General features: G+C 37.7%; 5 protein-coding genes across 5 annotated transcripts in view; all 5 read left to right on the forward strand.

The window, feature by feature from the left end:
* Positions 1-470, forward strand: part of LOC117303643 (fibrinogen-like protein 1) — a 1007-nt gene extending 537 nt beyond the window's left edge. The window contains exon 2 of the mRNA XM_033787878.1: positions 220-470. Coding sequence (XP_033643769.1) covers positions 220-470 — 251 coding nt within the window. The remainder of the gene's footprint in view (positions 1-219) is intronic.
* A 3398-nt stretch (positions 471-3868) lies between these two features.
* LOC117307166 (ficolin-3-like) lies at positions 3869-19052 on the forward strand. Its single transcript, XM_033791837.1, has 7 exons — positions 3869-3944; positions 8169-8256; positions 12373-12708; positions 13827-13993; positions 15380-15509; positions 16716-16847; positions 18427-19052. Exons 2-7 carry the CDS (start codon positions 8205-8207, stop codon positions 18675-18677), a joined length of 1068 nt encoding a protein of 355 aa, XP_033647728.1. The 5' UTR covers positions 3869-3944; positions 8169-8204; the 3' UTR covers positions 18678-19052.
* Positions 19053-30914: 11862 nt separating this feature from the next.
* LOC117305148 (ficolin-3-like) lies at positions 30915-34764 on the forward strand. The gene is made up of 5 exons (XM_033789939.1): positions 30915-30969; positions 31646-31882; positions 32608-32780; positions 33361-33628; positions 34502-34764. Exons 1-5 carry the CDS (start codon positions 30915-30917, stop codon positions 34762-34764), a joined length of 996 nt encoding a protein of 331 aa, XP_033645830.1.
* Positions 34765-50203: 15439 nt separating this feature from the next.
* LOC117307023 (muscarinic acetylcholine receptor M4-like) lies at positions 50204-52183 on the forward strand. Its single transcript, XM_033791656.1, has one exon. The coding sequence runs from the start codon at positions 50435-50437 to the stop codon at positions 51758-51760; it is 1326 nt and encodes a 441-aa protein (XP_033647547.1). The 5' UTR covers positions 50204-50434; the 3' UTR covers positions 51761-52183.
* A 5028-nt stretch (positions 52184-57211) lies between these two features.
* On the forward strand, positions 57212-59315 carry LOC117307011 (alpha-2A adrenergic receptor-like). The gene has a single exon (XM_033791636.1). It carries the CDS (start codon positions 57379-57381, stop codon positions 58615-58617), a length of 1239 nt encoding a protein of 412 aa, XP_033647527.1. The 5' UTR covers positions 57212-57378; the 3' UTR covers positions 58618-59315.
* The last annotated feature ends 905 nt before the right edge of the window (positions 59316-60220 follow it).

A 60220-nucleotide genomic window follows, 5' to 3' on the forward strand; every position in this document is an offset into this window, starting at 1 on the left:
TCCAAAATACTTGAAACAAAAGTTTGATCCAATGTAGGTCTAATGTTGAAGTCTTCTCATAGGTTTGTACCGAAATCACTTTATTTATTAATCATGGTTCATTTGTATCTGCAAAAATACATGTCTATAGCTATGAAAGATGTTACTCACAGTGACCCAGTGATGTTTCTCGTTCAGATTTCGTGTAACATGACTTCTGTTCATTGTTTTTCTTTGAAGGTGACAGTTTTGATTCCAAACGTTTCTCGGCGTTTGACAGCGACAACGACGACGACTCCAAGAATTGTGCCAAAACATTGGGTGCCGGTTGGTGGTTTTCTCAATGTAATGGAATAACGAGTAATCTGAATGGTGTATACTATAACACATCTAGGAGGTTCAGTGGCAAAGGGTACAATGGTATATACTGGTCAACATGGATGGAAGAAAACCTTAAAGCAACCAAAATGAAGATAAGACAACTTAATTGATAAATTGTAACATTCGAACCAGTTTTACTTAAAGGGGCACGTTTTGCCTTTGGTTTTGGGCACTAACGCATGTAATGAAATGAATATGGCTGAACAAATATATTTTAAAACCAGAATAATTATACCGATTCGCATATAAATCCTTGAATTTGAGCAATTTTGAAGTAAGTTTACGACAGAACACGGTACGCTATTTTGTTTTATTCCACAAAATGGCGGACTGTGTGTTTTGCTGGTTGTACGTTCAGAAGCGAATTATTGTGATTACACATCACTGTTTATTAACTACAACTGTATGTAATTTTGTGCATTGCCAACTCTTAAAAATGTGTAATTAATTGGGTTTGTTAAAGAGATTCTGAGGCAGTGTGCCCCTCAAGAGGAGGTTAGATATAAAGACAAGAAAATACTAAGTTGTATGCAAGTTATAAAGTTATAAGAAACAACTGTCTGCTTTTGAGAAGATTGTGTCAGATCGTTTGCGGATGCCTGTGAATGTATATTTGACAATTTCATATTGTGTTTAGAGGTTTAAATGCACCAAAGTACTTCAACAACAATTCACAGATTCATTTGGGCCAATACATTTTTTATGTATGTATTATTAGTTTTTTTCTTGTCTTTTTTCCTACTCCCTTTATTGAAACACATTTATTTTGTTTGTGTGTGGGGGGGGGGGGTGCCAACATGACCAAAGTGGCTGCACATGGATTGCTGAATTCTCACCCATAAGTGCACACGACTGCGCTATCCCTCAGTAACAGGTTTTGATAGCGCGTATGGGTGTAGTAACTGGGTGAGAGCGCAGAAAAAACAATGTACGACCACAGGCCTGCTTCGAGCATGACGTCACAGCAACTTTAAGTAGGCAATAGACCTTGATCACGGTGTGGTCATCTGGATTTTACTCCATTCCAACTCATTGTAACCAAACTGAGGCTGGAAGAAGTAATAGTCTGGTGCCATGCGCAATGAATGTTAGCACTCATTAGTACTGTTATTGGAAACGGGGAACATGACCAAGATGGTGACAGCGTGATAACGGTCTATTGTAGATTGCTGAAGCTTTTTTTGAATTTATGTGGTTTGACGTTGCTGTCATTGCCTCCTTATCACACTAATAATGTAATAAGATTGCATAATATGTAAATATAGCGGCCTGCGCACGCATAATCTAAATTCGCGTTTGGAGTTTATCACCCAGTGAGCGTTTTATTCATTTTCATTTTGGCATCAATGAGATGCAAAATTTGTAATCGGTTTTTAATTATTCTCTCGAGACCCAGATGGCCTATTGATCTCAAACTTCCACAGGTTTTTGATTTTATGTATAATATGGTGAATTACATAAAGTGCTAACACTGCCAGCAACTGTTTTGCTAGCAAAAACAAAAAAAACAATTCTGTAAAGTTCCTTTAAGGGAGGTTTCGTACTGGAACGGATACGCACACGCATACGGTTAGCTATCTGTAACCTAAGTATGTGTAGCAAGCATGATTATCAGTGTCGTCTGCACGTAGAGCGGATAGCGAGTAGCGTATGGCGTCATAATGATGACGTATCCGTCGCACGTATCCGCTCGTATGCGAAACCTCCCTATTATCAAGAAATGTGCACGAACGCGGTAAATTCAGCTATATCCACGGTTACTGAAAATTCGCTTTCAAGTTATAAATTTATTAACATTAAGTAATACTTTTCATATAGGCCTACTCATTTGAAAACTATATCGTGATCATTTGGGTTTTCACTTTAGCCACCCAAATGGATAAACAATCATTTTTTTACACAATCGGTTAGTTTGTTTTCAAATTTTGAGATTGTTGTAATTTTTGACAGATTCCGACTTTTTTTAAATTCTTGTGGATTCAGTGATTATGATTTGTCGTAGTTTTAATTTTGGGGTTTTATTTTAGTGCGAAACGCTCAGAGGCCTTTGGGCATTGGGCATTGGGCATATTTAAGTGGTTTGTTACATGCACAAAAGCTTGAATGTCTGCGTCCCATCATAAAATTAATGTAGCCCGCATCCTAAATGTAGCTCAAGACCACAGTTTGCCAGAGCAAAGTAGCCCAAACCTTACAAGGCTGTATCCGAGACTTAAAATGTATTTCTAAACAGACATAATAACCGGCTCCAAAATGTCGCCCGTGACCTAAAAGTAGCCCGATAACTTAATAACGACCTGCCTAAAATTCATTTAACACAAGGCCTAAAAGCAGACGACACTAAATATTGCACCAAAATGCTCCGACCATGTAGCACAAAGATATTTAGATACATGTGTATATTGCCTTTAAATATTCCTTATCTTTGCCTTCTTATTGTGATAAAAATTAAGATTTTCGGATTGTACATTATTTCACTAAAAGTAGAGAATAGTAAGTTTAGTTTTACCCTATACATTGACGTATGATTGGCACTGCGTCAGTGCCCCCATCCCCACCCCGACCTGTGGGGAAACTACAATACTTGTCTTAACCAATAGACCCTCGTTCGAACTTCCCCGTCAATGAGAGAGTGTTCGAATCCAGTCCATATCAACGGGTATCATCAACAATTTGATGGATAATTTAATAATCACTGCAACGGGAATAACAAATACAGTTTGGGGTAAAATAAACAACATCTGTGATTAATATTGTTGACCTTTGTAGGTCTTTTTTCTTGTTAAAATTAATTAAAGTTATTATGAACGACAATCCTGATGGCTTTGAGGTTGCCTTTGCTGTCAATTGTTGTTTCATCCTTAGTTAATTTCAGTCTGTACTTTACTGTGTATGCTGACCTTAGGGTTGTCTAATTACTTGGCCTTAAATATTTACAAGCCCCGTTATACAGCCTTGTCGCCCATCACTATGATTTTATAGAAGACAAAAGTGAATGGATATTACGTGCAAAATTTTTAAAAAGGAAACAAAACTTAAAACCACCACCCTATGCCCACTTTATCTTAGTTGGTCCATCCCTGTTTTTCACCTCTTTGGACCCTTGTTCGAATCCCACCTCTGACCTCGGAACGAAGCTATGCATCTTGCGGACTGGGGTTTAACCCCCCCCCCCCCCATTACTTCCAAGACAAAAATAAACAATAGTGTTGGGCTGAGTTTGTACAGAATGTAATTATTACTGTACGCCTATTTATAATTTAGATTACAAAGCGAATATGACAATCTACACTGAACCAATGTGAATGTACCATACAGTAACCATTACAGAATGTACTAAATTTAGTTACTAAGTAATGGCTCTCTTCTTTCCGCTTCATTTACTCAAGTTACTCAGCAGTAAATGATTAAATAATTTATCATCTATCCTGACGTCCACTTTATCGTTCATTTCATGGTCACTGGTGATCACGGAAGATGGCCATACACCATGCTCTAAATTAGTTTTGTTTTTGGTAACGTAGGTTACTTAGTCTTATCATTTCAACGCGGACGTTTGGGCAGCAACATCATCTACAGAATCGGTGAGTTCATAATTTCTGTAATAATTTCACAAGCACTTTCAAAAGAGAGAAATCGTCAACAACAATAATGCATCCATAACCGTTGACTGTTTCCATCTTATTAAACTGGTTATGTGACGTCACTTTTTTATGAAAGGGTATTTTTACGAATCTACACTCAACTGTATTAGATGAGTTGAAGAGTTGATGGGGAATGCGAGATTGCGACTGACTCTGCATGCAGTATTATGAGAGCTTTGCTGATGCCTTGGTTCTTCTCTGTTGTTTTCTTGTTTAGATCGGTCACCCAAATGAACGAGGATATAGTAGTTGAGCATTGACAATAATTTAAACTGTAATCTTACTAATCGAGGATTAATGTTGAAAAATCGAATTCATTGAAACTATAAGATAAACAATGGCTTGGGGAAAATAGTTTAAGTCGGAGAACAGACTGTGAGGTTTATAATCGTTACTATTGTGTATTCGTCTATACGATTTGGGAAGTTAAGTCAGAGAATAGACCCTAAAGTGTAGATTCGTGACACTTTGTATAGGCCTACTCACCTTCGGCTCTCACATTCTATCCACGAATCTACACTTTATCGTCTAGTCAGTCTCTATGTATTGCAAACGTCACATTAATACAAAACCGTATGTTTTGTTCCATGTTGCTTGCTTAAATACTGACCACCAACTTAGACGAAATTTTCCAATTGAATATGAATTTTTGTTGCTTGTTCCTTTAAACGAATAAAAACAAAATTCTGAAAAAACAGTACAGCTTTCACATCTAGTGAACCAATGAACGTGGGTTGATAAAGTCAGCGCCAAAACTAGGGTATAGAGCGCGCCATTTGTTCAGCGTAACTTTCCGTTTGCGCTTAATATTTATGTTTCGGAGTGCAAACACAAACACATTGCCAAGCGCTTTAAATGCAAAGCATTTTTTTTAACTGTTCAGCTGTTTTAATCCGATATATAAGTGTAGATGTTTACAATTATACTCATGAAAGCATCATTTCATTTTATTTACCAAAAAAGTAACGTTCGTTTCGCAGAAATCTTTCGCCACGATAGTGATTGCTATTGCAAATTTGCTAACACTAACCAAAATGATATAATAACTGCAAACTGTACATATTGGTCTGAAGTTCCCACCCCGTTTCTCAGCCTTCCAGAAAGACTCTGCCAGTGTATAAAAACGTCGGTCCATTAACTATTTTGGGCCTCAATAATTTATTTGACTTTTAAAAGGATAACGATATACATTATAAATTTGCATAATTTATTCTTCAACTTGAATAATTCCTAAATGCATCAGTGAACAGAGTCAGTCCATTAGCAGGCTAGTATAAATTGCACACAATAGACTTTTTTTCCTTTTTAAAGATGAATATTTGATGATTACCTTGGCCATTTTGTTAGAGTTCATTTAACTGAAGAAAAAAAACCATATACAGTTTGAAACCTACGATTTGAAACCTACGAGTTTAATATTTTATTTTGCATAAAACAAAAATGATATATACTAGAAGCAAAGCTTGTGAAATGAACCTCTAAGCTTTCATTTTGTGTTGGTTACTGGAACTGGGAAGTATCTTTTAAATAACCCCGCCCTCCCAGACGTTTTTGTTCTATTCATTTTTAGTAACATTTAAATTAGGTTTTATTTAAGACATATGCATTAAAATTCAAGCATAAAATTATAGACCCATTTAGAGGGTTTCTTTAAACTTTTGTATCTAACTCCATTGTCGTGCATGTATGATTTTTTTTTCTCTTTCAGATTCGTTTGAGCCACTCTATTTTATTAATAGGTATTCAAGACCCTTCTTAAGTTAATTTTTTTTTTATACCTATATGTATTGTCATTATTGGTGGAATCGAAATTAAGACTCATTAAGACTCACAGCACACATGTATTATTTTTTTGTTGGGAAAAGAGATTGAAGTTTCATCCGTCCAAATTTAACACGAGTTGTGGCCCAACGAATAGCTTCGTAAATGAGTCCTCGCACTTGAGTTGCAACTGTAAGAGACGTTTCCGTATTGTCTACATTTCTTTAAACATAATTTGTTTTGTCACCAACTACTCGTTTTGACTACCTCCAGATTAAAGTTAATGCCTGAACTCGATGATAACGTAAAAGTCCGTCAATAAAGTAAATAAAAACTTACTTAATAACGTTGAAATGAAAATAAAATATCCTTAAGAATGTTTGATTATTTCGTTTGGGGTCTGACGTTTCGACTCCTGTAGAATTTGTCTAAAAATAAACATTTAGCCCTCGACAAGGACTCAAGGTAGAAAGGGCCGAAACGTCGGGCCTTTAACTACAGTTGCATTTATACCAAACGTCAGATTGCTGCATATGTGTACTTTCTAATTCTAGATAGTTGTGCACAGCTGATTAAATCAACCATTAATAACTAAATTATTCACTCTTCTTCAATGGACTGTCACTGACCACGGGCTGCTATATTTTGATCAAAATCGCTTTAACTTAAATTCAACTCAGATTATCTGCCCTTAAATAGTCGAAATAGATACAAGATTGAAACGAATTTGATTAATATTAATTCAAAGATATTTATTGCTCAATTATATAACTTAATAGTTCACACCATGCAGTGAATGCTAAACTGGTGAAGTTGACTTACTTCCTTTAAGGCAGGGCAGTGGACACTATTGGTAACTACTCAAAATCATTATTAGCATAAAACCTCATTTGGTAATGAGTAATGGGGAGAGGATGAAAGTATGAAACATTGTGAGAAACGGCTCCCTCTGAAGTGATGTAGTTTTCCAGAAAGAAACAATTTTCCACGAATTTGATTTCGAGACCTCAAGTTTAGAATTTGAGGTCTCGAAATCAAGCATCTGAAAGCACACAACTTCGTGTGACAAGGGTATTTTGTCTTTCATTATTATCTCGCAACTTCGACGACCGATTGAGCTCTAATTTTCACAGGTTTGTTATTTTATGTATAATGGTGAGATACACCAAGTGAGAAGACTGGCCTCTGACAATTACCAATAGTGTCCACTGTTTTAAGTTAAGCGATGATGCAATGGAAAACGCAATTTTAAACGAAAGAATGGGCCGAGTAAAACATTTTTATTTTTTTTATTCGGCGGGGAAATCTGTACTTGTTCGTCGAAAATGTGACGTAGTTCCACTGATAAGCCACACCCACGTCACACAGACTTGCTCCTTGAACAGAAGATCATACAAGTTGCATTGAGCTAGTTATTCTTCGCTGATAATGGTGGTGATATCATAACTGTATTATACTAATAATAAAAATGGGCTATTATAATTTGTACTATTAATTGGTTTATTGGTTACAACAATTTCATTGCAGCCAAACAGGCACCTACAACATTGAAACGCACAAAAAGAAGCAATATCAACATTCAGAAAAGGAGAGACTAAATACACAGAAATGCACAATAAAAAAAAAAGAGAAACAGTCTGCACGAGTAGATAATGAGAAATATCAAATTGGGTTAAGAAAATTTTGCGAATAGTTATGTACGCCATAGAAATATTGCACAAGCACACTACATCATAGTCATGTGGTGGGCTTAGGGAAGAATATTGCACTTATAACATGTAAATGCGTCGGTATTCATCTTAGATGCTCACTTTTTGGTGTATCTCAACATACGCACAAAATAACAAACCTTTGAAAATTTGAGCTCAATCGGTCACCGAAGTTGTGAGATAATAATGAAAGAAAAAAAACACCCTTGTCACACGAAGTTGTGTGCTTTCAGATGCTTGATTTCGGGACCTCACAATCTAATTCTCAGGTCTCGAAATCAAATTCAAATATTTTATTGGAAAATTACTTCTTTCTCAAAAACTACATTACTTCAGAGTGAGCCGTGTCTCACAATGTTGTTTACAATTAGCAGCTCTCCACTGCTCATTACCAAGTAAGTTATTATACTAACAATTATTTTGAGTGATTACCAAATGATTAGTAAATGTCCAGTGCCATTACAAGAGGGGAGAGTTCAGCAGTCCTCATATAGGTGAGTCTTGATGGAACTTTTGTACAACGCTAGTGGTGGAGGAATTTTTAGCGTCATCCGGCAAGTCGTCCCATAATATGCTGCATGGTCGTTGCTGAAATCGACAAGAGAAAACCGTTTTTAGCTTTACATAATTTGCTTGAAATTGAAAAAAAAAATAAAAAAAATTATATTAATAATGTTTATACTTCTTATTTCAGTTTTCTTGTATAAGAGTGACGACTGATGAATTCAAGATGTGTATGAGGCAAATGCTTATCTCATTTGCGCTAGCACAGATTACTCTAGGTAAGTTCGTAAGTTTAACTCCAACTATTTCATGTCTCGTCCTCCATTTCTCAGAGTAAAGTAAATGCTTCAAACTGGGACGTTAACAACACTTACTAAACACATATTTTTATTTCTTATTAGGCCTACACATTTTATTTTTGTCATTAGGCCTAATGGTGGTTTATTAAAATCAAACTTGTAGCCAAAAGCTAAATTAACGAAAATGTCATGTCGTGAACTTTGCTGAATTCCACTTAAAATGTTTTCGATGAATAAGGAAATCGAGTCATATGATTATAAATAGGTTTCAATTGTGTACAAAAACAATCATTTTGTATGCCCTTGTCCAGAGCTTTTCTGCCCCGTTACGTAATCACTCTCAAAACGTCACAAGTAGATAAAGCCGCTTTGTTGCAGCGTGGATGTATAACAAAGCAAACTCCCACACATGACGTCAAATATTCATAGCTTGACTAACCGAAACAACACGCAAGAACAGCTAAATACATTAAATTGCAGGGGAAAGCCTACATAAAATAGGCAGACACAAATTATAGACAATGTACACAATTCGTAATCATGCTCTTAAAATCCATGGCAATAAAAACATTTTGGTCAGAAGCCTGCAGAAGCTCTTGATAGTTTAGAGCATTTTAAGAATCATTTCACTTCGAAGTAATGTGGTTATGCTAAAATAATATGTCAGTTTGTTTGCCCAAAATTTGAAACTAAAAATGCTTCATATAACCATGGTAAAACCTGAGACGTGCTCTTGCGTGACGCCTCAGATTGTGACTTGGTATAACCTGAGACATGCTCTTGCGGTAACGCCTCAGATTTTGTGTTATTGTACGTGATGGAAAGGACGGAAGCAAAATTGGATAATTTTCCGTATGGCGCCACCACTTTCTCACTCTTTTTTACAAAAATGGATATCTCATTGAGGTAAATTAGATACTATATTGTTTCATATCGAATGAAAAAGTGGTGGCGTTATACAGAAACTTTTCACACTCAGAATCATATTTATAATATAAACCAAGAAGCATAACACGGAGTTAAAGCAACATTAATAACGGTAAAGCAACACCAATAAAAAAAACATTTAATCAGGCAGGATTAGAGCACAACAGAGGCAAATATTAATGGTAAGCCGGCAAAATGAATTAAATCAAAGTTTCGGCTTAGTTGAGTATTTACCTTTGAAAGGAGGTTTAAAGAATATACAGTATATGCCCGTCTTGTCAGTTCCTCAGCAAGATTTTTTTAAAGTGCAGACGTAAGCTGACCCATGAGTACGTGCAGCTCAGGAGCCTCGGTGGAGAGGGTCGAGTTGTCCTAGAAGACGGAGGAGATAGAAGCCCAACCGCTGCATCATACTGGTCCGCACATTGAATCTACTGCCCGCATGTGCACTTTTCACTGAGGACCACACAAAAGATGGCCAAGCCTTTCAACAAGGACTTACCCGCGCGTAGCCAATGAATAACATTCTAGAAAAGAAAAGAAACAGGTGGAAAGGGAAGTATATTAGCAATGAGGTCGGAACAGTAAGGATTTTTTTCTTTCTGGTTTGACATTTTCGCTCTTGATTTTTGGCGATATATCAGAAACGCGACCCCCTTATGAAATACAATTTCCACGTTCCTGTAAAATTTAGTGGTTTTTTTGCTACGTGAGGATAACATAGTATTGTAAGCAGAATCGTGTGTACGATATACTGTTAGAGGCAAAGTATACCATTGTTTTTTTGGTACCGTCACAATCGAGCGGTACCAAAAACCAATGGTATACTTTGCCTCTCCCAGTATATCGTACACACGCTTATGCTAACAATACTATGTTATATCCTCACGTGGCCCAAGTTCAACATCATTGAGAGGTCGTCAATTAGCAGGGGTCAGTGGCCACACGCCGTGCCTTAAAATCGTTATCATCAAACAATGGAACAAATTACACTGACCATTAAAATCACTGGCACACTAAATCCAATAAAAACAATCCAAAATATTATTGGACAAACATTTGCACCATGGTGTCATAATACCAGGGAGAATATTATCAACAATTTCATCTATTGTGTCATTAACAATATCACAGATATCAGGCAGCCTGTCGTTGCTAGGTCTAAACACATCCATCTGTCTTATTTAAATTTACATTGAATTGTATTACAAAGTTTTTTCCCCAAATCTAATATCAACTCTTTTTCAACATATGGCCACAACAGTGGGGTTAAGTCATGTCATCTTAGGAAACTCAGAACGAGATCAGCCTAGCATACGATATCATCATCATCTATCTGCATAATGTAAACTCCCCAGCATATAAGCATTACCTATTTATTTATGACAACCGACATCACTATTCATCAATTCATCTATAAACATCCATACGCAGACTAACTGAGGAAATTACCCCCACTTGGTTTCAGACCATTGGAAACAGAAACCAGCCTTGTGTACTCATCACTCCGTTTGATTGTCAGCTTTTGATTAACATAAAATCATATCTAAAAAGTAATTTACAATACAGTGGACAAAACCCAACGAGTCATCAGTTTGCAACAAAGCTTTGAATAGGAAAAATAAACGTCAGAATATAATTCGCTTGGAGGGCTGTTAATGATTATTTTTCCATTTGTTACCAACATTATCATGTTAATTTTCTTGTTACGATTTTTATCGTATGTTTCATATTATTATTACTTCAAGTCAATTTTTCATACATTTTAACATTAAAAATCTTGTAAACCCGTTTCCTTTTTGGCGAACTTGCAACATGTGCTCAGGTTATAATAATGACAGGTTTACTTGTCTTAAACAGGTTATACACCAATATAAAGATTACATAAAGCTCTATTGAAGGCAGTGGGTACTTTGGAAAATTTCAAAGACCAGTCGTATGTTGCACTCCAACATGCATTCGATAACAAACCTGTGAAAATTTGGACTCAATCACTTGTCGTCGAAACTGCGAGAGAATAATATGGAAGAAAAGACACCCTTGTCGCACAAGTTATGTGCTTTCAGATGACTTGAAGTCGAGCCAATTTGAGGTCCCGAATTTAATTCAAATATTTTAGTGAGAAATTACTTCTTTTTCAAAAACTACGTCGCCACAGAGGGAGCCGTTTCTCACAATGTTGTTACTATCAACAACTCCCCAATGCTCCCAAGTCATTTTTTTATGCTAACAATTATTTTGAGTGATTACCCAAGTGTCCAGTGCCTTTAACATATAGTTTGTGTACGTAACGCGAATTTTGGAAGTGCAATGCCGTTATTTTTTTGATATCATTCTTTAATACTTGTATCGGTCACGGGTGGCCGATTTCAGAAAGGCCCGAGTTCAAAGGGGTTTAAGAGGTTTAGATTAACGCAGAGGTTAACTTTAAAAGCAGAGTGCTTTCCAAGGAACAGCCGAAAGACATTAATAATCATACATAAACTAAACAAAATTAACCTACCAATTTGTTTTAAACGCACGCGCATTAGAGTGCGTTTGCGATTATCTGTTTACTCATTTTATATTTTCTGTGGCTAAAAAAAGATAGTGTATTTGCGAGCAGCTCAAACGATATTTTCATCATGCAAGCAACCATCAAACTGGCACTTTTAAACATCGAATTATTCATTTTTGTTGTGCATCTTGAAAGTATCATTCGAATCAACTTTGTTGGCTGTGTTCTGTAGAGTCAAGACAATCACAAAGGACAATTATTATACTAAGTTAATCATGCTCTTTAGCGTTATCAGCAGCTTGTCTCAGAAATCTCTATGTTTTGTATACTATTTTGAATCATAAAGAACATTTTGCTCAAATTGAATGCCGACATGGCTAAAAAGAACACATTAGACCTGTTTATTGTATACATTAACAAATTCGCATGCCTCGAAGTCAGCGAAAAAAAGGAAGAATTCTTTTTTGAAGAAACAACATGAAACGTCGATTTGAGACGAGTGCATGGAAGTGATGTTGTCCTTTGTTGTTATTGTTTTATTGTTTTATTTTTTTTGTTACCGGAAAAACAATCATATAAACTCCGGGTATTCTTAATATAAACGCTCCCGTTATAATAATCTTTGAGTTTTTCTAATATCTCCTCCACCTGTTGCCATTGTTATGTTACAGTAGTAGCGGTCTCAGCTGGGGTATGTTATATCAGCACGGAACCAGATGAATCCGGAAGGGTCCGGTTCGTTCTACCACCGGAGGATCCGTGTTCCTGCACTCGGATCAAGATTGGCGGACACAACACTGTTGCGCCACACAGAGCGACTCCACCGGCTTACTTGGATTCCTTACCGAGTGATGCTAAGGCGTTTCGTCAATCGCATCGGTGCACGGAAATGACTACCACCAATGCGGACACGACGACTGTTGCAACTACCACTCCCGTAGCAGAAACGACGACTGTTGCAATCACCACTCACATACCAGACACGACGACTGTTTCAACTACGCAAGGTAGATTTTAATTTAAATTATCTTATTCAAATCATCTTAAAGAATGGTGGCGCGCGGAGTGTGCGTCAATGGGAATAACTTTTGGTGCAACAATGGAACAATGCTACCCAATAGATGCATTTTTTGTTTTCCTTGAACCATGGCGGAGGGCATCTCCCCACCACCATATCCCAATTCTTTAACACACTACCTGTCGTTTTGTACGTACCCCCTCCCATCCTCCGAAGAATTTATGAAATTCCAAGCACACAATAAATACATAGGGAGAATACCATATCCCGAGCACCAAACTGATTCTAAGGGGGGGGGGGGCAAAGTAAAGTACCCCAAGGGTGGATGTTAAACCAAAGACTAACGAGCGCCCGCAAGAAGGGAGTGGGAAACTCTGGCTGAAATGTGAAATGTGTAGTGCAAGCCATTTTTTACATTGCAACTCCTTTAATGCAACAGTAGACCGAGACTTATGAACAAGTCGTGACATTATTCTGTCGCGGTGATGGCGAAAAGGCTCTCTCGTAACTACCCCGCGAGAGGGCTGGCTGCTCTCCGCGCGAGTCTACTGCTCTCATTACCAATACGGTCCCGATTTTATTATAGGACTAAAATCCCTCGGCGGTTTCTGCGCGGTCTGAGGGCTCCTTTTTGATCGTACTCACTACACGTATACATTTAACTGGACATCTTCGCTTTACACAGCTGGCGCAGAAGTTTGGGCTTACACAAAAAGCGATCGCAAGCGCATTTATTTCGAAAGTAAGCAGAAATACGAATTTAAACCCTGGTTTATACAAACCTTCGTGAACAAAAAAGCAAACAAACTGTTTAGCAGAAAATACTGCTTTAATTACAAATTTCTTCGCTAAGCAACGAACAAAAATTATTGGGGGACCAGTCGCAACTATTAACTTTTTTTAATGTTGGCTGGTAACCTGCTTTATTATGCAAGATTGTCCCGCCCTTAGCAATAATTTGTGCTTACAGGCTTTATGAGTTTGGACCCTGGTTCCTCAGCGGCATGAGTGGAATTACTTCAAGTCTGCATATTTTGAATAATGATGTTGAGTTTAACGTAACTGCTGTTGTTTCTAAATCTTATTCTTCATTTATGTTTTGTTCAGAGTTGCTCAAGACGGCCACCGTCACACCATTTTCGGACTGTCAGGCTATTTTAGATGCGGGATACACTAAGAGTGGTTTATACACTGTCCGAATCACTAGTGCAGATACAGGAGCAACCACAAAAGTAGATGTATACTGCCACATGGAGAACAACGAAGGTTTCATTGTAAGTTTGGCGGTTTTCTTTCTGTTTTTTTTTTATTTTTTTTATTTTTTAACAATACTTTTTCTCGTTGCATGGTCTGTGTTTAAAACAGTACTCTTTCAACTGGGGGACTTTTTACTTGTCAAGGTCACCAAGAGACTGCAGTGCTTTTGTTATGACATTGTCGGGCTGGGCGATGTGTGGCAAAACACAAATTGTTTATTATAAAAATAAATATTGATGAAGATTGTAAATTATAACGTAATGTTTCACACAGGTATTCCTCGAAATGTTGTGGTAATATGTTTACTTCGTGAACTTAAAATGTCCGTGAATAAAAAACCGACATTAGCTCGATGACTAAAAGGAAACAATTCCTTGTTTGGATCAATATATTCTACTTTTTAAAACATGTTTGCAACCATTTACTTACAACTATTTAACTTATGACAAAAACAAGTGTAACCTAAGTCAATGGGCGTGGTCTTTGGCAAACACTTGAAGGATTTGGTTACTTTTTGTATTACAAAACACGATGTCCACAGATATACATTAAAGGGATGGTGCAGTGAATTAAAATAAAACAGTTAATTTTGCTGTCATTTATTTCTGATATATGTATTGAACCTCAATCAAATGTGTTTTGTTTTTTCCCCGACATATCTCACTTGCGTAATTAGCGAATAAGTCATGCCCCCCTTTTGTGGATTGTAACCGCCCCCCTACCATCGACGTCACGTCGGGAATTAAAACATATCGTCGGCAAAAAGAGTCTGGTGCCTAACTACACGCGCCTAGGTACCAGGCCACACAATGCACACGTCTCTATATGCACACAGCCAGGGGGCCCGACGGCTCGGGTTCCCGACATGGCGTCACGTTTATGCCCCTTTTAGGGGCGGGGTGGGTTCCCCTAATCTCTTGAAAACCATTTTTAAAATACTTGCGCATTTAATACAAATAAATACAAAATATATCAGATTTAAAAAGTCATGTTTAATCGTTTAAATTATTAAAAAAAAAAAAAACACTGCAGCCACCCTTTAAACTTACACCGATTGAAGATAATGCTAGTAGAAAGCGTACCTGGAAATATTTGTTGCTGAGGTGCTGTAGTTTTTGAGAAATGAGTAAAACAATGTCATGAAAATACGTTTTTGTGCTAAATAATTTTCGTCTCATGATGACTGAGACGAAAATTATTTTCACGACATTGTTTTACTCATTTCTCAAAAAATATAGCACCTCAGCAGGTAATATCTGCAGGGAAGCTTTCTATCATCATTATCTTCAAACTGTTTAAGTTTAATTTAAATATGTGGACATTGTTTTTGTTTTTTCTTACAAAAAGTACATAGACCCTTTAAACCAACTAACGACGCAACATAAAATACTTCCCCACTGCAGGTCATTCAGAGACGCTACGATGGTTCAGTAGACTTCAATCGCAATTGGAACGAGTACAAAGAAGGTTTTGGAGATCTAACTGGAGAATTCTGGTGGGGAAATAAAAACCTTCGAAGCTTCACCGAACCTGGTATATGATAATTATTCAATTCAACTCAATTCAATTAGTATTTATTTCCATATTGGTAAAAAAAAAAGTGCAAATGTTTAAAGACACTGGGTGTATCTCAACATATGCATAAAATAACAAACCTGTGAAAATTTGAGCTCGATTGGTCATCGAAGTTGCGAGATATATAATGAAAGAAAATACACCCTTGTCACACGGAGTTGTGTGCTTTCAGATGGTTGATTTCGAGACCTCAAATTTTAAATCTGAGGTCTCGAAATCAAATTCGTGGAAAATTACTTCTTTCTCAAAAACTACTCCACTTCAGAGGGAGCCGTTTCTCACAATGTTTTATACTAGTCAACCTCTCCCCATTACTCGTTACCAAGTAAGGTTGAATGCTTATAATTATTGAAAATAATTATGAGTAAATAGTGTCCACTGCCGTTAAGTCAAAGACATTCAAAAACAGATCAAGAATTTTGTTTAAAGAAATGAGATGAAACGAATTTAATGTAATGTATACGGAGCAAACCAATATGGTTGCATTTACAGAAGCCCAAAAGGCTGATTTTGAAATGTCTTACAAATAAAAAACAATATGTGACCATCCTTGAGAAAGTTGACCAAAGTTATCTATTGTTGACCATTCGGCGATTGATTTTGAAATGTTGTGACTTTTATGTAATTTCACGACAGAACACGGTCCATCATTCTGTATTTTATTATTACTATTAATATTGGTTTCTGAAAGGCTACATTGAGTTTAAAATACAGGGACTTATAAACATCGAAACCATACCTAATGTTTGACTCCACAAAATGGCGGATCGTATTTAAACTGCATCTATTTCCAGAGGCAATAATGTTATGTTATTTTAATCACCACTCACTTTTTACAAAATAATTATTGTTAGTGTTCATGAATCGTAATAATTTAAACAGGCGCTCCATACTTTATTTTTTATTAAAATATTTTTTTTAAAGTCAATTAGGTTTATGACTAACATCTAAAAAATAAACGAAGTTTAAAAGACTTAAAATGACGTGTTAACTAACATTGTTACAACATTGTTTAACAAAAGTATGCTAAGGTCAAATGTCAAAGAAGTAAACAATCAGTTCTACCATTCAACCAAAGAACTGATGCCCATAACTGTATCCCTACTGAGTCTCATCGCTCATCATCATTGCTTAAACATTATAACTATGTTGATACATAAACAGGTAACTCATGGAAACTGCGTGTATCTCTTCATGCATTTGGCGGTACAAACAAGACGTATGACTACGGCGTGTTTAGCATCGATGGAGAATCCTATGATTTAACTGTGGGCGATTTTAGAGACAGACAGGAGGGTAAAACCACTTCTTTTAGCTCTAGCCAGTTAGGTCATGTCTGATTTTGAAGCTGTGATTGCGGCTGTGGCTGTTGCTAAGGGTGTTTGCTATAGCCAGCCTATGCTTCACCGCTTGATCACGTGACAATCAAGCCGTACAGCCGTAGCCACAGGCTCAGCTCATTTGGGGTTTTGATTGTCCTCTTTTTTTCTTCTTCACTTTCTGTGTACAAAAGTGTAAGGAATATTCTCTATTCCTCTTTTTGTCTTGCCCAGTTTTCTCTGTTCCCTTTTTTCCCCATGGATAGTTACTAACATGCTAGACTTGATGACAAGTCGTTAGGTGCTGCCTATTTGTTACTAACACACATTCTGCAAGTCATGCAACAGTCAACGTGCGATTATACGCATGCAAAAGGTCGTAGGTTGCGCGTGGTAATTGCCATTGACTCGCACACACATAATGGGATTGAGGATGAGTGTACCGTCCCCGTAGCTACACCGCGCTTAATAATTAGTGACTTGATTTGAAGACTAGCCTGCAGCTTAAATTTGGATGTAAACTACCATCTGTATCTTGTTCCCATAGGGTGTTAAAATAACAACAATGTTGTATTAGTTTGGGCAGAAATGAGTGTTATTTTAACACCTAGTTGCGTCAATTTTGCTTCTCCATTAAAGACAGTGGACACTATTGGTAATTACTCAAAATAATTATCAGCATAAAACCATACTTGGTAACGAGTAATTGGGAGAGGTGGATAGTATAAAACCTTATGAGAAACGGCTCCCTCTGAAGTGACGAAGTTTTCGAGAAAGAAGTAATTTTCCACGAATTTGATTTCGAGACCTCAAGTTTAGAATTTGAGGTCTCGAAATCAATCATCTAAACGCACACAACCTCGTGTGACATGGGTGTTTTTTCCTTTCATTATTATCTCGCAAGTTCGAACACCGATTGAGCTCAAATTTTCACAGGTTTGTTATACTATGCATATGTTGAGATACCCCAACCCCAATAGTGTCCACTGCCTTTAAACAACTTGGTTTCCAATTGAACTTCCCAGTTTGTGCAGCGGGCTGATTGACCTCTTCTTGTTAACAAAGATGTTATTGCCTAGCTGCTTTTTGCACTTGTGATATGCACATCTAATTGTTTCGCCCCCCCCCCCCCATAAACGTGCAACGTAGGCCTACTCATGATAAGTGAACACGATGACAAGATAGTTATAGTCGATATAGTCGTGATGACACTTGTGTCCTTGACCACTTGTTGCGAGAACAATTGCCAACCACAAGTTGCAAGAAAATTATGAGAGAGAAAAACACCCTTGTTGGACGAATGTGTGTGCTTTCAGATAGGAATAAAAGACTTCTTGCTAGAAGTCTCTGTATTATTTTAGTGAGAAATTACATCTTTCTCAAAATCAGTGCTACTTCAGAGGGAGCCGTTTCTCACGGTGTTTTATACTATCAACAACTCTCAAATGCTCTCAAGTTAATGTTTGTTTTAAAAGTAGATACCAAATGTGTACCTTCCCTTTAATTTTAAACTAACTTTCGATTTCCTTGTTATTTTTGTTTTTGTATTCTTTTAGACGATGGTCTCGATAGTCACCGAGGAGCATTTAGCACGGCCGATGCAGACAACGATGGTTCGGGAGCCAAGAACTGTGCCGCGGAACTCAATGGAGGATGGTGGCACAAGAAATGCAACACTTATGACAGTTTCTTGAATGGTGTATACAGTCCAACCCGACCAGCTGCCTTGAACAAGGGGATCAAATGGACACCATGGACAGGTTTGACTGACTCGCTGAAAGGATGCGAAATGATGATCAGGCCTTAACTACAAATCATAAGCCTAACAAAATTAAGGGTGAAACTATTTATTAAAAAAGAGCCTCTCTCCAACAATCGGGTGATTTTGGCTACGAATCCCACCTGATTGGTTTTCACAGTAGCTCTGAGTGTACAGTGCTTAAAATACATAAACATTAAATGAGTAAAATTCAACTGATTTCCTACATAATTTTTTTTTTAAGGTGGTAAATTGTCAATGTCAATTGGAACAGTTTAACAAAAGACGAATAAGAAGAATGACAACACGTGACATTTATAACAAATAGTGAGGAAACGCAAAACGACTGGAATGCTTTTTTGAAATTAATGGACTATCAATATCTAGGCCAATACATTTCGATACATTAATTAATATTGTCTTTACCCCCCCCCCCCCGCCCACCCCCGGCTTGCGCACATAACATGACGTCATACTTCGAGGCTATGCGGATGAAGGTGGTATACTATTCCAGGCTGTCTCTTGCATGCAGTGTTCGCATGAGGCGACTTTGGCCGTTTGAAGCGTTGGCAACGTTGACAAGTTAATAGCCAATGGATTTATAATTGTCAATTGATTGTCAATTTCCTTTTCTACGTTTAAATTAATTTACAGGTATGGGGACCCGGGGTTTCAAAAAGACGTAGATTTACTTGCGATAGTTGCACATTCATGAAATACTTTCTATAAAATGCTTCTACTAGCGGCGCGAGATTCGCTTCGGTTTCCGATGAGGATTTTGAACAACTTTTGAAAAACAAAGACGCAGAACACACCTTGAAGGCTATAAAACAAGCAGAGTACATGTTCTGAGAGTTTACCTGACGGGAAAATAATCTTCCAACGAATTTTGAAATTTAACTGTTGTAATCAGAAGAAGAAAAAAAACCATAATAACATTGAATTTGAAAATCTGGAATCAGGTGAGCAAAAAATAGTGTTGCTTTGATGAATTCCTCCGCCTGATATAAATATTAATGATAATATTGGATGGCGTTTTTCGGGGGATACAATAATATATTGCACTCGCCATGACAATATTAAACTCGTCTTCGACTCGTGCAATATTGTCATAGCTCGTGCAATATATTCTTGTATCCCCCTCAAAGCCATCCAATATCATATCAATATTGTTGAAGGGGCGATAATGTCAGAGTTGAGACAACATCATTATAGGTGGCTAGTCTCTTTTGAGTCAAGCTATACAAAAACAAACCAGCATAGTACCTTGGCCAGATTTTTCAAGCAAAACTAAAATGCAGTCACTTATTTGTTTTATAGTCAATTTAAAATACTAAATTTTTGTAATATTTCTGTAGCACTCTTTAGAAAGCACATTATAAACACAAGTACACGCACTTAATCAGATACAATTAAAATATATTGACCGATTGTTCAGTATTACTTCAAATTTGTTATGTTTTCTAGTTACAATTTTATACTATTGATTCACGTGAACTCAGATAGAAACGAGTGACCTTGTTATTAAGTGCTTTTATTTACTCCCGTTTCGTAGGGTAAAAGTAGTTCATCTGAGACAAAATTGGTTTTCCATTGTTCTGTAGTATTCAGTCAGCTAAACAAAATTAAAGGCGCATGGACACAATTGACAAAAATAATAATAATAATTGTTAGCATCGAGATCTGTTGATAGCATAAAACATTGTGGGAGCGGCTCCCTTTAAAGCATCGTTAGTTTTTGAGAAAGAGGTAATTTTTCACTCAAACAATATAACAGACTTCGGGCATGAAGCGTTTTATAAGGCATCCGAAATCATTGTTCATTAACTGTAGTGTTTTCTTTCATTATTCACTCACAAATTCGATTACCACTTGAGTACAAATGTTCACAGACTCATTTATATGCAGTTATTCTATGCATATGCTGTGCTACACTATGTTAAAACACTGTGGAGGTCCTTTTACCAAACGTGTCCAGTGCTTTTAACACACATGCGATCTGCCAGTGACTCGGAACAAAAGACTATTGTGTCTGGCACATTCTACCTTTACAAATTCGTAAATGGCGCGTGTGCAAATGAGTCTGTTTGACCGTTGGAAACAACGTAAAATGAAATGGGTCAATTTTTTTATTATTTTTTTTATTATAAATTTAAAATAAGACAAGAGCGTTTTATTTATTATAGAGACGAAACTGATGAGGATCATTGCACACTGTTAACCAATGATATATACATTTACCATAAGGGTAGTCGAAATCTTGCATATCAGATAGTCAAATGGTAGTGTTATTTCTGACAGGACTTTTTCTCACACTCTATAATAATTGGTAATGTCAAAAAGTTCAAACAGGTCATAATAAAACATGTATTTCGATTTTAGTAAACTTCAAATAAACCGCGGAGCAAATTATATCGTTATAGTACAACTAGAGGTGCTCCAAGGTAGAATTCTGTTTCTGTGATCCACACTTTTTTTTTTAACATAGTCAATGAATAAGTATAAGGAAGCATTTACAAGTCTCTACCTCACATTAAAACGATTCGATCACGTTACTTTAAAACGGTGTAAAGTTCCATTGTCTTTGATACCCTTCTAGTGGAAATGGTGGTCAAAACCTCCAAACATTCGATCACGTCACTTTTCTAGTCAATGGTTTGAACGTTTTCGTACGGATCATAATGATTAGTTCAAGCATAATGATATCATTCAATGAAATTAGCATCGGGTTTCAACTTTTGACTGGCACAAACAAAACCTTGTTGTATTGTACAGACATTATAGTATGATGACGTCTCGTTTCAAATTTTGCTTTGAAGGGTATTAGGTAAAACGACATTCGTTTTAAAGAGGTATATAACAATTTATTATTTTATTTTGACTCTTTCTGTTACAAAATCAAATAATATTAACTGTGTTTTGACATTGAAGTTTGGTTTTAAGTAAACAATGGAATTCGACAATTGGTTGCTATCCAATTGATAATCCAATACATTAAAATTAGCAACAGTATAAACACAAACATGACTCTTGAGTTTTTCTCTGTTATTTAAAAAAATAATAGTTTCAGTTGTGTGAAATTACCGTTTTATAAAAACTCCCTTGATGTTTTCATTCAGGCTTGCTACCTTTAAAACACCATCTATGGAATAATTAGAGACCATTCAATTTTTGTGTGTCAGATAAACTACTTCATGTGCCTAGGTTTCGTGGCATTTGAATGCAGGCTTCATATAAAACACAGTTGCCTTGGGTTTCTGTGGATATACATCATATGTTTCACTGTTCGGTAATTACTTACAATAGACCGTGTAGGCCAAGTCTAGTGACGATAAAGGTCACCATTCGGCCCCGTTTTGGGTAAAAACAATGTGGGAAAATAGGGTTTAAAGTGGGAATAACTGCCTTTTTTATTTTGCCATGGGGGACCTGATTGGTGACTGAAAAATTGTTTAAATTGGTCATTTTAGTTTGGAATAATACTATTGAAGAAACAGTGTGATAATTTACTTAAATAGAATCCACAACACTGTACAACAAACCTATTACTGTTTCTGCAAAGTCGTCCTGACATTTTTTCCTGATAATGTTTGCTCAAGGTATTTTAAAACACAAGACAACGTTATTCGTCAAACTGATGCATGTAATAATATTAAACCGCACAACTTATGGGATATTAAATGGTGTTTGAAGCTTCTCATGGTGTGGAGAATAAGAGTAACTATAAATATAAACATTGATAGTAAGTTTGAGGAGTATAATCTCTTTTGAAGGAGTGGTGGCTCTGGGGAAAAAAAGCCGGTTTGGTCTCGACGCTTCGATTAGTATAATCTGCTCCTGAAGACTAGCAGATTATACTGATCGAAACGTCGAGACCAAACAGGCTGTTTTCAGAGCCACCACTTCTTCAAAGGAGATTTTACTCATCGTTGTTCCCTCAAATTTACTATCAATATTTATATTTCTAGTTTTTCGTATGGGATATTGACTAAATTTCTAAAATGGTGTATGCCCCAGAGATACACAAATTAACGTTGTATTTAGCTTTTAAAATAAATGTAGTGTGACATACAGCGTCTTTGTGAAGTGATGTCACAAATTAAATTTGGTAATTAATTCGGCTGACATACAGAGTTAACGAAGTATTGGCTAGTTTCGCGCAGGTTTGGGTACCGTACTGTACCATTAAATGCCGGCTTGCTATAGAGTTTGCATACAGGTAAGTCAAGAATAATGACTGCCTTGTATTCATTTCATTCAATGGTTTAATTATTCATTCAATTGTTTATTAAAAATATATATTGAATTCACTGCCAGCAGCAGAATTACATGACAGTTACCTAATTAAAAATCTGGAGTAAAACATTACATATTAGTTACACTACGCCAAGGTGAGTATAACGGTCACTTTAACAAATAATTCGCCAATATTTGTGAAACTGAATGTTCACATTTTACACACTGCAAAATGTGTTCAAAATGACTCCATGGGTGTTGTCACATACACATACCAAAAAGAGGTCCTTGCTAATGTTGACCCTCAGTTTTTTTATGTCTTCTTATGTCTCACTTCGATATCTTCATGTAACAACATACATTTAAGTTCCCCGTTTTTGCACAATTTCTAAATTTTAGTTTGTTCTTTTTTATTCAGACCATATTCAATGGGTAAAATTAAAATGATTACATTTCCAGTTCCTTTCAAAATAATTTGCCACGATACACGATTAAGCTGCTGTTCAAAGTGCCCAGATGTCTCGGCTTTGCGGAAGCTCGTGCGACATTAAGGTCAACTTAATGGTCTATTGGCTGAATGCCTATTCAATAATTCGCATGATTAAGATACGGAGATACGTGGAACGGAGAAGCAATCATCTACGTGGCGAATCAACAAGTACCGATCGCGAGAGAGGAGCACGCTGGTTCTGAAAAGAAACACGCAGATGTAAGTACATTCATTGTTTTGCTCGTTTTGTTTTAATAGTAAGAATGCTTGGAGGGGGGAGGGAAAGGTTATGGTAGTTTGAATGCTCAATGTGATGAAATTGTTAGTTACTTTGTCTTGTGGGGAAAATCAGTATTGGAGTGCGTTTTGGCGACACCAACCAGAAACATTGGTTATCGGTTGAGCGTTTTCGCGTGTTCGGTTGAAGCGCGGTGACTATGCTGTTCAGACCAACCGGTAACCGACTTGTTGAGTTGGTTTGGCTTCGGTTGGGGTCGCCAAAACGCACTCCTAGTTGTTAGTTGATATTAACCATGTTGAAAAGTCATGGGGTTAACCTAACGGACTAACAAATGTGAACGGAAAGATGTGGCAATAATTTGGTGATGTGCTCGCTAGGGAGGTGGGAAGATTGCTCCCTATAATAACCCTAATGGGTCTTTACCAAATCAATCAATCAATCCAAGTTTAATTGCGGTTGATGTGAATTGGGGTATTGGAATCGCCTGCTATGCATGGATGTAGACCTCCAGAAATAGGCAAGTGACAGAGTATGGTGTTCCATAGGTGCCACTCCTTTGGAAATGAATGAATTCCGTCGCGTCAGATAATTTTCCCGTCGCTTTTTTTTAAAGAGTTTTCCATCGCGTTTGAGAATTTTTCATCGCGTTTGAGAATTTTCCGTCGCGTCAGAGAATTTTCCGTCAAGTCAGAAAATTTTCCGTCAAGTCAGAGAATTTTCCAAAGCGTTTGCAGTCTTGCAGTGAGACTACTTAGTTTCTTGAAGTACACAACTTGTGCGATAATGGTGTTTTTCTTCCAATATTCTCTCGCAACTTCGACGACCAATTTTCACAGTTTTTTTTTATGTTATTCATATGTTGAGATACACTAAGTAAGAAGACTGGTCTGACAATTACCCAAGGTGCCTTTAAATAATATGCTGCCGCGGCTTGTCAGATAAATACCAACAACGTATATTTTGGTAAGTTGCCACGGAATGGAGCGATTTCAGTAAATTATAGGAAATAACTTTGATGCGACAGACTTCATCGTCTTGCCCTGACAATTTGAAATGCGGTGGTGTTCAATAATAACAAACGAAAACAACCTAATTAAAAGCTGCCTCGGCTTGCCAGAGAAATAGCAACAAAGTCTATGAAGCCAAGTACTTATTGTTACATGCCTATATCATGGGCGTCAATCAGGGGGGGGGGACGGGGGGACATGTCCCCCCACCTTGGAGGGTGGGGGACACAATATCAAATGTTCCCCCCCACCTTTTTGAACCTTTATCATGAAGCCCAAGTTGTGCACTGTGTAAGACGAAACGTGTCCCTATATGGGCATTAATCCTGTGGGCAAAGGATGACACAATATCCCCTCTCAAAATTGGCCCTAGATTTTGGCCCTGGATTGCACCACAGATCGCAGAGCATCTAAAATGCAAAATTTTACCGGGCCCTTAATTGGGCCCGCACCCAGAGCCGTAAAGGCTTCTCACACGCATGCTCTATCGTTGACAGATTTGCGCCTCCCCCTTGAAAGATTGGAAGGGACGTGTACCCCACCCCCACCCCACCCCATTTTCGAAGGGTGGGGGACACAGTACCAATTTTACCCGTGTCGTTTGACCACCTTTATTATGAAAATCGTGTTTTGCACTGAGGAACTGTGGAGCACTAGAACACAAATATTCACACAGCTCTTTGTTCTGTTTCGTTTGCCATTTTGGCCGCTAAATGGCCTAAAGATTGCACCACAGAGCATCTAAAAATACAAAATTTTCCTGGGCCCTTGAGCGGGCCCGGACCCATGCCGTAAAGGTTTCACACTCACGTGCTTACTATTTGTCAGTATTTTCCCCTAAAACTTGGTTCATAGATCCGCACTTGAAGATGCTGTCAACCCAAAAGGTTTTACTGCTGCTCACATTTTACAGATGTTCTGTACCGTTCCGAATGCCTCTTATTGGCCTTAAGGTTGCACCACAAAGCATCTAGAATGCAAAGTTTTCCCGGGCCCTTAAGCGGGCCCGGACCCATGACATAAAGGTTTCGCACTCGTGAGCTCACTCTCCGGCAGGTTTACCCCCTAAAACTTGGTGCATAGGTCCGCACTTGAAGATGCTGTCAACCCAAAAGGTTCTATACTGCTGCTCACATTTTACAGATGTTCTGTTCCATTCTGACAGATTTGCCCCATAAAACTTGTGTCTTAGGTCTGGTGATGATAGGGATGAAACGCCGTCTGAGCATTAGAATGCAGAAACAATATTGATATGTACGAAGCTATAATTGAGTTGCTTTTTAGGTACAATAACCATAACCATAGGTGCATCATAGCTTGAAATAGGCATTAAATTCCAACATCTGAGAGGGGGGGGGAACATCACCCCTCAGATTCACTAGATTGCACCAGAGAGCATTTACGGGCTAAAAAAAAAATCCGGGCCCTAAAGCGGGCCCCGGACCCCACGCCGTAAATGTTATGTCCCCCCCCCCCACACTTCAAGACGGATTGACGCCCCTGGCCTATATTAATTGTTTAGACGTGGCAGCTAAAAACAATACACAAAACTAGCGGCCAGTCTTGAAATTTGGTATCCGTTTTGACATAATGGTGACAAGGCTGCATGTTACTTATTGGCATGGCTATCAATGTCATCATAGCACAACTGTTACATTAATAAATAGTATTAACCATTTAGCTACTGTACCGCCCAGCCGCATATAGCGATACACTGTATGCGGTTTGAGGAAACCTCGCTAGCTTGTGTTTGTAGAAAAAAAGGAACATCAAAAGAAAACTCGATAGTCATTAGGTCTACGCATTTATTAATATATCTAGTTGTTATAGATCGTTATTAATTCTCCCTTCACAGTTGACTTGTCGAAGCTAATGATGATGAAATAATTTAGCTCTTACGAAAAATAAAACGCTCATTAGTAAACAGGAAAGTGTTCATCATTTATGATGATATTGTCGAAAATGAACGCCTTCGCATTTAATCGGTATGAGCATTGAGCCAGACAAAAGCCTTGACAAGCTATTGTGTTCATTTTATCCGTGCACACAAATATTCGCCATAACAATTACCGTAGCCGTTTAACGAGAGGCATTTATTGTTCCCATGAGAACTTTTATTGAAATATTACTGAAAGGGTAAAAAATTGTGCATACACATTAAGCCATGGCTATCTTTTAAAATTTGAACTACGATTCCAGTAATTTACTGCAAGAATCTTGAGAAATTGGATTTCAGCAAACTCGGGCGGTGCAGGGACTAAAGGGTTAAGACCAAGTGAGAATAGAGAACAGCACATGATTATCGCAGTGCCTCAGAGGATCAAATAATTATATAATTTGGCCACAAAAACGGCATCCACTGTCGGTTTATATTGTGTTGTTTTCCGCAACAAATTTTAAAATGTTTTTTACAAACTTACTCCCCCGGCCAGCGGAAACAACCTATTTTTTTTTTTTTTTTTTGTGCCAATATGTTATTATGATTTATTTATGCTCATTTTTTTTTTTTTTTTTTCTTTCTTTTTTAAGGGGGGGAGGGGATTTTTTATTCTTTTCCCCAACAAATTGTATATTAAAAGCAAGGGACAATATAGTTGCATTTTTCGAAAGAATTTTAATTGCAATTACGTAGATTGTTGCCAAATTATCAATATTGTTGGAAAAACAAGAAAAGGGTGGCATAAAAACACGTCAACCAGATTGCAGGCTCAACCTTTGATAGCCAATACAAAAAAATACAAAAAACATGTAGACAGTTGATGTGCTTAGATAATCTACATTTCTTTTGTCAGTGCGTAGTTGATGTATGCTAATATAGATGACATTTCTTTTGTCAGTGCAGTACATGAATACATGAATGTTTATATGGGTCATAATCAACTTCCCCTTGTTGAGTTATGGATTTGTTTAGCTTTTAACACTATTTTCTTTCATCATCATACAAATGTCAAAACACAAAAACACAATGACTTCGCAATTAATCAGTACGATCAATAGATGCCAGGTAAAAACCTTCAACCAACTATTGTGTTCAAAAACACAAAACAATCACCATAACAATTACCGGTAGCCATTAACGAGCTCAAAATATCCTCGGTAAATTCTAAAATTTGGATTTTAGTAGTCTCAAGACTTTGAACATTTTGTCCCTTTTCCGGCAAACTCGAGCAATAGGGATACGGTCGAAATTAATAATCAGACCATGAAAGTCTTCGGACCATGATCGCGTAAGTAATAGACCATTATCATGCTGCCACCATCTTGGCCATGTACCTTGTTTCCGATAGCAGTAGTAGTAATTGTACAAAAAGGAACCAGACTACTTCTCCTTCCAGCCTCGGTTTGGTTACATTGATTTGAATGGGAGAAAATCAAGATGGCTGCAACATGATCAAGTTCCATAGCCTAGGTAGACAGTGGTCACGTTCATTGATGAGAGAAGAGACAGACACATTGCTTTCCTCTTTAATGCACAACAGACAACCCAAATTATGGGCTATGGATATACATGTAATCTCAACCAACGAGCACACTATAGGCCTTTACATTGTTTTTTCTTCTTGTCTTTGGATGTGGAGTAAACGGCTCCATTTATTTAAACTTCATGTAAATTCAACACAAAAAGGCCACAGTTAGCGGAACAAACAATCAATATATACTAAGGTGGCACAAACAATAGCATGATTTAAACAAAGGCTATTTTAAAATAATTAGTTAAACATAAACGTACGCATTTTGGTTTGAAATTACCACATTACTTTGCAGTTAATGTTCTGAAAATAGATAGATAGATAGATAGATAGATAGATATAAACGTTATTCAAGTTGCAAATAGTGTATAATACAGAGTAATGGACAAAGTTATTGTAAATATAAAATATATTCAAAGGTGAAACTTGAAACAAAAGGCAACATCTAGCTTTTGTTTATGAACAGACAGACCAAAAAAAACCAGACAGACATAAAAAATACAGGACAAAACTAACAGGACAAAACTAACAGGTGTATTAAAAGACAGAAAATAAAGCCGTTACAATTTCTACATACAAAATTAACATCAGAATCTTAGTATGTTTTATACTTTCGAATACTCCAGGCTTAATGTTTGTATTTCAATTAACTTCCAGAGTGATTCCCAAACGTATACCTTTCCTTTAAATTAGCACAAAATTTGTGTTGTTCTTTTCTTCTTCTTTTTTCTTTCTAATTTATACTTACTTTTCGGTTTTATGATGGGTTTTTATCACAATTTACAATTATGACAAACTTAGTATGCTAACAAAAGGAAAGCTTTCTAAATTACTGTCATAATTAAAATTAATTACCCTTAACAATGCGGCTTTGTTGTCTGCTGAAGTTCAAAGCGATTAAACCAAAGAGCTGTAATTTCAAAACTTGGGTGTAATTATGATAAAGGCTATTAAATTGCTTTCTGCCGATGTTTTCTTAAGCGTCGTGAAGAGTAATTATGCGAATGGACTATATAGCGGAACCTCACTTTAAGACAACACTCTTAGACATGCGAGAGTTGTGTATAATGACCAAGTCAGGATATTTAATTACAAGATACCTGTCATGGTGTTACTGGGGTGGGGCACGTAGGGGCAGTGCCCCATCCCCTAATTGATGACCGTGTCACCTTCCTAACCCAATAGTTATCGGAGTAAAATGTTCCATTGTAAGCTTTATTTTGAGACTGTTTTATATTGTTTTAAAAATTATTTTATTCTTTACACGAGGCAATGTGTTTGTTTTAACATCTCATGTCAGGTGCCAAAAATGTCATAGCACTGGTTTATGGTAAGCAAGTTTTGTGCCTGTTGTATGTAGCAGACAACATTTCTAAGGTGCAAGCGTATTTTCACAAGTTTGCAGGAAAACAAAGGCGGCCATGCTACGCGTTCACACAATGGATTAGCATTGTGACGTCATTTTTTGTTTTCGTGCAGTAAAAAGTAAAAGCACCGGAAAGTTAGCGTGTCTTTTCGTTTGCTAACGGTAAGCATTGATATTAAATGGAAATCGGAAAGTAAGCACCAAATTGGCCGCTAAGCAGGTTTATAAAATTGGGGCCGGGTTATCTTATAAAAATTAGTTTAATGGCATAACAAGAGTGATGCAAGTGAAAAGGGAAAAGGGAAGTCTGTATTACGTTTGGTAATTACTCTGGTAATTAATGGCAATAAAACTGAATTGGTGAGGAGTACCGTAGCTTTGAAAAGGATAGTGCACTTTTAGAAACAGTCCACCGCGAAGTATAATGCATAATTACTATGGAAGCATTATTATTCATTCAAAAACTAAATGTGTTTAAGTACAATCCTTGTTTCGGCGCTACCTTTTTCTTACAAATTTTTGCCATTGTTTTGTTCCATGATTACCTCCTAATGTTGTGTACGTGTTTTGCCACGTTCTGGCTGAATTTTAACCTATTGAGTTCAATCAATCAACCAATAAGACACATCATACTAAATACAGATCTTTCCTTACATGTTGCACTTATTATAATGTTTATTTGTGTCTTTCCTAGCCATATTACAAACTAATTTTTTTGAGAAGGTCACAGTATTATAATTTCTAAAATTAACGAAGTTACGTTGAAGACATGTCGTGACAGCGTCATGACAACATGACAGTTATATTTCACTTAATTGGTCATTATCATAATTGACATCCTCTTCCTATCAAAGTGATTCGAACAGACGAACAATGCGCACTGCCTTAAACAAGTATTCATAACAAAGGGGAGACGAGTCGATTGAAATACAAGGTCAGTTTATTTTGGACTTCCATAGCGCCCTCCTCCCATTTTCCTTTGCCTCGCTTTAGCTGAGATTGGGACCAATATTTAAACCATCAAGCCCACACATGGTATTGTTATTTGGCAGGCTGTTGGTACTTCATCATTGGTGCTATAGTCAAATCTTTGAAAGACGGCCATCTGCTTATCTGTCCGACTGGCAAAAGTCAAAGTTAACATTGGTTTTTGTTTATGTTTCCATGTGGCCCGGACATAGAGAAGAAAAGTAAACTCTACTTTTCTGGTAGCAGAAAAAAAAAACTGTTAACTAATTAAAGCGCAATGTTAAATCTGCCTGCTAACTATTAATAAGCAAAAGGCAACTTCTCGTCCTATATGTGACTGTACTGTTTATTGTATTGTTATATTTATTGGTTTTTTTTTGTGTTGCATTTAACGACTTAAAAAATACAAATTTTTGGAATTTAACTTTATAGAATTTTCTTTTCGGTTTTCTTTCAGTTTCTGTTCTACACGTACCAAGTTGCATCCTGCTGGAGTTCAACGAAATATGACTAAGCCGTGGATGTTGAGTTTATTGGCAATCATTGCAATCATTGTTATTGGTAAGTATATCAGCAACGTCAACTATTATACACTTAATGTTTAGATTTAAACTTAGGATTGAGGGCGGGAGGGGGTTGTTAGTTGTTTTTTGAAGTTGTTTTTTGGTGAGTTTGCAACAAGGGAATAAAAGGGTATAGCGACTAGCTCTTTCACGTTTACAAACCGGCAGGGTCGAATTGCCGTGTGATAAAGGCCCGAGCCGAAGGCGGTTCGGGAAAGGTCCTCAGAGCTTGTGCAAAACCATTGGAAGTTGTTGCCACACGAAACCTCCTAAAGTCCTCCGTCGCAGGTGTTCACATGCATTTGTTCACATGCATTTGTTCATTTGTTCGTTTGTTTGTCTGTCTGTCTGTCTGTCTGTCTGTCTGTCTGTCTGTTGTTTGCTTTTGCTTTTTTTTTTTTTTTTTTTGGGGGGGGGGGTGGGTTAGGGTGAGGTAAGGCTTCTTAGCATAAGGTGTGGCCCTGCCCACCCCTTTATGACACTGTCAATATGTTATCGGCATGTGATAATGAATTCAAGTCAGTTCAATCCAAGAAACACGCTCTGTGGACCCTTTGTTGTCCATACACTTCCATCTTAGATCCTACAACTCACGCGTTGGCATCTGCTACCCGCGTCTGTGTTCTTGGTACTGAAACCAATGTCATTGAAACAACTTCTTTCGTTTGTTACAGTTACTTCTGTGTCAGCCCGTGTCTGTGTACTTGGTACCGAACCAGATGAATCTGCAGGCGGCAGGGTACGGTTCGTTCTACCACCGGGCGATCCTTGCTCCTGCACTCAAGTCATGCTGGGCGGACACAACGCTTATGCACCGCCCAGGAAGGACCAACCCGTCTACATCGACACTCTGCCAATGGACGCTGAAGGACTCCGTAGATCACAAGGATGTCCTGAAATCAGTACAGTTGGTAAGTTTTAAAATGCATATCCTAATGGTTAATTCAGCTGAAAAGCGGCGTTTAAAGCAAAGCTTTCCTTTGGGTTTTGGGAACCGGTCGATAGTTTTAATCCTGTATACTATAGATATATGAAACTAATATGCACTAACCTGTTAAAATTTACGTTCAAGGGGTGGTCGCATTTGCTGAGGTATCGCTGAACATTTGGAGCGGTTGTGTAATAAAAAACCCGTGAAAATTTGAGTTCAATTAGTCGTCGAAGTTGTAAGATACCAATGCAAGAAAAAAAAAAACCTTGTAACCCTTGTGCTTTCAGATGCTTGATTTCGTGACCTCAAATTCTAAATCTGAGGTCTCGAAATCAAATTCATGGAAAAATACTTCTTTCTAGAAAACTACGTTACTTCACATGGAGCCGTTTCTCACAAAGTTTTATACTATCAACATCTCCCCAGTACTCGTCACCAAGTAAGGTTTTACGCTAATAGTTATTTTGAGTAATTACCAACAGTGTCCACTGCCTTTAAGAACTATGCGTTTAACTCCTATCCTTAAAAAAAAACACTGTGAAGGCGGTTGTGTTTGTTATCCGCCCTCTACGGTTGATCACACAAAACATGGACATTGTCCACACATTGTCAGGCTCTGTACAGTCCTGCATAATACCTTGAGTTTAAAACAAACCTTTTCCACGCTGGTTTCCATAACATTGTGCATGTGTGTTCGTTCTACAGAAGCTACTTCTGCAGCCCCTAGTACAACTGCAATCCCAGTCTACAATGACTGTCAGGATGTCCTCGATTCGGGACACGATACTGATGGAGTGCACAACATCTTAGTTGATGGTAATTCCACAGAGGCCTTCTGTGACTTAAACTCACCGGAGAGCGGTGGCGAAGGGTTCATTGTACGTATACATCCATTTCGGATTGCTCGATAATTTACAATACAATTAAAACAATACGACAAGACGGTAAAAACTCTCAAATTCGTTTTTTTTTAAGTGATTTTTGTAATAAATTCTACTCATGTTCAACTTTTACGTGGCGCCTATTATGACATGTTTCATGCGCCAGACCAGACAACTATGTGTATCAAGTACAATTTACTACTAGTGGCTTGCTCTTTTCTACGGAATATCGTAAAGCAGTGATTTTCTTCTTAAGCAGGTTTTCTCTATTTAAGAAAAATTACTGGCCTCGTGTTTCGTTGTTGTCCCAAAACTCCAACCTAAATCCCAATTACCTCGAAGGGTAATCTCATTAAAATTTACTTCTACCTGTTTTGCCTTGTATTTTTGTCCTTTTTGTTACTCATTGAAAACAGATAGGGTTACATTGTTTATTACAATAAAAGGAAAACAATAAATGACTTGAAATACACACCATGGCAAAGCTTCAAATAAGTTAAAACTTGTTTATATTTATTGGTATCATTTTCATTTTTGTAATGCTACTGACGGTGCTTCTTAAACTTAACATTCCTAGGTTATTCAGAAACGCTTCAACGGCTCTGTTGAGTTCAATCGTACCTGGGCAGACTACGAAGCTGGATTTGGTGATCTAGAGGGTGAGTTCTGGTGGGGAAATAGCAAGCTTCGATCCCTGACAGACAACGCGGAGACGTGGGAGTTGGTGGTGGATCTGGAGGCATTTGACGGGAGCAAGGCCAGCGTTCGCTACGATGAGTTCAGCATCACTGGAGACACGTATGATCTTACAGTCAGTGAATTCAACCCCATTCTAGGAAATGCAGGTACTGAGAATCCCCCTCGACAAAAAAAAACCCCAAAATCGTTACAGACTATATTTCTAAAGTTTAATACCAAACGAAGCTCTCCTGCTTTAACATCCATCCACTCCTCGGAAGCGGGTTAATAGTTAGAGTTCTTCGCAGGTTGTGGCTTGATGTGAGAGTGGGAGATGTTACGGGTGCGACACTGGTAGGGGTCAGTTGGGAGGGTTTGGGGTTGGGTGTAGGAGTACTGGCAGGGGAACAACAACAACGACGACGACGACGACGACGACGACGACGACGACGACGACGACGACGACGACGACGACAACGACAACGACGACGACAAAAGCTACATCAACAACAGCAACAGCAAAAACAACAGCAGCTATCAATTTCAACAACAGCAACGGCAACAACATCAACAAAAACAACGACGACGACAACGACGATTGAAACCGCAACCAAAACAGCACTACAACAACAACAATGAAAATAGCGGCAGCAACAGCAACAACAACATCAGCAGCATGCAGCAGCACCAACAACCATTATTCTAAAAGCCGTTCAGTTGAGATAAAATTTACATTGATTCTCTTTCATTCTTCTTCTGAGGAGGAGAGTATATACAGCGGCTGATGATCAGTCAAGTCTATATCACCGTCCGGTCCACAACAAACATGACGGGATCATTCGAGCAAGAGCATCCGGACCACCGCTATATGCCTCCGTCCTGTGTGCATACCGTCCCTAACCGAAAGCTCCCTATTTCCCTTATGGGGGACACAATAATTTCCTGTGGACAGATTTGCTTCGGACACCGGCCCCTTAACTAAATAGCAGCAGTTACCTCCTATTCATTCATTCATTGGTCCTTTCTTTTATAATTCGAAGGTGATGGCCTGGATAATCATCAGAAGCCATTCACAACGAAAGACGAGGATAACGACAAATCTGGTAAAAATAACTGCGCTGAAGTACTCCAAGGTGGCTGGTGGCACAACAGATGTAACAGCATCGAGAGTAATCTGAATGGCAAGTACAGTCAGTCCGAAAGCGTTAATGAATACCAAGGAGTGCAGTGGGTACCATGGAAAGACAGACGTGTCTCCCTCAAAGGATGTCAAATGAAGATAAGACGCCAACCAACCCTTTAACTCAACCGACCTTCATAACTTAAAAAAGTATATTTAACACAAAACAAGATAATAAGAAGGGTAGATGGGCTTAGCATTAGCTTTAGTCTGCACACAGTTAATATATTGGTGTTTCAATGGTGTAACGCTATTTAGGATGGTGTAACAAATGCTGGCTCTGCTTACCGTGGAAATCGGTGCTTTCATCCCTGGGAAGCACACGTTTCAAAGAGCGCTGTAAAGAAGCGCCGAATTCTGCGGTTTAAGCAGTACCGTGAATTAAAGGCAGTGGACAATATTGGTAATTACTCAAAATAATTATTAACCTTTCTTGGTGACGAGTAATGGGGAGAGGTTGATGGCATAAAACATTGTGAGAAACGGCTCCCTCTAAAGTGCCATAGTTTTTGAGAAAGAAGTAATTTTCCACCAATTTGATTTCGAGACCTCAGATTTAGAACTTGAGTCTCAACCATCTAAACGCACACAACTTCGTGTGACAAGGGTGTTTTTTCTTTCATTGTTATCTCGCAAGTTCGATGACCGATTGGGCTCAAATTTTCACAGGCTCATTATTTTATGCATATGTTGAGATACCCCAACTGTGAATGCTAGTCGTTGACAATTACCAATAGTGTCCACTGTCTTTAAAGACATGTGCCCAATTTCATAGTCCTGCTAAGTAGCCAAGCATAAAAAAATTACGGTAACGACAACATGGTTACCGGGCAAAGTAACAGCCAGATGTACAATTTGTTACGGGTACCCTGCTCATTTCTGCAGCAACAAAAATTGTGTTCTGCCATCTCCGTGAACTTTGGCTCTGGTGTTGATGTTTGACTTGTCTTGAAGACCGCAGTTGCATAATTTATGTTCGGCCTGTCGATGGTGGTTCAAGTTGTAGGAAAGTGTGAAATAGGACTGAAAAAATGTAAATAATTATCAGTTATTATATAACTGACATACAGATCCTTGTCACTTGATTGGTGGAACTTACTTCACGTGACATTCACTATTACTCCCATCCGCACCGGCGATCAAAAAGACCTATTCGCCCATGGGGAAAAGCAGTTCCCATTCAACAGTAGGATCATCCTTGTTTCAAATGTTTTTAGCAGTACGGCGCCGCCGCGCCGCTGCTAAAACAAAGGAGCACCTGTACAAAAGGTTGTGATCCGATTTGTGCATTGTTGCTATATGATTTTTGGTTGTCAGTAATTTGTGTGATTTTTCATAATGTTATACTTTTAAAAAATACATCAATTGACAAGGATCTATATGTCAGTTCAGTTATATAAAACAAATATTGAGTGGCTTTAATTCGTGGAATGGAAGGAATATTATCGCTCGGTAAAATTTGGACTGTACAATCGTTGACTTGTTGTAAATTTATATTGGTTGAAACAAAAAACTGGTGTAATATTTTGGCGACTCAAGTCATAGTAATACTTGCATAACTTAGTATCAAAGGTAATGTTATATATTTGGTTTGCGGTAACACCATGTGTGTATCTACTTGCCAGGTAGAGTTTGTTCTTAGTTTGTTCTTACCGGCAAGTAGATACACACATGATGTTACCGCAAACCACATATATATTGATACATAACCTATGCAATGCCCCAAATCATTTAAAGGTAATGCTGTTGTAAAAGTAAAGATGAAACAGCTTGTTCGAGTTTGCATTTTTTTATTATTGTTATTTTTTTTATGCAAGTCGCCAGACACACAAGGCCTGAAGGCCACTTCAAGGTGTGGGCTACAATAATTTTTGTCCAGAGGTCTATGCCACCTACTCCTAGGGCTGAAACAGGGTTACCCCTTTCACAGTCCATACGGATGTAGGCTTGGGTATCATCAATCCAAAGCCTGGCCGGTAGAGCGGAAAGCACGACCTCCCTAATTTTATGTAGCAAGTGTCACAACCGGGATTCGAACCCACACTCCGCTGAACAAACACCAGAGCTTGAATCCGGTGCTCTTAACCGCTCGTGAAGAATCATGTCGATTGCCTTTTATTGCATCTTCTTTGTGGTCAAACGCTAAGCGTAAAGTAAGGTCAGTTTTTTTTTTTTTAGAAAACAATAGTTAACAGTTTCATTTCAACTGTTTACAAACGGTGCAGTTTAAATTTACACCATTCAATTTTGCACAAAATTTTAAACACAAAAACTACAAATTATGATGGTGATAAAATAAAACACTAATTCTGGACAGAAAAAAGTACTTTTTTCCTAATTTGACTCAATTGTATTTTTTTATTTATTTCATTTTTTATTTTTGCAAACACTTACACATTTTACAAAGTTTTATAATTATATTCAAATTATGAGTAGTTTACAGTATTACTTAGTATCTTAGGATATGAAAGTTCACAATGATTTAGATAGTTATATATTAGGAAGCTTTTAAAGTAGGACAACAATTAGGTTAGGGTGAAGCAGAGGCTTTTGTGCATTAACCTATGGACAGACAAACAACATAAAATAATATACAGAAGAAAGAAAACACAAGACAGACTAGACAAACAGAATACACGACAGGGGCTATTGATAAGTTTTATATTCTCGTTTATACCTCAGGCTATAGTCTACAATGTAACAACATCATTATTAATACCCGGTATTTTGCACTGCATTTTCTAATAAGCTTGTTAATTTTTGTCCTCTTCAAACCATTCAACGTATGGTAAATTATCACAATACATGCTCCTTTCAACAACATTTGCCTCAACGCACGATGTGGCTGCTATTCGAAATGCCCGGATGTCTCGACTCACAAAAGCTCGTACGCCCACCACCGGATCAACTTAGTTGAATGCATTATTCAGTATGCATGGAAATGGCAAAGATACTGTATAACGCATATGAAATTCTCTAACTGGCGAATCAATAAGTACCAAACGCAAGAAGAGAAACCTGGTTCTAAAAAGAAACACGCAGATGTAAGTCTACATTCGTAATTTATCTGATAAAAAAAGGCATGACGAAAGAAAAATCAATAGTAGTTGAAAATTAATGTGATGGAATTACTGGTTACTTTGTTTCGTTGAAAAAAATAACTAATATTAGTTGTTGTTATTTGTTACTTCACATTAATATGTGGTAACGTTTATTTTGACTACTATGTGGACTGAAGGATAAGACACACATTTGGTGTTTTATTCGCTTGGGATTATGGGGAGATTTCCGGCTAAAAACCCTCGTGGATCCTCACACAGTCAAATAAAAGTCAAAGATGAAGTTGGTTCACATGCTATCTATTTATTAGATAATTTGGGGTTGGGGCGTGGGTTAAGGTATCTATTCAAAACCATATATATGTTTATCATAGGGTCCTAGCTCTGTGATTTTATGTAGCATGTTATGCTATTCATCCACTGTATCAGTGTTGTATTCACGTGCACTCTAAAAACTTCCGTCTCAGAATTGACCCCGATTTGGGTCCCATAATGTTTGATCCGGAATACGTGTCAATTTGACCCTGAATCTGTGTCATTGTGACCAGAAATTTTGTTAAAAGCGGGGATTTTGACTCAGATTTCGGGACACATTGACATAGATTCCGGGTCAAACTGACCCAGAAATGGATCTGGCTCCCTGGGACCAAAATCCGGGTCAATTCTGACCCGGGAGTTTTTAGAGTGTGTGTCCCCACCCCTCCGTACATCCATAGTCTCGATCTAGAACTATCGAGACTCGACTTCCTCTCTCAATGTCAACTAGTCAAAACACAAGTTTTGTCAGCTCACCACTCTTTTACAAAGGACCATAATATTATGGCAATTTGGAAGACGGGTACTTTCAACTCAACTCAGAGAGAAGTTCGTTACAACTTCACTCATAAAGAGTGACTCAGATTGACTTTCACCCACAAAAGAGCAAAACTAACAGCACTTCAGAGACAAGAGAGTGGAATGGTCACTCTTTTATAGTAAGAGTACCTGTATCATTTATTAAACATGTTTGTAGGCTGCTTTGTTACCCACATAAGTTTTTCGATAACTCCTTATAAAGAATCCTATAATGGGGAATTATTTCTCATAGTTGGGAATAATTTCTCATGGCTTAAGCATTATTTTCTTCCCTTAACGTTTTTTCCCCGATTAGCACAACTACTGGGGCATTTGTACCAAAATATATATACATGTATATACTAAATGCGGGTAAAACAAGTTTGTATCGGGGAAAGGCGGGGACGGGCGTGCAGTGTTTACCATGATACATTTTGTTGACATGGGCTGAACGTCCTTTTTTCTTAATTTGTAGTCTTCTTAAAAATACTGTCCACTTGAATTTTTTCCAAGTGAGTAGAAGTGGTGATGGGTATTATTGTGGAAAAAAATGTCCGTCTTGTCCGAAGTTTTTAGCCCGTATATAAATTACAAAGTGTTAGAAAAACGGAATTTTTTTTTAACATAAGAGTTTCAAACTTGTATGCAAAGAACTATTATTGGAATCGGGTTTCATCACTGCACACTGGACCCAAGAGCTGGCGAGAATTGCGATATTTAGTGAATACATCAATCGGACAAATTTACAATAGAATATTCCAAAGGGTTCTGGCCCCAATGTTGGCCCAGTAATACAAAATGTCACGTTCTTTCGCATGCCAAAACATTCACCTATAGTTTGGAAAACTATTGCAGGAAGTACTGGATTTATTTATTATTATTGTTTTTTTGTTTTACCAACATGTGTCTTAAATGACAACAACAAAATGCCCTTCATAACTTTCCGGGGGTTGGTTGGTGGTCTGGATGACGTGTTCCGATCTACCACACAGTGCCTGATGTTATCGATATCATGTCTTTCTTGTAAAGTATGTCGATGATCCAAATATTTCATAGTCTGGATTGTTTGCCGTGCATTTTATAGACAAATACAACGTGTAGGTTCTTAAAGTCATCATTTAACGTGACCACCGCAGAGTGCCAATCTGCACATTGCTTAAACTCCGTCGTGGTCGATTTTTTTCTTTTTGCAGTTTACTCGAATCGTAGATCAAAATTTCAAAAGGAACTCATGGCTTTTGTATTCAAGTACAATCGTCCTGTTGAAAAACGAGATTATTTCAAGTAAAACGTTGCTAGGGAAAAATAAGTGCGTAATGGCTACCTGTAATTTATGGAACCTTTTACAAGTCAACTGTGAAGGGGGAAATTAACAACGATTTACACAAATGATAGCCATGATCTGGAATAACGCGTCATCCAGATGTTGACAGTATCGTTTTATTTTATGTTTTATGGGTTTTTCTGTCAAAAAAGAAGCTGGTAAGAGTTTCATACCTCAACTGCATTGCAGATGCGCTGTCCAGTGTCATAAAAGTACCCATCGCCCAAAGGATTTTTGGCAGGATTTGTTCGTTTTAAAAGCAACATATTATTCAAGGCTACTATTAAACATTCATGAGATAATCGATTCGTTCAATCGTCATTTGACGACAAACGGAACATCAAAAGGACAAAGTTTTACATGAACTTGTGAAATCAATAATGTTTTAGAAACTAATATTTAGTGTTAAAAAAGACCAAGGGAAACTGACTGGTTAAATTTGTATAGCAGTGAGGTCGCACCATAGGTCACACGAAAAAGGCAAAACTAGAACGGGGCTTGAACATGCAACCTTTTGATTAACAAATACTTGGTAGGCCTGTAGCGCCGGAAAGTTAATCTGGAAATTGCAAATGTACCATGGTTCCTAAGATGTTAAAAAGCCGATAACTGTCCAATGTACAGAGTAACCTGCCCCTTGTGGGTTCTTTACGAATTGAAAAGTCACATTTTACGTACAAGTAAGGAAACAATTAAACATAAGTAAACAGACTCTAAAACTGCAATATCAACTAAAAAAAAAATCCAGACACATTTTTGGACCATAGTTTATTTCGTGGGACCAGTGTCAGTAAAAAAGTAATTATAATTACAAATCTAATAAGTCAGTGATTTTAGTAAATAATATGTGACAGTGAAACTCTTTACCTTTGTCATAGTTTGATGTTATAGAAGTATTTCACTTGTCACAAATGTGGTTTGAAATTCTCAACTTGTAATGTATTTTGTTATATATACACAGTAGTAGTATTTTCTTTTAATTGTGTTAACATAATAGGAAGGTGTATTTAGATTTTAAGAATAATTAACATTATATTACCCACTGGGATAAAACCCGTGGCAAATCAGGGCGCAACATCATGACTCTGCTGATCCAGAGATTCACGTGCTTCGAACAGCTTTAGTGCCTGGGCCAAATTTAATAGAGCTGCTTAAGTACTGATGCATATATAGCTAAGCACAACACAATTACGATTGCCAGAACAGGGTATGACCAGCCAAGTCACTTGAACAATGTTTGAATTCATTTTAATTAATTGTTGTACACCTGCACAACTCCAAGCCTAGAGTGGTTACGCATTACTTTCTGTTGATTTTTTTTGGTTATACAATAGACTAAAAGTTAATTGATTATTCAACTTTTAAAGGCAGTGGACACTATTGGTAATTACTCAAAATAATTATCAGCATAAACCCTCACTTGATAACGAGTAATGGGGAGAGGTTGATAGCAAAAAACATTGTGAGAAACGGCTCCCTCTGAAGTGACGTGGTTTTCGAGAAAGAAGTACATTTCCTACGATTTGATTTCGAGACCTCAAGTTTAGAACTCGAGGTCTCGAAATCAAGCATCTGAAAGCACACAACTTCGTGTAACAAGGGTGTTTTTTCTTTCAAGGTTATCTCGCATCTACGACGACCAATCGAGCTGAATTATTTACAGGTTTGTTATTATATGCATATGTTGAGATATACCAAGTGGGAAGACTGGTCTTTGACAATTACCAATAGTGTCCACTGCCTTTTAGAAAGTGTGTAATAATGTGAAGAATGTACAAATAGCTGTTAATTGTACATTCTTTGTTTTATTGTAGAGATTGGTTACAAGGTCTTGAAAAAAACAAGTTTTAAAAAACAACGCGAAGTATTAAACTGACTGGTTTTTTTTATATATAAGTAATAACCAGTTTTTACATAGCAATTTTCACACCCGGCTTCTCAAAGAGTAAGGTCGAACCATGTCGAACAAAGAATAACTAGAACGGGGCTTGAACATGCAACCTTTTGATTAACAAATACTTGGTAGGCCTGTAGCGCCGGCAAGGATAATCTGGAAATTGCAAATGTACAATGGTTCCTAAGAAGTTAAAAAGCCGATAACTGTCCAATGTACAGAGTAACCTGCCCCTTGTGGGTTCTTTACGAATTGAAAAGTCACATTTTACGTACAAGTAAGGAAACAATTAAACATAAGTAAACAGACTCTAAAACTGCAATATCAACTAAAAAAAAAATCCAGACACATTTTTGGACCATAGTTTATTTCGTGGGACCAGTGTCAGTAAAAAAGTAATTATAATTACAAATCTAATAAGTCAGTGATTTTAGTAAATAATATGTGACAGTGAAACTCTTTACCTTTGTCATAGTTTGATGTTATAGAAGTATTTCACTTGTCACAAATGTGGTTTGAAATTCTCAACTTGTAATGTATTTTGTTATATATACACAGTAGTAGTATTTTCTTTTAATTGTGTTAACATAATAGGAAGGTGTATTTAGATTTTAAGAATAATTAACATTATATTACCCACTGGAATAAAACCCGTGGCAAATCAGGGCGCAATATCATGACTCTGCTGATCCAGAGATTCACGTGCTTCGAACAGCTTTAGTGCCTGGGCCAAATTTAATAGAGCTGCTTAAGTACTGATGCATATATAGCTAAGCACAACACAATTACGATTGCCAGAACAGGGTATGACCAGCCAAGTCACTTGAACAATGTTTGAATTCATTTTAATTAATTGTTGTACACCTGCACAACTCCAAGCCTAGAGTGGTTACGCATTACTTTCTGTTGATTTTTTTTGGTTATACAATAGACTAAAAGTTAATTGATTATTCAACTTTTAAAGGCAGTGGACACTATTGGTAATTACTCAAAATAATTATCAGCATAAACCCTCACTTGATAACGAGTAATGGGGAGAGGTTGATAGCAAAAAACATTGTGAGAAACGGCTCCCTCTGAAGTGACGTGGTTTTCGAGAAAGAAGTACATTTCCTACGATTTGATTTCGAGACCTCAAGTTTAGAACTCGAGGTCTCGAAATCAAGCATCTGAAAGCACACAACTTCGTGTAACAAGGGTGTTTTTTCTTTCAAGGTTATCTCGCATCTACGACGACCAATCGAGCTGAATTATTTACAGGTTTGTTATTATATGCATATGTTGAGATATACCAAGTGGGAAGACTGGTCTTTGACAATTACCAATAGTGTCCACTGCCTTTTAGAAAGTGTGTAATAATGTGAAGAATGTACAAATAGCTGTTAATTGTACATTCTTTGTTTTATTGTAGAGATTGGTTACAAGGTCTTGAAAAAAACAAGTTTTAAAAAACAACGCGAAGTATTAAACTGACTGGTTTTTTTTATATATAAGTAATAACCAGTTTTTACATAGCAATTTTCACACCCGGCTTCTCAAAGAGTAAGGTCGAACCATGTCGAACAAAGAATAACTAGAACGGGGCTTGAACATGCAACCTTTTGATTAACAAATACTTGGTAGGCCTGTAGCGCCGGCAAGGATAATCTGGAAATTGCAAATGTACAATGGTTCCTAAGAAGTTAAAAAGCCGATAACTGTCCAATGTACAGAGTAACCTGCCCCTTGTGGGTTCTTTACGAATTGAAAAGTCACATTTTACGTACAAGTAAGGAAACAATTAAACATAAGTAAACAGACTCTAAAACTGCAATATCAACTAAAAAAAAAATCCAGACACATTTTTGGACCATAGTTTATTTCGTGGGACCAGTGTCAGTAAAAAAGTAATTATAATTACAAATCTAATAAGTCAGTGATTTTAGTAAATAATATGTGACAGTGAAACTCTTTACCTTTGTCATAGTTTGATGTTATAGAAGTATTTCACTTGTCACAAATGTGGTTTGAAATTCTCAACTTGTAATGTATTTTGTTATATATACACAGTAGTAGTATTTTCTTTTAATTGTGTTAACATAATAGGAAGGTGTATTTAGATTTTAAGAATAATTAACATTATATTACCCACTGGGATAAAACCCGTGGCAAATCAGGGCGCAACATCATGACTCTGCTGATCCAGAGATTCACGTGCTTCGAACAGCTTTAGTGCCTGGGCCAAATTTAATAGAGCTGCTTAAGTACTGATGCATATATAGCTAAGCACAACACAATTACGATTGCCAGAACAGGGTATGACCAGCCAAGTCACTTGAACAATGTTTGAATTCATTTTAATTAATTGTTGTACACCTGCACAACTCCAAGCCTAGAGTGGTTACGCATTACTTTCTGTTGATTTTTTTTGGTTATACAATAGACTAAAAGTTAATTGATTATTCAACTTTTAAAGGCAGTGGACACTATTGGTAATTACTCAAAATAATTATCAGCATAAACCCTCACTTGATAACGAGTAATGGGGAGAGGTTGATAGCAAAAAACATTGTGAGAAACGGCTCCCTCTGAAGTGACGTGGTTTTCGAGAAAGAAGTACATTTCCTACGATTTGATTTCGAGACCTCAAGTTTAGAACTCGAGGTCTCGAAATCAAGCATCTGAAAGCACACAACTTCGTGTAACAAGGGTGTTTTTTCTTTCAAGGTTATCTCGCATCTACGACGACCAATCGAGCTGAATTATTTACAGGTTTGTTATTATATGCATATGTTGAGATATACCAAGTGGGAAGACTGGTCTTTGACAATTACCAATAGTGTCCACTGCCTTTTAGAAAGTGTGTAATAATGTGAAGAATGTACAAATAGCTGTTAATTGTACATTCTTTGTTTTATTGTAGAGATTGGTTACAAGGTCTTGAAAAAAACAAGTTTTAAAAAACAACGCGAAGTATTAAACTGACTGGTTTTTTTTATATATAAGTAATAACCAGTTTTTACATAGCAATTTTCACACCCGGCTTCTCAAAGAGTAAGGTCGAACCATGTCGAACAAAGAATAACTAGAACGGGGCTTGAACATGCAACCTTTTGATTAACAAATACTTGGTAGGCCTGTAGCGCCGGCAAGGATAATCTGGAAATTGCAAATGTACAATGGTTCCTAAGAAGTTAAAAAGCCGATAACTGTCCAATGTACAGAGTAACCTGCCCCTTGTGGGTTCTTTACGAATTGAAAAGTCACATTTTACGTACAAGTAAGGAAACAATTAAACATAAGTAAACAGACTCTAAAACTGCAATATCAACTAAAAAAAAAATCCAGACACATTTTTGGACCATAGTTTATTTCGTGGGACCAGTGTCAGTAAAAAAGTAATTATAATTACAAATCTAATAAGTCAGTGATTTTAGTAAATAATATGTGACAGTGAAACTCTTTACCTTTGTCATAGTTTGATGTTATAGAAGTATTTCACTTGTCACAAATGTGGTTTGAAATTCTCAACTTGTAATGTATTTTGTTATATATACACAGTAGTAGTATTTTCTTTTAATTGTGTTAACATAATAGGAAGGTGTATTTAGATTTTAAGAATAATTAACATTATATTACCCACTGGGATAAAACCCGTGGCAAATCAGGGCGCAATATCATGACTCTGCTGATCCAGAGATTCACGTGCTTCGAACAGCTTTAGTGCCTGGGCCAAATTTAATAGAGCTGCTTAAGTACTGATGCATATATAGCTAAGCACAACACAATTATGATTGCCAGAACAGGGTATGACCAGCCAAGTCACTTGAACAATGTTTGAATTCATTTTAATTAATTGTTGTACACCTGCACAACTCCAAGCCTAGAGTGGTTACGCATTACTTTCTGTTGATTTTTTTTGGTTATACAATAGACTAAAAGTTAATTGATTATTCAACTTTTAAAGGCAGTGGACACTATTGGTAATTACTCAAAATAATTATCAGCATAAACCCTCACTTGATAACGAGTAATGGGGAGAGGTTGATAGCAAAAAACATTGTGAGAAACGGCTCCCTCTGAAGTGACGTGGTTTTCGAGAAAGAAGTACATTTCCTACGATTTGATTTCGAGACCTCAAGTTTAGAACTCGAGGTCTCGAAATCAAGCATCTGAAAGCACACAACTTCGTGTAACAAGGGTGTTTTTTCTTTCAAGGTTATCTCGCATCTACGACGACCAATCGAGCTGAATTATTTACAGGTTTGTTATTATATGCATATGTTGAGATATACCAAGTGGGAAGACTGGTCTTTGACAATTACCAATAGTGTCCACTGCCTTTTAGAAAGTGTGTAATAATGTGAAGAATGTACAAATAGCTGTTAATTGTACATTCTTTGTTTTATTGTAGAGATTGGTTACAAGGTCTTGAAAAAAACAAGTTTTAAAAAACAACGCGAAGTATTAAACTGACTGGTTTTTTTTATATATAAGTAATAACCAGTTTTTACATAGCAATTTTCACACCCGGCTTCTCAAAGAGTAAGGTCGAACCATGTCGAACAAAGAATAACTAGAACGGGGCTTGAACATGCAACCTTTTGATTAACAAATACTTGGTAGGCCTGTAGCGCCGGCAAGGATAATCTGGAAATTGCAAATGTACAATGGTTCCTAAGAAGTTAAAAAGCCGATAACTGTCCAATGTACAGAGGAACCTGCCCCTTGTGGGTTCTTTACGAATTGAAAAGTCACATTTTACGTACCAATAAGGAAACAATTAAACATAAGTAAACAGACTCTAAAACTGCAATATCAACTAAAATTTTGTCCAGACACATTTTTGGACCATAGTTTATTTCGTGGGACCAGTGTCAGTAAAAAAGTAATTATATATAAACAAATCTAATAAGTCAGTGATTTTAGTAAATAATGTGTGACAGTGAAACTCTTTACCTTTGTCATAGTTTGATGTTATAGAAGTATTTCACTTGTCACAAATGTGGTTTGAAATTCTCAACTTGTAATGTATTTTGTTATATATACACAGTAGTAGTATTTTCTTTTAATTGTGTTAACATAATAGGAAGGTGTGATTAGATTTTAAGAATCATTAACATTATATTACCCACTAGGATAAAACCCGTGGCAAATCAGGGCGCAATATCATGACTCTGCTGATCCAGAGAGTCACGTGCTTCGAACAGCTTTAGTGCCTGGGCCAAATTTAATAGAGCTGCTTAAGTACTGATGCATAGCTAAGCACAACACAATTATGATTGCCAGAACAGGGTATGACCAGCCAAGTCACTTGAACAATGTTTGAATTCATTTTAATTAATTGTTGTACACCTGCACAACTCCAAGCCTAGAGTGGTTACGCATTACTTTATGTTGCGTTTGTTGTCATACAATAGACTAAAAGTTTGATTGTTCAACTTTTAAAGGCAGTGGACACTATTGGTAATTACTCAAAATAATTATCAGCATAAAACCTCACTTGATAACGAGTAATGGGGAGAGGTTGATAGCAAAAAAACATTGTGAGAAACGGCTCCCTCTGAAGTGACGTGGTTTTCGAGAAAGAAGTACATTTCCTACGATTTGAATTCGAGACCTCAAGTTTAGAACTCGAGGTCTCGAAATCAAGCATCTGAAAGCACACAACTTCGTGTAACAAGGGTGTTTTTTCTTTCATAGTTATCTCGCAACTGCGACGACCAATCGAGCTGAATTATTTACAGGTTTGTTATCATATGCATATGTTGAGATATACCAAGTGGGAAGACTGGTCTTTGACAATTACCAATAGTGTCCACTGCCTTTTTAAGTGTGTAATAATGTGAAGAATCTGTACAAATAGCTGTTAATTGTACATTCTTTGTTTTGTTGTAGAGATTGGTTACAAGGTCTTGAAAAAAACAAGTTTTAAAAAACAACGCGAGGTAAACTGACTGTTGTTTTTTTATAATATAAATAATAACCAGTTTTTACATAGCAATTTTCACACCCGGCTTCTCAAAGAGTAAGGTCGAACCATGTCGAACAAAGAATAACTAGGACGTGACTTGAACATGCGATCATCTGATTAACAAATAATTTTCTCAGTTGGTATAGCGCCAGCAATTTAATCCGGAAATTGCAAGTTGTGTCCGTTTTGTTAACTATTTCTGAGACGCCACTCTATTGATGAAAGTGTAGATTTATGTTATGAATCTACACTCAAATCGAATAGTAATGCTCTCTCATATTCATATTTTGGGGCTTACAGCACATGACTTTTTAAATAACCATAATTTAAGTGATGTTTTTTTCTCGAAATGTATACCAAACCGAAAGCTGATGTTCACTTCTAACCAAAACTTGTTATTTACACAAATTTAAAGAGTGAGTACCAAACGTATTCCCCTTTAATATTATAATTCGCTCTACATCGTTTAAACATACATTCGGTGGTTTAAAATTTGCTATTATAGTCCAGTTTCCGCTTAACTTTTTTTGTTTAATGTTTAAAGTGTTCACATTATAGTGTCATTAATTGCTGTATGTAAACGATAACTGTATAAAATAAATATATTTTCACTTGAAAAGTTTCAAAGTGCAAAATAGACATTATTACTGTGAGTGTAATTTGAACTAACAAGGCAAAGACAAGCTGCATGTGTTTAGGACAAACTTGGTAAATGGACTCGCATGTAATATTTTGCTTTTACTTGTAGCACAACCAGACTTTTGTATTTAAAGGCACTGGACACTATTGGTAATAACCTAAAATAATTGTTAGCATAAAAACTTACTTGGTAACAAGCAATGGAGAGCTGCTGATAGTATAAAACATTGTGAGAAACGGCTCCCTCTTTCATTTTTCTCTTGCAAATTAGATGACCAGTTGAGCTCAAGTTTTCACTAAGTACCAAGTACACCAAGTGAGACGACTTATTTATACCAAACATGTCCAGTGCCTTTAATACCATTTCCGCAACGGAAACATCGAGGGTCTTATTCTTTAAAGCGGTTATAAAAACAAAGGGATCAAACGTGAACAGGCACAAAATGCATGTAAACACAATTATATTGCTTTAGTGAAGGCAGTACTTTAGAAACATGACTTTTGGGCCTAAACTTGCGCAAGTTCAGTTGTATACTGCCTATGAAGTCTCCCGCATTTTCATTTGAAATGCTTTAGACCCCAAGTGCGTGATCTTCCCTCACCACATTGGTGGTTTATGGTGGCTCTCGAGGTACATCGAACATATTTTCGTCAATATTATTTATAACAAATATTCACAACTTGTGCTCTACAAGTCGTGAATATTGAATCCGACGTTTACGAGTTGTGCATGTCAGTATTGGGGACACAATTCACGAGTCGGTGCCCTGCCAAGTCGTAAATATATTGATCGTATGGTCGCAATATTCAAAATAAATCATAGTAGGGGCCTAAATCTCCATGTTGAGGCATTCTCCATTTTTGTTATAAGTGATTCAGCAGCCTAGGTAGTCTAGCATACATTACATGTCAAACGACATTATTTGAGAAGCAATTAAAAACTTCAACTGCACAGTAGTAGCATTTGGAGATACATGTAGCCCCGTCATGTGTTTGTTTTGGCAGGCAAACCATTGGGAACTGAACAGGGTTGACTACAGTTCACCCATTGAGCAATTCATGGTTCACCCTTTTATCAAAAGGCGAACGCATTAGTGATGTGTAACTTGGGATAAATCATGGAGAGGAGGGAACAAATATGTATTTCCTTCATGTGTAACTCTTCGTTAAAGCCATTGGACACTTTCGGTACAGAATTTTTTTTAAAGTTCACAGATTTACAAATAACTTACAGGGTTTACAGAAGGTAATGGTGAAAGACTTCTCTTGAAATATTATTCCATGAAGTGCTTTACTTTTTGAGAAAACATTAAAACAATATCAATTCTCGTACGAGAATTATGGATTTATTTTAAACACATGTAATGACACGGCGAAACGTGCGGAAACCAAGAGTGGGTTTTCCCGTTATTTTCTCCCAACTCCGATGACCGATTGAATCGAAATTTTCACAGGTTTGTTATTTTATATAAAAGCTAAGATACACGAAGTGTGGGCCTTGGACATTACTGTTTACCGAAAGTGTCCATAATATGGCTTTAAAAAGTGCAATGTGAATAAAGACCCGAACCGGAACAATGAAAATGACCTGTCACTTGAAGGGAAATGTGTGGAGGATAACTACGGGTGGTTGATCAAGGTCACAGCTTCCTGCTCAAATCTGAAGTTTTGATCATGAAGTTGGATTGAGTCTTGTGTGGTTTTATGGTTACGCATGACTTCCCTTCATTGTAATATTTCTAATGAACTACTGCTGTTTGGCGCACCATTGTATACATGTATGTATACACCTTTCTATGTGATGGTGTGTGTGTATACACCTGTGATGTACCATACATGCAAGGCACTGCTACGAAACGTATAGTCCATAATACCATCCGGCTGATAAAAACGTTTGTTCCTTGCGGAAGCGGTAAGGAGAACGTGAGGTTTGGTTTATCATGGTTTGCAAATCACCATGACTCCACACTTGCCAGTGCCAGAGGATTTGAGGACTGATAACCTATGAGAACAGCGTTCCAGGCTAAGAAACATTTTCGGTCTTAGTTGTTGTGAAGGTCGACCTGGCCACCGGGTTCAGAAGCTGAAGCATGAGTGTAGGTGTCTACACAGACATGGATGACATGTATGATTTTGGAAATGTTACTAACGCCACTTCGGTAGCACCGACAACTTATGTTCCAATAATTGGAGCTGTTTCTATATTTACTGGAGTACTCCTTGTCCTGCTGTCTATTGTGACAGTGGCTGGAAACATCGGAACTATCTGGGCGTTCAGATCCAACATTCTCCTACGTCAGAAACCGAGTAACCTGTTGATATTAAGTTTATCATGTTGTGACTTGGCAGTAGGGGCTAGCGGGCTACCCGTAGCCGCTGTACACACGGGGCTGGGCTACTGGCCACTCGGCAAACCGGTTTGTATCATTTCGGCTTTCTTCTCGGTGATCGGCGTGTCGGCTGCGATGTATACCGTGACTGCAATCAGTATAGACCGCTGGCTCCTAGTGTCGAGGGAGTATCCGTCCTACCTGAGAATCCAGTCATCCCGGAATGTGAAACTGCAGATAGCCGGAGCTTGGATCGCTGCGATCCTGATCAGTTCCTGTGAGACGATCCTATGGGTAGTACAGAGTTTCAGTAATGAGTCCATGGCCGAGGGAACCATAGACTACAGTTTGCAGTGTATATCACCCGTTCGTAGCGATCCCATCTTCACCCTGGTGATTTTCGCCCTCCTGTTCGCGATACCATTTCTCGTGATGGTCATCTCGACTATGCGGTTCGTAGTCCTGCTGCGTCGACGTCTCCGGAAGTCCCGTAAAAGACGAAACATGTCCATCGTTTCGTCCATCAATGTCGTCGCTAACATAAAGCGGGAACCATCCGCCACAAGTTCCGTCGATAACTCAGTTTACGATAACAAAGCTTTTGATGACCCCAGTAAAAAACCAACCACCTCCGAAAAACCCAAAGAAGCTTCGCAAGTAAGTGTTACATTTGACAAGAAAACACAATCCACCGATACCACGACTGCCGTAACCCGTAAGCCGGTTAAACACCAATCCCTCGGCCAGACCGGGAGAGGAAAGTCCTTCTTTGGACTTGGTTCCGATGCTTCTCTTGGTGCGTCTACAACCAAGGGAAGGCGAGCCATTAAGATGAAGAACAGGTACATGAAGCCAGCGATTAGACTAGCCATTCTCCTTGGGGTGTTTGCTCTGTGCACTCTCCCTTATCCCATCTTTATCATCCTTGCCGATGAGACATTAGAAGGGCCAAGAAATCATCTCTCTAATTTGCTGCTCTCCAACTCCGGACTGAATCCGTTCCTATATGCAATTATGCACAGGAAGATTAGACTATTCTATATCAACAAGTTAACGTTGCCATGTTGTAGGAAAAGGAACATGTGAGTTGCGAGTATATTATTGATCTAACATTTTTACTTCAATCAAAATCAGAAACAATAATTTGTTACCAATGTTTTGGTTATAATTTTATGCTCAAAAACTCCTGGATCAGAGTTCACCTGGGGGAAAAGTTTCAATAGGCCAGAACCAAAACCGGTTCAATTACATGATTAATTTGTTCTAGGTCAACTTGACTGGAGTAGGTAAATGTATTTTGTAAAGGATTGGTAGAGCTGGCAAAGAAGTTACAGAAAGTGTTAATGTTTGTGATCAACCATATTATACATTGTGAAACTAGGCGTAGGGTTCGTTGCGCGAGTCTGGATAAAATAGTCAGTGGTAAACATGCAAAACCTTATGTTAAAGGCAGTGGACACTATTGGTAATAGTACTCAAAATAATGATTATCACAAAACCTTACTTGGTAATGAGTAATGGGGAGAGGTTGATAGTATAAAACATTGTGAGAAACAGCCCCCTCTGAAGTGACGTAATTTTCGAGAAAGAGGTAATTTTCCACGAATTTGATTTCGAGACCTCAAGTTTAGAGTTTGAGGTCTCGAAATCAAGCATCTGAAAGCGCACAACTTCGTGTGACGAGGGTGTTTTTTTCTTTAATTAATACCAATTACCAATAGTGTCCATTGTCTTTAACATATTGTTTTCAAACTTGATTGCAACAATCAACATCTGCTGTTGAGTTGTGTGTGTTTTTTTAGATGAATAAAAGGTTTTCTCAATGAATAAATTTCAGACTAAAATTAAACAACAATAATTCCTACCAATCCTGTTTAGTAACCTTTAAAAACCCTAGTCATTGGGACGACGAGACTTATGGTTATGCTGATACGAACTTTGGGTCTGGCCTGCTGTGATCTGCTCTCTGGGTCAATTCGGAACCAGGGGTTTGGGTAAATCTGAACCAGGGGTTTGGGTAATTTCTGAACCAGGACTAGTTTATAGGCAAGTGAGAGTTTAAATTTGTGCACTGTAAATGTATCCGTCTTTAATGACTCCATATAGCTGCTTAGATCAGCAGAGCGTATTGTTTAGCAATTTTCTGGCCCGCAAAAATAAGCAGGAAATGAGCCACAGTCGATTTCAGTTAATTTTTGGCTGGTAGCGTTACTTAAAACAGCTGTTTGAAACAACACAGCCCTAATACAAAATTGATGAAACAGAATATATTGCTGGTTGGAATATCGAATGTGAAAAGGTTATGAATCAAATTCCCTCAATATATTTGTAATTAATAAGACAAAGAATTGTAATATTTAAAGACTATAAACAACTCAAATCCTATTTATTGTGATATTTTCAGCTTCAATTTTGAAACTAAAAAGGGCAACACGTCTCGGCAAATAGGACAAATTTCGGGGTCATTGACCCCCACAATGTGTACACTGTACCTCTTTTGTTTGCCTCTCACAGAATGTTTTCACAAAGACGCTATGTTTTCTCCTACTCTATGTACTTACCCCGACGCATTATTTTTTTTTTTTAATTGCCAGCCACAAAAAAATAAATCCTAAATTATTTGTTTCAGGATTCCTTTTTTTTTTATTTAAAAGACAAACAATTCCCCCTTAAAAAGCACTACGACAGTGCTATCCGGATATGCTACCCGGATACGCACACCCTGGTCGACCCCGGGCAAGCTAAACAACGCACCCACAGTTTTGGCTTCCAATGCGTAATTTGACTCTAACATAGTGGGCGTAGCAGACAGTAGACTTGATGACAAGTCGTTAGGCGCTGCCTATTAATTGTCTGCCGTTCATGCAACAGTCACAGTGCGATTATACACATGCATCGGTCGTAGGTAGCGCGTGGCTGACTCACACACACATACTGAGATCGAGGGTGCGTGTACCGTCCCCGTAGCTACACCGCGCTGTAACTACATTCGCGCTTAACAATCACCGTCTTGACTTCAAGACTAGGCAGACAGTGGCTGCGATTGACGTTAATGCAGGGGTCAGACTTTTGGTACAAGGTTTCCAAAGTTTGAAACCGAATACGCGTGAAACTTGTCAATTTTTTTCTTGTCAAATTCACAATGCAAAACTGTAAAAATTATAGGGGGTTAAAGTTTACGCAAATTATTACGTTTACATTGATAACTCGGCAGGATCCTTAAAGACACTTGACACTATTGGTAATGGTTAAAGACCAGTCTTCTCACTTGATGTATATCAACAAATGCATAAAACAACAAACTTGTGAAAGTTTGAGCTCAATTGTTCCTCAAAGTTGAAAGATAACAATGAAAGAAGAAAAAAAACTGTCCACACGAAGTTGTGTGCTTTCAGATGCTTGATTTCGAGACATCAAAATCTAACTCCAAGGTCTCGAAATCAAATTCGTGGAAAATTATTTCTTTCTCGTAAAGTATGTCACTTCAGAAGGAGCCGTTTCTCACAGTGTAAATACTTATCAACCTCTCCCCATTACTCGTTACCAAGAAAGGTTTATTCGATTGAGAAATTGCCAATACTGTCCACTGCCTTTGAGTGAGGACGTTATAAGCCAAGGGTGCTTAATGGTTAGTGGAGTGAAGATTGGACACTAAAGTGCTATCATAAATTTAGCTTGGAGAACTGGGTGTTGTCACAAAATAGATAACCATGAGGGAATCAATTTAACGCCATATGATATTAAAGTAACACCAATGTGTTTGAATGGTGAGAAATAAGTGTATTTTTAAAAATAGTGGTTCACATTTTAATTTTTGTTTGCTCTTATCTATAATTATACAACAACAGATACTGTGTAAGTTTTAACAATGTATTTGGTTATTGCAGTGCAGTTTTGTGATAGGAGGCCCTTGGAAAGTATACCAAGGCCCAATTTCATAGATCTGCTAAGCACACACATTTGCTTAGCATGAAATGTCTTCCTTGATAAAAACAGATTACAAACCAAATTTCCATGTGATTTTCAGGATAATCAAACAGCAACTGAATACCAGTAACAAGCATTTTGTGCTTAGCAGCTCTATGAAATTGGGCCCTGATCTCTAACTGAACGTCATCAACAAACATGGGTCTGTAGAACTACATTCAACGCATGTATTTTTTTGTTTTTTCATATCAATGCAAATCATTTCCTTCCTCCGTGGTCAATTCATATAGCTGTTTTGATGTAAACTTTTCGGATGTTACTTCAGGGATTAGCTAAACAAAACTAATAAATATTCCCGTACAAAAATGTACTGATCCTTTCAAACAGTGACGTCATTATTACAATTTTTTTTCACATGGGTTAAAGACGTGTAGTGTCCCCCTTTGTATATTGTACAACTAATAGGCCTCTACAGCACAAAAAATAATTTGACGTAACGGGGCAAACTTCTTTATCTGCATTTCTTAGATTCATGTGTTGCGATAAAAAACTAAGATTAAATTAGTTTGTTTGTTGTAAAATATATACATGTATAGTTAATTAAAGTATAATGTGCTGTATGATTACAGTTCTGCATTAAGTTGTATCGTTATGAATCAAGATTGATTGAGCTCAAGTTTCCCTTTCTATTTATCAAAACTTCGCTTTATCGCACAATCCCACATCAATTGTTGAACTATTGTTGTCATGTCGTTTGTAATCAATTAATAGAAGAACAACATTTAAAGAGACCCGTGGTGGATTTCACAAAGAGTTAAGACTAGTCCCATCTTTAAGTTACTAGTCCTAACTTAGGACTAGCCATACGTGTTTAATGTATCCTAGTCCCAAATTTTGACTAGTCCCAAATCTTTGTGAAATCGACCCCTGGTCAGGTCACACGAGGCAAAGAAGAGAATACAATCATTATTTAAATTTGTTTATTTTTTTCGTAGGAATCGTAAGACACTGTTTGAAAAATTGCTCATTATGCGCTACTTATAAGTGGTTCTATGGCATGCAGTGCAGTATTGGTTGCCTCGTGTGACTGGCCCTCTTACATTAATTAATGGTGTGTGTGCTCTCTGCGGGAGGGGGGTGTCTGTCTGAAAAACGGTCCAAGTGAACTTATAGAGAAAACTATGACCAAAGTATGATTTTGTTTATACTAGTTTCAATTTAATTTCCTATGTACTATTATGAACCACAAAACTACACTAAAAACTCCTGTGTCAGTATGACCGACGACCCCGACGGGACCTCGCTCTTTTCTGGGTCAGTAAGACCCGGAATCTTTGACAACTTGACCCAGATGAGGATCATGTTGACGCAGAATCCGGGTAGGATCAAATTTCTGACCAGTTTCCGGTCGGCTTGGAACCCGGAAACGAGTCAAATCTGACCCGGGTTTGTTTATAGTGTGTATAAAATGCACACACCGCAAACGGGATGCAATCTGCGTTTTTGAAACTCAACCAAAAATAATATCATAATAAATAAGTAAATCATATTAGTACTATCATGCCAGCATTATACTTACCATACTATTTAAATTGAGAAACTTTGTGCCAAAGGTTTTACAAACGGTTTTTTACACGGGAACTGCCTGTTAATAGTTAAAGCCAATACGCAAGGTGAATACAGATATTCAAAAGGTTTAATAAAATATTGAAAATCAAAATAAGTTTGACTTACCTCCTTTTCTTTAAAATGTTGAACGATTATGGTTTGTTGGGGAGGGGTGGGGTTGAGAGGATTGGACAAAAAGTCAGGGGAGCTAGATCGAAACTATAGGGGTCGATTTTCACTGACCTGCTAGTCCCCTTTTTCTGGAACACCCATGGCGTATCTTACGAGGGACACGTCCGAATAGGGCACGTGCCCCCCCCCCCTCCATCGAACACAAATTGTTTTTATCCGCCCCCACAACGTCGTTATTTCTAAATGGAATTATGAAAATAAATGTGCGTACTTGAATTGAGTTGAATTGAATTGAATTGGAAAGCACCACAATACGCATATACACGCAATGCCCGTGCCCGACCCGCCCCCCCCCCCATACATCCATCCACCCCACCCCTCCCGTTTGAATGAGTTAATTATAAGGGTCAGATGTCAATGCCATAGTTGTAAGGTTTGGGAACATAGTTTGGTGTAATTTTTTAGCTTAGATGTGTAAGGACTGAGAGGTTTTAACCACATTTTTTTATAGATATTTTCAAAGATATTTTCTTTTGTTGTTAGTGAAAAGCCTTTTATTTTATTTCGATAAACCAAGTGTCACATCAAGCAACGTCTATCCCTAAAGAATATCGATCTTTGTTTTAGACTATAAACCAGGAAGAACTGACATTTAAAAAGAAGGAATACAGTTGGTAGAATATTATCCTGGGTGATGACTTTGGAGCAGTGCCTAGTGTTACAATTCACCGGACTTCCTTTAACCTGTTGTTATGTAAATAATAGGTGTTGAGCTACCAGATAAAGGGAATATTAATTGGTTGGCGTGATGAAGGGCGGATATCACAAACCGAAAATACAATTAATTTGCTTTCTGGGTACGAGGCCAACTGGAGGCCAATAACAGTCGGTTGTTATCCAATGGTTGTACTGTACTGTCAAGTCATTGTCCCGCATCCACATTGACTAGTACTGCTTCTGTTTGGGAAAGGACGCTATACTTTTTTTGATTAAACTACAGATTTGCCTCTGAACGAACAAATTCGGTTAGGGTAAACATGGATAACTTCACGAATAATGGCACTTTTCCCAACCTGACGACGCCTATTCCAGATGAGACGGTTAGATCTGGGTCTATATTCTTTGGACTTGTGCTCCTCGTACTCGCCGTTATAACTATAGCTGGAAACATCCTGACCATATCTGCCTTCGTGTCCAACGTACTACTCCGCCAGAAACCCAGTAATCTCCTCCTACTTAGCCTGTCCTTTAGCGACCTGATGGTCGGCGCTACGGGCTTGCCGGTGGCTGCCATTCACACTGGTCTCGGCTACTGGCCTCTAGGAAAGGCCATGTGTGTGATCAACGCCTACTTCTCCGTCATCGGAGTATCTGCGGGGATGTACACCATCACTGCAGTCAGTCTTGACCGCTACTTTCTGGTGTCGAGAGAGTACCCAGCCTATCTGAAGCTACAGTCATCCCGTAATGTGAAACTAACCATCGCTGCGGCGTGGATAATCGCTACCCTCATCAGCTCCGTTGAGGTCGTACTCTGGCTCGCTGGAGACTACTCTAGCGTTGATTACAGCCACGAATGCCTCTCCCCTGTCCGGAGTGACCCTCGCTTCGTCATCGTCATCTTCTTCCTCCTCTTCGCCGTCCCGTTCCTCGTCATGCTCCTATCAACTCTACGGTTCTCAATTCTCTTACGGAGGCGCCTCCGTAAACCAACCCGCACCCATCACCCGTCAGTAGACTCCGTCAATAACAAACTAGTCCATAAGGTTGCGCTGGATAGATCACCCCCTCCCGTCACAAGTGTTACAGTTAGTTCTGATAACAACCTTAGCGGTGTGGAGTCTACGGAGCTCAGCAGCGTGCCAGCCTCAACCAATACCGACGGTGAAACCGCTCAACCCGCTCGGCCAATCAAACGGAAAAGCCTCGGGGGAGCAGGAAGAAAGAAATCCTTCTTTGGTTTCGGTGACGCGGCACGTCGAGTAGGAACTTCAGGATCCACACGGGATAATCTACGCAATCGTTACAGAAAACCAGCCGTCCGTCTAGCCATCCTCCTGGGTGCGTTTGCGCTTTGCACGCTCCCGTACCCCATCTTCATCGTCTTGTCCCCTGGCTCTAGCTGCGAAGACTGCCCCGCAAGACTAGTCAGGAATCATCTGTCGAACTTGCTTTTGTCAAACTCTGGACTGAATCCGTTCCTATATGCTATAATGCACAGGAAGATCTGGCAGTTTTATAAGAATAAACTTACAGCTCCTTGCAAAAGGTGCTAGACTCTCGCACATATCGAGCTAAAGCATGTACTTTTTTGCTTTTGTTCCAAAGAAGTTGGTAAAGGTCATGTGTTTGTTTCAAACAACCTTTTTTTCATATGTTGGCCTTTGTAGATAATTAAAATACCGCATCAATAGTGTCCGCACGTTCAATATAATAATTAATAGTTCACCTCACAAAGAATTCGTTGCAATGGTAAACACAAAGATCTACAGAGCTACCATGTATGTTTACTTATGTGGATCAAACCTTGTCTTTCGAGTAATTAATGTAAATTACTTCTAAAACGGTTATGTTATTGAACAAAATAACGGGATATTATTCCTCGATTTTTCGTGATTTTTATGGAAACGTATTAACCAAGGTGTCACTGTTCTGGTGATGTAAAGTGTAATATTGCTATAAGATTGAATCAGGGCATATATAGTAAAGAAAGCAGTGTTGTTTTTTATGCCAACGGGTTATAACGTGCGTTCTACTACCAACTACGCTATTTATTAGCTCCGATGTTGGAGGTCTCCCAATTTTGTCAATACCTCTGTTCTGTGTACAGCAGCAATGTGATGACAACTTTGTCAGTTATCCTAGTGGGTCATTTACTTACTTTAATAGATCTGATGTGGCTATTCATAAATCCTTAAAGCCATTATACACTTTCGGTACAAAAAAACAAAGTTCACAGATTTACAAATAATTTACAGGGTTTACAGAAGGTAATGGTGAAAGACTTCTCTTGAAATATTATTCCATGAAATGCTTTACTTTTTGAGAAAACATTAAAACAGTATCAATTCTCGATAGCGAGAATTACGAATTTATTTTGAACACAATGTCATAACACGAGGAAACGTGCGGAAACAAGGGTGGGTTTTCCCGATATTTTCTCCCGACTCCGATGACCAATTAAGCCTAAATTTGCACAGGTTTGTTATTTTATATAGAAGTAGTGATACACGAAGTGTGGGCCTTGGACAATACTGTTAACCGAAAGTGTCCAACGGCTTTAAACAAATAAAAAAAAACATTGGTGAAAACAAAACCGATCTTATCATCAACACCAAGTTCATGTTCAAGGTTAATGTAGATGAGTCAGAATACTTACAAAGAATCATCAGCATTTACAAGAACATTCTCAAAGCTATCACTTCGTAAAAACTATGTAGCAAAATTGAAGCAAACAAAACCTTTCATCTACTTTCTTGATGCGTATAGTAGATGTTGAGCAAATCTTGGGGGGAAAAGAACAAACAAAAGAGCCTTGTGAATGTTAGGCGTAGGTGGATTCCAAGGATAATTGTCTCACTTTAAGGTGTGGTCTTATTATATGCACTGTAATCTCAATCAAAGTTTACTGATTTTCACGGACCATTTTAGATTATATATTATTATAGGCCTACTTCTATTATTAGTCAGTATTAGTGTTACCGTAACGGTTTCATTGTTAAATATTGGTTTATTTAGCAAAGATTAATTAGGCAAAATAGCAAAGAGTTTAAATAAAAATGTAGCATAGGATGAGAAACAAAGAATTGTAATTATGAAAAGCTAGCCTACTCTATCAAAACTCCCCGATCAGTAATGACCCAGTCAGTCTATGTCAAA

The sequence above is a fragment of the Asterias rubens genome, chromosome 2 (genome assembly GCF_902459465.1).
Source record: "Asterias rubens chromosome 2, eAstRub1.3, whole genome shotgun sequence".
NCBI lineage: Eukaryota > Metazoa > Echinodermata > Asteroidea > Forcipulatida > Asteriidae > Asterias > Asterias rubens.

Bases quoted from the DNA above. Each gene is read 5' to 3' on its own strand.
- LOC117307166 (XM_033791837.1), top strand. From the start codon at position 8,205: ATGTGTATGAGGCAAATGCTTATCTCATTTGCGCTAGCACAGATTACT. The intron at 8,257-12,372 runs GTAAGTTCGTAA...GTTATGTTACAG, and splicing joins GCTAGCACAGATTACTCTAG to TAGTAGCGGTCTCAGCTGGG. The intron at 16,848-18,426 runs GTAAAACCACTT...GTATTCTTTTAG, and splicing joins TTTTAGAGACAGACAGGAGG to ACGATGGTCTCGATAGTCAC.
- LOC117305148 (XM_033789939.1), top strand. From the start codon at position 30,915: ATGACTAAGCCGTGGATGTTGAGTTTATTGGCAATCATTGCAATCATT. The intron at 31,883-32,607 runs GTAAGTTTTAAA...TTCGTTCTACAG, and splicing joins TCCTGAAATCAGTACAGTTG to AAGCTACTTCTGCAGCCCCT. The intron at 32,781-33,360 runs GTACGTATACAT...TAACATTCCTAG, and splicing joins GCGGTGGCGAAGGGTTCATT to GTTATTCAGAAACGCTTCAA.
- LOC117307023 (XM_033791656.1), top strand. From the start codon at position 50,435: ATGAGTGTAGGTGTCTACACAGACATGGATGACATGTATGATTTTGGA.
- LOC117307011 (XM_033791636.1), top strand. From the start codon at position 57,379: ATGGATAACTTCACGAATAATGGCACTTTTCCCAACCTGACGACGCCT.